At 42.2% G+C, this 72,089-nt stretch overlaps 1 protein-coding gene and 1 pseudogene across 1 annotated transcript; both read left to right on the top strand.

The window, feature by feature from the left end:
• Window positions 1-12,229: 12,229 nt before the first annotated feature.
• On the top strand, window positions 12,230-24,511 carry NMS (neuromedin S). The gene is made up of 10 exons (XM_003274852.2): window positions 12,230-12,306; window positions 14,540-14,595; window positions 15,230-15,280; window positions 18,984-19,007; window positions 19,101-19,154; window positions 20,594-20,668; window positions 21,733-21,768; window positions 22,360-22,401; window positions 23,510-23,544; window positions 24,483-24,511. Exons 1-10 carry the CDS (start codon window positions 12,231-12,233, stop codon window positions 24,493-24,495), a joined length of 462 nt encoding a protein of 153 aa, XP_003274900.1. The 5' UTR covers window position 12,230; the 3' UTR covers window positions 24,496-24,511.
• A 25,372-nt stretch (window positions 24,512-49,883) lies between these two features.
• LOC100599406 lies at window positions 49,884-50,268 on the top strand (annotated as a pseudogene).
• The last annotated feature ends 21,821 nt before the right edge of the window (window positions 50,269-72,089 follow it).

Here is a 72,089-nt window from a genome sequence, read left to right as displayed (position 1 = left end):
TGATATTTGACAAACTTTCCAAATCAAATTATAAATTATGTCTTTTTCTAGCCTAATTAATCTTTTAAGATATTAGGGTCCCTAAAGTCCAAAAATGACATATTTGGCTTATTTGGTATAAAAATTATACACGAAGCATTGTCAAATATGAAACAGTGTTTGGTTTTCTTTGGGCTGTATTTGTATAAATATGTTATTGGTATGTGTTCCAAAATTATGAGAAACTCCTATAATTCTGATATGGCTTAATGTACATTATAAGTAATAATTATAATTATTATGTTAAATTATTGTGTGCCACAGAGGTAACAAATTTCCTTGTCAATTGTGTCTTTGACTATGGCTGTCCTGAAACTTTCTGTCATCCACAGACAATTGTCTTGTTTAGGTCATCTTTAGAAGGTGGTTTCATAATCAACTATAAAACTCTAACAGGTGCTCTTGAGTGCAGGTTTCTGATAACTCTGGAGATTGTAACATCAGAATAAAGGAAAAACTTTCAGGATTCACAGACAGCTGAAATGTTCATAAATATCAAGCAGAACAAGCATTAACTGCATGGACTAAACTAATAGAAGTCTGAAGTAATCTTTTTAACTTTTTGCATAAAACATTGTTGATCCTTTGTTTTGTTTTTCAGAGTCAAGGGAACTTTTCTTTTGAGCTATTGACAGCTTTTAACAATTTAGTATACTCCTGTGAACAGAATTTGGAGCATACTTGTTTCTCTCTACCTGATTTCTCTAGAATTTGGAAACTATTTGTGAGTATTCTTAACTTATGGCAATAGAGTTATTTGCGTAAGTGCAATAAGAATCTGTTTTCATTTGTAGCAGTACACAATTGGAGAAACTGGTTATTTCACCAAGGCTTTGAGTGGAATGGTGTGCTTTCCTTTAAGGAATCAAACTTGACTTATGGAGCCAATAAAATCCCCTTTGGGAAAACTGGCCTTATACCTTATCTACACAGTATCTGTACAGGGTTTCTGATCTGTGGTAAGTAGAGAATGTCACTTTCTGACAGGCCCAGGAGCCCCAAGTTTGTCTTGGGACCTCAAAAAGAGACGAATTCACTCAACTCATAGGTATTTGATGGTAAAAATCCATGGCTGGGCTCGGCTTTACAAAAATCTCATCTGAGATTCCTTCTATGGAACAAAGTTCCATCAAAGCCAATTTAAAAGCCTATGTAAAAAATATATATATTCTTGCTGCAGTATATACAAATAATCAGGCCAAGTATAATAAAGCAAATTAGCCCTACCATGATTTATCTTTAGTAAATATGGGAAACTGAAGAGAAAAATTATGTTTCAAAAACTATAGTACACCTGTTGTTAGATTCTAGTCTTGCCTAATATTTTTCAATTTTTATTATTTTCTACAGTTTGGACTGAATTCTGATTTATTTTGGCTACAAGTCTTCAAAATAATGTTTTCTATGTTTTTTCCTTCTTTTTTTCACCTCACTTTTTCTAATTTGGAGTCACTGAAAACTAAGCTGAAGTTGTCTGGCTTCATTTCACAGGGCTTAAAAGAAGCCCTGTGAAATGAAGCCAGACAACTTAAACTTCAGAAGAAACTAACAGCAACCTATTTACATACATAAGCCATTTTCATACCTGCCTACTGATATATAGGCTTCAGAGTAATATGGCCTATGTCAATTTTCCAGGATTGTTCTTTTGTTTGTTGTTGTTTTTCGCTCTTCTTCCCCCTATTTTCTCTTCATAGGACATAAGAATTCAAAACATGCTAAAAATGAGCTTTCCTAATAACTTGGGACCTACCTTTCTAGGAATAAACCATCCTAGCCATGAGAGATCAGACAAAACCTGAGACCAGAGACCCATTTTATTCTAAAATGCCTTCTCCAAATGATTTTTAAAAAGAAAAGGGGGGAAATGTGAAAGGAAAATAAATCTTGGGGCCCCAAAATCACTAAGCTAAAGGGAAAAGTCAAGCTGGGAACTGCTTAGGGCCAGCCTACCTCCCATTCTATTCAAAGTCACCCCTCTGCTCACTGAAATAAATGTATATCTAATTGCCTCCTTTGGAGAAGCTAATCAGAAACTTAAAAGAATGCAACCATTTGTCTGTTATTCACCTGTGACCTTAAAGTCCCCTCCCCACTTCAAGTCTTCCTGCCTTTGATTCAAATTGTCCTGCCTTTCCAGATGGAACCAATGTTCTTGCATATGTTACTTGATGTCTCATGTCTCCTTAGAATGTGTAAAGCCAAACTGTGCTCTGACCACCTTGGGCACTTGTCATCAGGACCTCCTGAGGCTGTGTTATGGGCATTTGTCCTCAATCTTGGCAAAATAAACTTTCTAAATTAATTGAGTCCTGTCTCAGATCTTTGGGGTTCACACAGTTATATCTCAACAAAACTGTAAAGAAATCATCCTGGATGGAGGCTAGAATTACAAAATGGTAAAAAGAAACATTACCCAGGGATTAGCAACCACAGAAAGCCTCATTCATGCCTAGGGTTTGAGGAATTTAAGGAAAAATGGTGTGTTTGCAAAGCCTGTGTTTACTTGGCTGCTAAGACTGATGGGACCCCACTGGTGCTGCTGTTTTAATTATCATCTCTATTTCTCTTCAGGAAAGCTAGGAGCACACACTCTCATTATCCTGCAGGACCTGGGGAGCCTGAAGTCATGCATAGGTGTTGTTTTTGCTGCTGGAGCTAGAACCCATGAGTACTTCTTCTGCTGGAGGCATAACCCCAGGTAGAAAAAAAAAGACTTCTTTCTTCTTTTTGTTGTCCAGCTTCTTTCCAGCCTTCTCTCCCACTGACAGAAACAAACTGCAAGCCAACTAGGAAGGGAGTTTATTTTGCATGTTTACAGCTCTGTATGATGTGGTGAGGGGAAGTAAGGAAAAATGTTTGTGGAGTCAAAGTCCAATGGGCAAGTAGCTGGCACAACTCTCTGATATACTACTTTTGACAAGGAAAATATAAAACAGGGAAGGCTATGTGGTTCTTACTTTGAGGGATCTTTGTCAGAACACCCTGGTTCTTCCAACATTACATAACTCTCTAATCCCCTGCCATTACTAAATAGACCAGTGTAAAAGCAGTTATAAAGCCCAGGAGAAAGTGCAGGACTCAGGCACAGAGGGTGGGAGGAAATGAGAGAGTGTATTCATGTGGGTGGGGACAGTGTCAGCTAATGGGAGAAGCTGGCCTTTTCTGCCACCAAACAGCTTTGGGGGATTTGACAGACAGGCTCTAAATAGACTTTTCTACAAACCCTTGCTGTGTAGATAAATGCTGCTGGGGCTCAGAATATGTCACCCCAAAATATGACAGTAGGAGACCAGAATATGCCACCCCAGAGTGTGATGGTAGAGGACCAGAAAATGCCACCCCAAAATATGTCATTTTGGCATAAAGTTTATTTTCAGCTGATTATTTTTGGAAGCAGCAGACACAGGAGAAGCTCTAAAAACAGACATTATCCCTTTTAAGAAAAATGTACTTTTGCAAAGAAATCTCCAGTTGTAAGAGTGTCTCTCTGCAGCAGGATGAGAAGGATGACTCTAAATCACTAGAAATTCTTATCAGTGGAAAAGGCACTGACTTAAATCTGCATAACAAACCTCACCTACCTTTATGGTGCTTTCCCTGGCCGTCTTCATTCCCTTCTTTCTTTGTTTCAGCTGAGGATGGTATTTGAACCACTTCTTTGAGATGTACTTTTTCCCTGGGTATCTCCCACAGACACAGGCAGTATCTATATTTCTTAGTCTACTTGTATTGCTCTAACAAAATACCTTAGACTAGGTAATTTATAAGGGACAAATGTAATTCTTACAATTCCAGAGGCTGGGAAGTCCAAGATCAGGGTGCTGGCATTGTCTGGTGAGGACAGCTCTTTGCTTCCAAGATGGTGCCTTATTGCTGTATCCTCTAGAGGGGAAGAATGTGAGGTATTCACATTGTGAAAGGAATGGAAGGGCAAGAGAGTATGCCCTTCAACCTGGAGCCCTTTCATAGGGATACTAATCCCATTCATGATGGCTCTGCCCTTTTGGGAGATAATCACCTTCCAAAGACCATGTCTCTTAATACTGTTACCTTGGGGATTAAGTTTCAGTATGAATTTTGGAGGGAACACCATTATTCAAACCATAGCACCATGGTTAAACTTCTGCTTGTTCTTCTCCTGTTAATCTCTCTTTCTTTATAGGAGTCAATCCCAATTAAGATCTCAATTAAGGGTAGAGGAAGAATTATCTTTTCCTCCCTTACAGTGCTCTCAAATATTCTCATGTCTACATCTTAATTTACTTTAGACTTTTAAAAGAGTTCTTGAAGGACATTGGGTATCACTGAGGCACCCAGAAAGTTATGCTTTGAATATAGAAACTTATAATCGATTTAGAAATTGCATTTTCTTGTATTTTACGAATTAAAATTGAGTTCCTTGAAAGCCTGCTGAGTTTTATCATAGTAACCATTCACAAAGAGGAAGCTAATTTAAAGTGGAAAGGAGGAGGCATTTTTAGTGTGGTTCTCTGACATTTTAGTGTAGTTCTCTGACATCTGCTTGTTTCAAATGGTCTGGGAACTCTACATGGTTAGTTCATTTATTCAAAAAAGTTATAGCTTATTAAATTGGCTTGGCACTGACAAATCCACTGGTTATAGCCTTTTAAATAATGCTAACAAATGAAACACTTTGGAAAAAATAAATGGAATAACATAAAGAAAGGAGTTGATCTTTTTTTTCCCTTCAACTTTTATTTTAAATTCTGGTGTACATATGTGGGTATTCAGGTTTGTTACATAGGTAAACATGTGCCATGGTGGTTTGCTGCACAGATCATCCTGTCACCTAGGCATTAAGCCCAGCATCCATGAACTATTCTTCCTAATGTTTTCCCTCACCCCACCCACCCTCCAGCAGACCCCAGTGTGTGTTGTTCACCCCCATGTGTCCTTGTGTTCTCATCATTTTGTTTTGTTTCCTGTTCCTGTGTTAGTTTCCTGAGGATAATGGCTTCTAGCTCTATCCATGTCCCTGCAAAGGATATGAAAGTAGTTGATATTTTATATATGCAAGTTTAGATCTTTGAATATTCATCCATATGCTTATGAGTGTTTCAGACTTTATTAAATTTTTTAAATTTAGTTTTACTTATACAAGTAATTCATGAATAATCAATGCAAGAATTCAAAAATATAGAATGCAAGAATTTAAAAGCTTTTTTTTTTTTTTTTTGAGACGGAGTCTGGCTCTGTCATCCAGGCTGGAGTGCAGTGGTGCAATCTCGGCTTACTGCAAGCTCTGCCTCCTGGGTTCACTCCATTCTCCTACCTCAGCCTCCCGAGTAGCTGGGACTACAGGCACCTGCCACCACGCCCAGCTAATTTTTTGTATTTTTAGTAGAGACAGGGTTTCACCGTTGTTAGCCAGGATGGTCTCAATCTCCTGACCTCGTGATCCACCCACCTCTGCCTCCCAAAGTGCTGGGATTACAGGCATGAGCCACCTCGCCCGGCCAAGAATTCAAAAGCTTTTAATGACTCCTCACAATCTCACTGCATGAGAATCTCTGCTATTATTTTTAGGTGTGTGTAGCATCCCATTCTTTTACTCTGCATTTACCTACATCTGTACATACATAACTACATGTTCTATTTTTTAAAACTTTTACATAACTTGGTAGATTGCAAAATTGGCCATAACACTTTGTGGCTCATCTCATCATTGAGAGGTGAAATTTATTTTCCCACCCCTTGAATCTGGGCTAGCTTTGTGACTGGCTTTGTCCATTATAATACAGAAGTGATGTGGTGTCTGTTGCAAACCTAGGACTCAAGAGGCCTTGTAGCTTCTCTCACTGTCTTAGAACTCTGAAATGAGCGTGAGATCAAGCCTGGGTTAACCACCCTGAGAATGAGAGATTACATGGAGAAAGGTCTCAGGCACACTGCCTATTCACCAGGTGGTTACAAATGTGTAAGTGAGTCCACCTGAGAACAGCTGCCCTGTAGAACCTAGCCCAAATTGCTGACCTTCAGAATTTTGAGCTAAATAAATGGTTGTTTAAACAACTTAGTTTTGGAGTGATTTGTTATGAGCAGAAGCTAACTGATACTGGAGCACATGGCATGCAATTTTTTTCTTTTCAGACTCCTCATTTATGGCTGTTCTACATGTGCTAGGAGCCTCTAAGTGCTCCTAGTATTTTCTTGTACCAAGGAAAAGAAGCAATGTGTAAGAATATAACAGAGGGGACCCATATGAGTGCAGCATACACCAAGGCTTCAGGTAGCTTTTAGTCTCCTGCTGGAGAGAGGTGTGCCAATCACTCTGATCTAAAGGAGGGAGTAGTCTGGAAATAGAGACACAAGCCTTCCCTGCTCAGAGATCACAGCAAAGGTGGAAAATGAGCCAGATAGTTCCACATGGCTGGGAGGCCTCACAATCATGGCAGAAGGCGAATGAGGAGCAAAGTCATATCTTACATGGTGGCAGGCAAGAGACTATGACATGAAATTTTGTAACATTTTTTCTTTACTCATGTTATAAAGAATTTTCCCTGTGAATACATGTAGACCTATCTTATTCTTCTAAATAGTTACATAGGCCAGGCATGGTGGCTCACACCTGTAATCCCAGCACTTTGGGAGGCTGAGTTGGGCAGATCACAAGGTCAGGAGTTCAAACCAGCCTGGCCAACATGGTGAAACCCCATCTGTACTAAAAATTAAAAAATTAGCTGGGCGTGGTGGCACGTGCCTGTAATCCCAGCTACTCGGGCGGCTGAAACAGGAGAATTGCTTGAACCCAGGAGGCAGACGTTGCAGTGAGCTGAGATCACACTGCTGCACTCCAGCCCAGGCAACAGAGTGACTCCATCTCGAGAAAAAAAAAAAAAACACAGTTACATAAATTTCCATATTATGGATCCCTTAGTTTATTTAATGTTGGATTCCATTGTATGTATATATCAGCTTTTTTTCCCATTCACCTCTTGATGGACAGTTATATTGTTTCTTCCTTCTTTCCTTTCCTTGTTCCTTTTTTGCCTTCCTTCCTTTCTTTCCCTCTCTTTTTGTATTATCAGTAAGTACCCCTATAACTTTTGGAAACACTTATCCTATGGTGTTTTGTTCTTTGCTAATATTGATTATGGCATCTTTTTACACAGAATTTTAAAAAATACTTTAAAATATGTCAATCTTTCCCTTATTGTCATCTCTGTTTTAAGTTTTGCTCTAGAGCAATTTTCCTATAAAAAATTTTGCTCAATTTTTTTCTAATACAGGATTTTACATAAGTATCTGTGTGTCTGTGTATGTGTACTTCGTTTTCTTTTATGTGATGTTCAGTCAGGTGTGACCTCAAGAGGAGACACAGGAGTGGCACAGGAAAAAACAAAGTGTACTAATTCACAGGTCCTGGAGACAGGAGGACCATGTGGGAAAGGCACCAGGGTGGTCAGGAGCTGGAAGACAGGAGCAAAGAGAAGGTCTAGTCCACCCCCTGTATGGGGTTTTATGGGGAAGGGCAAGGCAGGGCAGGGTGAACAGTTTAGGATTGGCTAATGTGAATAATTGCGGAAGGTTTGGGGCTGTGGGAGTGGTTCCTAGTTGCTTGGCAGCTGATCCTGGGATGTTTAAGGCAAAGGGATTTTGCCTCCTGGGGCTTAGGGGCCAGATAGAGGAGTTATGGCCCTGCACTGCTTAGTTTATCATCACAGGCGTGCTCCAGGCTGAGCCCTTGCTATCTTTAAGCATGGCTAGCCCTGGGAGGAACAATCTCTCTCTAGCCACGAAGATTTTTTTTTAAGATCTCAAAACAGCATAATGTACACAGAACTTTAAAATATTTATAATACTCTGTGTGTGTGTGTGTGTGTGTGTGTGTGTGTGAATCAGGTTTAGTTTATTGATCTTCTGGAATTTATTTTAAGTTACAGTGGTCCCCCCCTCTCTTTTTTTTCTTTGGAGACAGGGTCTCACTCTGTTGCTCAGGCTGGAGTGCAGTGGCCCGATCCCGGCTCACTTCAACCTCCGCACCTCCGCCTCCCAGGTTCAAGCGATTCTCCTGCATCAGCCTCCTGAGTAGCTGGGATTACAGGCACGCGCCACCATGCCCAGCTAATTTTGTATATTTAGTAGAGACAGGGTTTCACCATGTTAGCCAGGCTGATCTTGAACTCCCGACTTCAGGTGATCCACCCGCCTCAGTCTCCCAAAGTGCTGGGATTGCAGATGTGAGCCACCGCGCCCAGCCTACAGTAGTCCCCTCTTATCTGCGTTTTCACTTTCCACAGTTTCAGTTCCCCTAATCAACTGTGGTCTGAAAATATTACATATGGAAAATTCCAGAAATAAGCAATTAATAGGTTTTTCAATTGCGTGGCCATCTGAGTAGCATGATGAAGTCTCTAGGTCCTGCCCCTCTCTCCTTGAATCCTCCCTCTGTCCAGCATCTCCACGCTGTCTATGTGCTCGTTAGTCTCTCTGCAGCAGCCTTGGTTAACAGATTGATGGTTGCAGCATCGCAGGGCTTGTATTCGAGTCACACTTATTTGACTTCATAGTGGCCCCAAAGCACAAGAGTAATGATGCTGGCCATTGAAATACCCCAAAGAGAAGCCATAAAGTGCTTCCTTTAGGTGAAAAGGTGAAAGCTATTGGCATAGTAAGGAAAGAAAAAAAATCATATGCAGAGGTGGCTAAGATCTACATTAAGAACAATTTTCTAGCTGTGAAATTGTGAAGAAGGAACGAGAAATTCATGCATACTGTCTATAGGGTTTGGTACTATCTTCCGCTTCAGGCATCCACTGGAGTTCTTGGAATATATCCCATTAGGATAAGGGGAGACTACTGTATAGCATGGAATAGGGTATTTAATTTTCGCCAAATAGATAGCCAATGATCCCGAACACTATTCAATGAGTAATTCACCACTTTTCACTGATTTGAAATGTGCCTTTATTCTATATTAATCGAATCTGCTTCAACTCTCTATATCCCATTCTGTGGATTGGTTTGCCTGTTACTAGATCAGTAACAAAATGTCAGCCACAATACTACAATTGCTACCATTTTATGGTACATTTTGGTATTGGTAAAGTGTCAAGTTTTTTCCCAAAAATTTGTCAAATGTTCTTGAATATTTTCTCTCCCAAACTAATTTCAGAATAAGTCTTAAAATTTCCTGAAAGGTCATTTTGAATTTAATTAGGATTACACTGATTTTATACATGAATTTTGTCAATTGAATGTTTAACAACATTGAATCTTGCTGGTGAGGATAATGATATGGCTTTTCGTTTATTCACACATTCTTTAATGTCCTTCAGTACAGTTTTGTGGTTTTCTTTTAAAATGTGTTGCACATTTATCCTCCAGTTTTGCCCTAGTATTTCATAGGTTTTTAAGCTATTTACATTTTGACACATTTTAAAATTTGTTTTTGCTCTTGTCCTAAGAAAGTTAGTACTGAAAATAATCTCCCCTAAATGTGGTCAATTTGGTAAACTTTTATTAATTCTAATCATCTACCAGTTGATTTCATTGAATTTTTAGTAGATAATCTGGGTAGATAATCATATAATTTGAAATCAAGGAGTTTCCAATTTTTAATTTTCATTATTTTATTTTATTTTTGTATTGAATTGGCTAAAAATGCTTACATGTTTGTATTGGTCTGCTTGGACTGCCATAGCAAAACCCACAGACGGGGTAGTTTAAACAACAGAGATGTATTTTCTCACAGCTCTGGAGGATGCAAGTCCAAAATCGAGGTGCCAGCAAGGTGGTTCCTGGTGAGGCTCTCTACTTCGCTTGCAGACAATCTCACACAACCTTTTTTCTGTGCATGCATGCAGAGAGAAAAATATTTCTGGCATCTCTTCCTCTTCTTATAATGACACCAGCACTGTTGGATTAGGGGCCCGTCGTAATGTCCTCATTTAGCCTTAATTACCTCCTTAAAAGCCCTGTTTCCAAATACAGTCACATTGGAGTCTAGGGCTTTAACATATGAATTGTGAGGAAAACACAAATTAGTTCATAACCATGTTGTTGAATAGTAACAGCACGGACTTCTAAAATCTTTTTCCATACCTAAGTTATTTAAAATAATATTTTTATGTTTTTCTCCTGAATATCTGAAAAATAGTGTAGGCAAAATATGCAGAAGAAACATAGAGTTGATATAAATCAGAGCTATCACAGAGGTTTACTTGACGCTTATGCATAAACATCAGTTCACTGGTAGACAGAGTGGATGTTGAAAAAGTACTGGCTGATTGACACTTATTAAAAATACCACAGCCATTTGCTATTATATGTGTGTCGTGTATCTAAAATGAGCATAAGTAACTGTGTTTAATACCATGTAGATAAGTGGTTTAAGTTGAAAAAGCATTTATTCATGTTTTTTCCTTTCATTCTGTAAAGACTTGCTGTTAGGCAGTGGGTGGATTTTAATGTAAATGGCATAATCTCTGCCTGGTATTTAAAGACCTTGGGTTAGTCTCCTAGAACCAAAGTGGTAAATACTGTAATAAATAGAAATCTCTATTTCTTACTGGCTCAAAGAAGTAGGCAAAATACTATGGCTATAAAGTAGTTTATAATTATCGCTCTGTTACGAATTGAAAATTTTTTGGCAAAATGCTACATTTTAAGTCAAAAATAAACAGCTCCTTCTGAGCAACTCCCACTCAAAATTATTCTTTAAAAGCTCATTCATTAAAACAATTATATATTATGACTTAGGTAAAGTATTAACATGTTTGAGCCATGTGTAAACATCCAGCAGTTATTAGTAACCACCTAATCTCTAAAAGAGCGAAAATTAAAGATATGCGGCTGGGCGCGGTGGCTCACGCCTGTAATCCTAGCACTTTGGGAGGCTGAGGTGGGCAGATCACAAGGTCAGGAGTTTGAGACCAGCCTGACCAGCATGGTGAAACCAGGTCTCTACTAAAAATACAAAAATTAGCTGGGCATGGTGGTGGGCGCCTGTAATCCCTGCTACTCAGGAGGCTGAGGCAGGAAAATCACTTAAACTTGGGAGGCAGAGGTTGCAGTGAGCCAAGATCGCACCACTGCACTCTAGTCTGAGTGACAGAGTGAGACTCCGTCTCAAAAAAAAAAAAAATTAAAGATATGCATAATAAAAAACAAAAGATATTTGTTTCATGTATACTATGTATGTTGCCCTTTTTGCAAGAAACAGAAGACTTCAGTCTTTCTCCTTCTTCTTTCTATCTGATATCTAATCCAAGGAAGCATGTTTAAAAAATTACTTATCAATTAAAATTCCATATTCTTACAGAAATGACTGGGCTCAGGTACCTTTGAGTCCAAATTTCTTCTCTGATCCTTGATAGTTGGATGATCTTGGACAAGTTTCTTCATCTTTCCTAGCCTCCGTTTCCTCATTCATAAAATTAGGGTAATAGCACATTCCTAATAGAGCTTCTGTGAGAATTACATGAAATAACCTATGTGAAATGCCTAAAACAGATCCCAACATGTAGAAGCTCAGTAGATGAAGTTATTTATTATTATTAAACATTGTCATGTTTTCCTGAATACTGACAATTTGAAATATTTAACTTGTTCCTTAAAATGAATCTGGAAAGACCTTAAAGAGGCTAATTTCCAGCCATGATCTAAAAAACAAACAGAGCCCCAATTGAACTTTAGATTTTTAAAAATATTATACCCAAGACTCCAAATTTTGTGCTTCTTAAGTGCACCAAGATGACACAACATCCTTTGTTAGAGGTGGAAAATAAACAGCTTCGTAGGAAACAAGACTTTATCACACAATAATTTATAGATTTGTGTCCTTCTTTTATTAAAAAGAGAAAAAGCCATTCTTGATTCAGAAATATTTCTCAGATCACTATAGAATAACAATCAGGACTCTCCACCTTTTATTTTCATTGCTGGGTTCTAAAAGATGGCTCTCTACAATGCCTACTCCAGAAAGATATTATTCTACAAATAAGGGCTCAGCATGACATTTATGAGAAAGCCAGAGTCCTCCTGTGCAAAGCTGATTGGTGATCAGCCAGTGGGCTCTGGGGCGCTGCAAATAAAGGAACTTTCTTCGCTGGGCTGATCAGATGCAGGACAGAGGGTTGCCTCTGCCTGTGGACCTTGGGGAAATGCGCAGCTCCTGTCCTAGCAGCACCTGTCTGTGGCCAGCAAGGAGAAACCAGACTCTCACGATGAAACATCTTCGTCCCCAGTTCCCTCTCATCTTGGCCATCTACTGCTTCTGCATGCTACAGATTCCCTCCACAGGTAAGGGGAGCTTCATCAGACTCCATCTGGTCTGAACTCTGAGGATATCTGAGACAGACTTTGTTCCCCCAGGGCAGTTCTGGAGGGAGTCAAGCTTTATTCTCCCCCGCCAGCCCTCATTGCTACCTTCTTGATTTCTGGCTGCAATTTGTTTTGAACCTTTAGGAGAGGATCGACAGAGCGAGATGCTGCAGCCTTTTACCAAAGGAGACTTTTCCCTGTGGGATTGTCTTTAAGCTGCTCCTGCCCTAGGGATGTCCTGAACATGTGTTGCTAAAACTGAAGGGAGAGGCACTTCCTGGTGTGAGTTAGGGGAAGATCCCACTTGTAGCCATTTCTGCTCCCTGGATTCTGAAGAGACAAGGACAGAGTTGGTAAAACTGAGCTTACAGCCCCAAAGAGTGGGAATTGATGGGCAGTTCCAGACGGGCGCGGGAGGAGCGCACACTGGAAAAAGGCATCTTTTCCAAGCCTTTCCGTTGGGTTTTAGAGAGGCAGGGTTCCAGAGTGTACTGGAAGCCGCTAGAGCTGTCCGAGGTGCTGACCGGGCGCGGGCATCGCCTCACCAGCTCTGCGAACTAGCTTCTAGGGAACAGGGGTGGAGTGAGGGTCTGTGGTTGGAATCTGTTACCACCATCTTCATAGGATGCAGGGAAGTAGGCGGTGGCAGAACAAACTACGGTTGGAAACACATACCATTTTAGATTTTTCCACTAGAATTTTGACTTAGGGGAGTAGAAAATCTTTGGAAATATATTGACAGAGAAAACATATTTCAAACAGTATGTTTGTTTGTCGTGTCCTACAATGTAATCACAAAACTGGGCCTTGCAAAGGACTGTGAAGGTCATCTGGTTTAACCTCTCACAGGGTGCAGGGATCCCTTCTGTAGCTTCCCGATTCTATTTAACTACTTCAATGACCCCAACTCACTGCCAGCTATGACAGCCAGGTTCTGCCTCTTTGCTCCAGTAGAGTCCTGTTTATATTACACTTTTGTAAATCTGTTATTACCTTTTATTTATCTTTCTATATGTTTATACTCACCTCCCTATTTTTTCCTATTTAACTTTATGTTTCCTGAGGGTAGGTCTTTACGTTTTATTAGCAAAGAACCTCGCCATAAATGCTTATAGGATTGGTTTGCATTACTTTGCATTATTGAATGATTCCAATAATCAAAAACTTCTTTATGCTAAGCTTAAGTGTGATCGCATGAAACTTTCTAACCATCAGCCTTTATTCTGTTATTTGGGGGAAACACAGGATAAGACTAATATCTCTTACTTATTGCAGTTCTCAAAATAGTTGAAAGCAGTTAACATATACTTCCTAATTTTCCTGTTTCCAGAGAAAACTATGCTCAATGCCTTTACCTTGTATCTTATCATTTCAAGTCAGACTATTACCTTTTAAGGTTTAGGCACTGTTATTTGAATATAACATAACATTACCTTCACTTTATCTTGGCTCAGAGAGAACGCAGGGAACAAAATACCACACAATTTTCTTTTGTCTTGTTTTTAAACATAAACTGCTCTTGAGCCATACATTCCCTGTTCCACAAGTTAAAAATCTAAGTGCCAGGTTTTATATTTATCCATCTAATTTCATCTTGTTAGTTTTGACCTATCCAATTGATTCTTTCAACTGCACTATAGCTATCCCATCAAGTGTTCTATCACAAGCAAAGGAGAAGAGGAGTTCATTGAAGTTAGACAAAAGGTTGATATGGTCCAGCTGCATGCCAGCAGCCTTCCCCAGAGCCCATCCCTAGAGAGTGTGCAGCAGCAGAGAGACGGGTATCCATGTGTTTTCAAAGTTCAAAGGTGATTCTGATGTCCATCCTTTGTTGACACAATTTTCTGATATGCCATCCTCATGAATTCTATCAAAATAAAAACTAAGTTGTTACATTGGAATTTTTTTCCTCCTCTTTGACGACTCACTAACAGTTGTACTGAACACTCATGGTAAATTAACAACCATGCTATTTTAAATTAATCTTTGTATAAATCTCAGATTTGCTAGTGGCAAGTAGAAGTGTATTTTCTTTGTAAATCCTTTTAACAACATCAGATCAAATCTTACTTTCCCACTGACCTCTTTTGTATGGTTCTTTGGTGGTTTATTATTCTAATAGAATCTCTGTCTGTTTTTCATGGTAAAGACTTTGAAGTAAATGCTATGACCTCTTTTCTCTAATTAATAATTTTATGATTTCTCACAATAGGATTTCCTCAATCTTTAGCTGATCCTCCAGATGGCTTGGATATTGTGCAGCTTGAGGTACCCAATTATTCAGTAATGTGAGATTTTTATTTAGTCTGGACCTTGAATACATCATGTGTATAATGTTCACTTAAAACTATTTTGAGATTAGATTTTTGGCTGCAGCAGAAAGTCACTGTTGCCATTTCTCATGGCCTCATTTAAGGCATCCTGAGGGTTGTATTGAAATTCACTGCCACTGTGTGAGAAGATAATGTGAGGTTCAGAAATAGGACAATTTTAGAATTTTAAATCTGTTGTAATAAAATTCTGCTGACTGAAGAATTTAAGCTTATCTTTGATTCATTGTTTAAATTTTAAATGCATAATAGATGTACATACTTTCAGGGTACATGTGATATTCTGATACTTTCATATAGTGTGTTACAACCAAGTTGGGGGAAATGGAATATTGATGGATATTAAACATTTACCTTAAATATTTACATTTTCTTTATGCTGGGAGCATTTGAATTATTCTCTATTAGCTATTTTGAGATATCCAATAGATTATGGTTTACTATAGTCACTCTACTGAATTATCAAACACCAGGCCTTGTTTCTTCTATCTAATTGTATTTGATTACCCATTAATCAATCTCTCTTCATCCCCCTCATCCTTTTGATTTGTTTTCTTCATTTTATTTTTTAGCAACTGGCATATTGTCTGAGTCAGTGGGCACCTCTTTCTCACCAATCTAAGGTAAAAAAGTGTGTATATATATATATATGCAACAAACACACTCTTGCTACCTACAGGAGAATGCTGTATGTATGTGTAACTGTGCATGCATATGTATGTTTGAGAATATAATTTTAGAAAAAATCAAGCAAATATCTTAAATATAAATTACTATAAAATATGGTGAGTTTTTGTATATTCTTACAATTATTATAATTATGTATAGTTAAGCTAATTATATGTTATGCTATATTGCATATATTATAAATTGATATACCATGATATAGCAGTTCTCCAAAACAATAGTTATCATTTAAAAGACTTTACAGTAACTAGTTGGACGTGGTGGCTCATACCTGTAATCCCAGCACTTTGGGAGGCCAAGGTGGGCAGATCACTTGAGGCCAGGAGTTTGAGTCCAGCCTGGCCAACAAGGTGAAACCCTGTCTATACTAAAAATACAAAAATTAGCTGGGCGAGGTGGCACATGCCTGTAATCCCAGCTACTCAGGAGAATCGCTTGAACCGGGGAGGCGGAGGTTGCAGTGAGCCGAGATCATGCCACCACACTCCCGCCTGGGTGACAGAGCAAGACTCCATCTCACCAAAACAAAAACAAAAAACTTTACAGTAACTGTAGTAACCACACAAATATTTCAATGAATATAAAGTAAGTTGATTTACTTGAAAGTACAAAAGGGTGGTAGGATAGCCCATGATGCCTAGGATAGCCTCTACATTTTCACCTTGAGCCACATCTCTTTATCCCTCACCTCCCCCAACCCACAGCACACTATGCTCCAGCCACAGTGAATCTACCAGTGAATCTATCAGTATTCCCCAAATACACCAGGCCCTTGATGTCCTTGCACAGTCTTTTCCTTAGTTAGAAATGACTTTGCCTCCTTCACTGGCTGCAGTTAACAGTCCAGACTCTAAAACAAAAATACCTGGTTTCGAAGTCCAGCTCTGTTTAAACTTGGTAGTGTCTTAGTTGCTCTGTGCCTCAGTTTTGTCATCTGTAGTATAGGGGTAATTTTCATAGCACCCCAGAATGCTGTTGTAAGGATTAAATGCTTCATATTTGTGAAGTGTTTTCAACAGCATCCAGAACGTGGCAAACGACAGCACTTAAGTGCTAGTTGTTGCCATTGCCTCTTGATGCAACTAATTCTCATTCTTCGAGACTCAAATATCAGTTTCTCAAATTTCATGAATATATCTTGCCCATTTCTTCTTATTTTCAGTTTACTATGCATATATTTGAAGGCAATGGTTAGCTCTCATTTTCAGGAATAATCTTCACAGCCTTGGTCCTGGAGCAAAAATTCAGGCTGAAAACTCAGAGTTCTTCATCCCTTTGTTACTTCCTCCACATGTTGCACAAAAGGGCTTTCCCTATCCCTCAGGTGAAGACTGTGGGGCTGTCCTCTGCACCAGCAGAGGCAGTGGAAGTGTGGCTGTCCCATGCGCAACCTGCAGTATTAAATTGGGTTATGAGGATCCCCAAGAGCAAGGGCCCACTAGGAATGAATTTCCTTCTGCCTTCTCCATTTTTCCAAGCCTATCCCACTCATTGTTTCCAACTGCAGAAGAGCAAGCGGTCGCTCAGTGAATAAAACTGCCAATATTTAAAGGTATTAATAGAAAAACTGGCTCTTCCTGGCTTGTTGCTTCCCTGAAATGTGACTTTTGGCATGACACTTCGTCTCATGGGGCTTTGGTTTCCTCAACTGCCCAAAGTCTGGATGTGTTGCTGGAGCTCTAAGTTCACTCCTGTTCTAGTTTCCAGAATAGGCCAAGTCTGTGACTCTAGGGGACCTTTAACTCAAGGCAATTCAGAAAGCAGTCACATTCTGCAAATGATGACATCCACAAAACTCTTCATGTTTCATGTTTCTGGTCACCACATGGGATTAGAAGATGTTTCAATTGGGAAAACTGCAATAAGTTCTTGTGAACAGAGCTCTACCATTCACTCATTCAAAAGATATATTTATTGAGAGCATGCCACAGGCCGGGTGCTAGGGATGCGGTAGTAAAACAAACTGAGCACCTGCTCTCATGGCATTTGTATTCTAGTTGGGAAAATGAATAATAAACAACATAGATCAGTAAACTTTGAAATAATTTTTTCTCTAAAAAGAAAGAAGTAGGCCGGGCATGGTGGCTCACGCCTGTAATCCCAGAACTTTGGGAGGCTGAGGTGGGCAGATCACTTGAGGTCAGGAGTTCGAGACCAGCCTGGGCAACATGGTAAAAGCCTGTTTCTACTAAAAATACAAAAGTTAGCCAGGTGTGGTGGCATGTGCCTGTAATCCCAGCTACTCAGGAGGCTGAGGCAGGAGAATCGCTTGAACCTGTGAGGTGGAGGCTGCAGTGAGCCAATATTATACCACTGCACTCCAGCCTGGGTGACGGAGTGAGACCCTGTCCCCAAAAAAAGAAAAGAAAAGAAAAGAAAAGAAGTAAAGTAAGGGGCATATGAAATGCTGAGCAGGGTAATTAGCACCAGGAAAAGCATCTTCACATTCCTCATCAATTTTTGACCTGAAAAGTAAACATAACAGTATACAGCCAATGAATGTGGTACAAAAAACAATTGTTTGCCCAATAAGCATCCATAAACACACACACACACACACACACACACACACACACACACACACACTGTTGTGAACAGATGCTGACAAGAAGACCAGGAGCTGTAAAAATAGCAAGTACTTTCTGCTGGTTAAAAATGGTGATTATAAGGAAATAAAATAGAGTTAATTTCCACAGAGCCTCCACTACTGGTAATGTTGGTGGATTATAGTGTGTGTCTGTGTGTGTGTGCCCATGTTTGTGCATCCACACACATGTACATGGTAGAGAGAGAGAGAGAGAGGATGCACAGGTATTGCTCTCTTCCACTGAAGAAATTCTCCACAAAGTTTGCAGAAAGATGTAATTGTATTCACAGCAATACAATTAGAAGTATTATTAACAACTTTAATTTTTGTCTTGATTGAGGTTTCAGCTGATTCAAAAATCTTTAAGCATGAGTGAGATGTGAATGATCAGTACTAGCCACATCAGAAGATTTAAATGATTGTTCACAGTAATCATCTCTAGTGACTTTTTAAAACACGGACATGAACACTTACGCTATGGTTTTGTAAGAAGCCTTCTTCCCAGCATCTCCTTGAGTCAGATAAGTGCACATGCAGCCATCATCTACACAAGTGAGTGCTGAGATGTGTTCACTGGCAAGGATTTAGAAATGGAAAACTGGACTTTCTGCAAGGAGAGCAAAAATTCATGTAGAAAGCTTTTGGAGAAAAAGAATCTTGGTCAATATGAACTATAAAAACTGAATACTAGGATACACTCTGCAGCAAATTAAAAACTGTAATAGTTAGTTTATTCCACCTGTAGTCAGATGGTTATTTGCTTCTATGCATCAGAGAGTAGGTCTCTCCTCCCCATCCCCTGCAAACTGAAAAGATGAAATGAGATTATATTTTCACATGATGATGTATTGCTGGCAATTTTCTTTATTGTAAGATCCTGCATAAACTATAGTCTCATTAAATTTGTGTAATAATTTCTTTTTAGATTGCCAATTTATCATAATATTCAGGTAAATCCAGTAAGGTCCATGGTGTACCTTATACAGAAAACGTTATCCGTTACCTGCCCCTGTAAAATTTCACCTAACTTACCCTCACAATCCTCTTTCCAGGATAATCAAGACATATACAAAAGGGTGAGTACCGCCCAGCCCAGTACAAGTGCATGCAGCTTCCATGTTTAGAGCAAGTGACACTCGATCCTAATATCACTTTCTTTTCTTATTTAGTTTTTGTTTCACTACTCCAGAACTCAGGAGGCAACACATCCAGTTAAAACTGGGGTCAGTATTTTATCATAATCATCTGTCTGTAAAAGTGGCTCTCCTCTGCCTGTCGTCCATCCCTTCTTAATATGTGCAGACAAGTAGAAAAGCTGGGGCTTCCGGACATTCTCTGGGTAGTAGCTTCCCAGGGGCTTTTCCTTGGGGCTACAGGGATTCTCTTTGTCCCTCTGGGGTGGGGGTGGTAGGTGGCCAACTGATCTGAGAAGTTAAAGAATAAATTATAGAAAAGGAAAAATAAGTAGGAAATAACTTTATTATGCACTTAAACAGAGGTGCAGGAAGAGCCTGGTAAACACTGTGTTCTCTTTATATTGTTTTTTCTTACTGTCTGTTTTTAAATTTGTGCTTTGTGATGTGTATGGTACCATCCCCCAGTGGTGATCCACAGATGAACATCTTCCATGGCTGTCGCCATGTGTATGTGCAATGGGAATAGTAACCATCACCTCTAACTTTCTTCCTACAGATTTGAGTTACCCTTGAGAGCAGCTTGTGTAGGTGAATTTCTATGGGGTATGATTTGAGGAATATTGGAGAGGCCATAGAATATATATATATATATTTGAGACAGAGTATTGCTCTGTCACCCAGGCTGGAGTGCAGTGGTGCAATCTCAGCTTACTGCAACCTCCGCCTCCGGGGTTCAAGTGATTCTCCTGTCTCAGCCTCCCAAGTAGCTGGGATTGCAGGCATGCGCCACCATGCCTGGCTAATGTTTGTATTTTTAGTAAAGACATGGGGTTTCACCATGTTGGCCAGGCTGGTCTCAAACTCCTCACCTCAGGTGATCCACCCACCTTGGCCTCTCAAAGTGCTTGGCCTCGCACTGCACCCGGCCAAGGAGGCGAACATTATCAAGACCAACAAGGGTACCATGAAAGGAAAAAGAACAATGGAAAGCAAAAAAACTCTCTGTAACACGAATCAAGTTTTACTCTAAACCAAAGCACACAGGCAGGATTCATGAGGACTAGATGAGGACAGGTGTGTACACCTGGGTATGCACGGCAGTCACAGACAAGATTAGTAAACCAGAAGTGCCTGGGGAGGGTTAAGGGGGCTGCCCTCCACCTTTTCCCTTGGATGAGGAGCTCACCCCTGGGGAGGGAGAAAGAATGCATGTGGAGCTGCTTCTAGGAGAAGGCGCTCCGCTCCAGGAGCACAGAGTGCTGAGGGTTAATGCAGAGAAAAGTCCGATTTACCCTAAGGGAATATTTTTAAGGGCTGTGTTAGAATTGAAACCTGTTCTCAAGGCAAGCGGCTCTTTATTGAAAACATAAAATTTCAGGCTTCGACTCGAAAATGGATTTTACTCTGAAAATTAAACCCATTTGTAAGGGAAGTGAGTAGAAAGGAATGCGAATAGCCCTGGGCTCTCAAAATACCCCTCTGTGGATGTCCCCCTGTCTGACCCTCTCTGCGCCTCTCTGTTGCAGTTTCCTCCAGTGCATCCTCTAATGCACCTGGCTGCCAAGCTTGCCAACAGACGGATGAAGAGAATTCTGCAGCGAGTACGTGCTTTTATTCTTCCACCATAGTTTATGCCCCTCACAGTTCATTGAATTGTGGTAAAAGCATGCTGTCACCTTGGGGCTCACTGTCATTCTCTCCTCAAATCACAGTCTCCACCTTGGCAGGTAGTGTTGAGCAGAACTGCTGGTCCTTTGACCTCCCTGGGCCTCAGTTTCCTCCACTGAAACCCCATGAGGTGGTTTGAAGGGCCCGGAGAGAGACCCCATGACCCAGCCTGCTTCCATCCCTCTCCTCTTCTGCTCCTTTCATCCCTAAGTTGAGCCTTGGTTTTGTACTTTTTTTTCACTTCGCCTGTCTCTTTCTCCTGACATGAAACTTGCCCTGGTGGTATCTTCTGCTTCCCATTACCCTACCTGCCCGTTGTCCATTTCTCAGGGCTTTCTTCTTTTGTTTTTATTTTTTAATTTAGAAATTACCAGCTGAACCTTTTTAATGGTAATCAAAGTTTTGTTTCATGGTAGCAAAAATAAATAAACAAATAGCAGAGAGAAAATTTATTTTGAACACCTTACCCAGGTAGCGTGACCAGCTATCCCAGTTTGTCCAGGACTTTCCTAGTTTTAGCTCTGAAAATCCCAGGGCCCCAAGTGCCTGAAAAACTGGTTGGCCGCCCTGGGCACCAGCAGCAGTTTGTCCAACCCCCTGCTAACCGCAAGCCTCCAAGTCCAGTCTGATTCCATTCTTACACCAGATTCACAGGCAATGAACAAGCTGAAGAAGCCAAAATGGCTAATCCTTTAAAAGTTTCCTAAGCTTTGCAATGTGCCCATTTCAAAGCTGGTGCTGTTGGGAGGAGCAAGCAAACTTAACGTACTTGGACACAGATGGTAACTCAGCCAAGACAACAAGCTTGCCTTCTTGAGCAGGAGCTTGCTAGAGAAGATCACGGCGGTGATCCATTTACCGTGCTCTCCACCTCCTCTTTTGCACCAGACTTCTGACTACCTTAGAAGGAAGCCAGGGAGGGCAGGATCACCGCAAGACAACTGCAAGGTCATGATGTGGTTCCTGTTGAATTAACCTGTGCCTCATATCCTTGCAGGGTTCAGGGACTGCTGCAGGGGACTTCACCAAGAAGGTACACAAGAGCCTTGGAGACTGCGACCCCCAAAGAAAGCCCTACCCGAGAAGGGTGGGGAAGTCCTTGGAGCCAGCCACCTGCAGCCCCTCCAGACCACTTCTGGGCAGAGCTGGTCTCCAAAGGACCCTGAGAATCCTTTGTGGCTGAGCAGTTAAGTTCAGGTTTCCCTGGGGCAGAGAGGAACCATAGGGCGATGCCTCTGGCTGTTCAGATTTCACCTCCAGCCCCAGAGATGAGTCACCTGGAGCCAGCTGCTCCTGAGGCCTTGCTTTCTCTGGCTCAGGGGCCCGCATGCCATTGTACAGACTCCAACAGAGGTACTGCCGGAGCACAAACCCCAAACACTGGTGGTTCTCAAATGTGGCCATGCATCAGAGTCACCTGGCTAAAATTCAGATTGCTTGGCCCCACCCCCAAAGATTCGGTGGGTCTGGATTGGGGCAAAGAGTTTGTATTTCTTACAAGTTCCCAGAAGCTGTTGGTGCCAGTGGTCTGGGACCACCCATTTTGAAAACTGTTTCTATAGACATTTTTGAAGAACTTGAAATGCAACATGGTTGCATAATGGCTTATGTTTTTATGTTGCAGGATCACACTGCGACCTGGGGACGACCCTTTTTCCTTTTCAGGGTATAGCATGTTTTCTCACCTTTGCTTTCTAACCTCGATTCACTGTAGCCATCCCAATCATGGAGTGACTGCAAACAGCAGAGCCAGGACTCCTTGGTAAACTGGTGGATAATTGTGGGGACTCTCTCATCCTTCACTGGGAATCACTCCAAGTCAAAATCTCCTCCTACAAGCTTGCAAAGGCAAAGGTCCAACAGGAGAGATGCTGAGAGCACCAGAGTAGGCATAAGGGAGTTCTGCTGACAGACAGACACAAGGCAGACCAGAATCTGAGCCCATGTTTTATAGCATTAGGGACTAGGATTCATGGCCTCAAAAACACATGGCAGGAGGAGCTTAGGCACCATCCTCTACTCCTTCCTGGGTGACAGAGATTCTTGCAAAGGTCACAGAGTCAGAAGAGTTATCTTTTAGATTTTGATCAGCCATTCACTAGCTGTGCTCCACCCTTGAGATTCTCAGTATTTGCATAGAAAAATGAGCAAATCAGACTAGATCCATGCCCCCAGAAACTGCATTCTGTGAATCACTGGCACTAAAAGGTATTCTGCAAAAGTCAGCTAAGATTGGCAAACGCTGCACCCGACATTCGCGAAGACTCGCAATACACACTGGCCCATCACAGGCTGTAAGAAGTCCTGCAGAACACAACCTGTGTCTCTTGGCTTAATCATTTGTTTCCCAAACATATGGACCATGGAGCTGCTTCCCACCACTCTCTCACTCCCATGGGTCTGCATGACCTACTCGTTTCCTGGAAAGTGCTTTGAGAAACAGTCCATCTCCTTGACGTCTCCAGACTGGGCAGTCCTGTGCTGGATGGTTTGTGGAACCTCCCACCACATAAGCAAAGGCTAAAGGGTGGGGATGATGGGTGACAGTGTTGGGGTCCTAGGAGCAGCAAGGTTCCTGGAGCACTGTCCCAGAGGACCTACGGACTAGCACTAGCACAGGGCGAGGGCTTCCCAGGTGAGTCCCCATGGAGAGGAGTGAAGTCCCAGTTAGAAGAATGAGGCCTTAGGGTTCAACAGAGAGAAGAGCTGAATCAAGATACAGGCTGCAGAAAGTTGTGTCTCAGTATCTGTAAGTTGCTCCTTTTTTTTTTCAGCCCAGGAATGGAAGAAACATTGAAGATGAGGCCCAGTAGGTAGTCCAAGGTCAGCTCCATCACCGTTTTTCTCTTTCAAGCAAATTTTATGTGTCTGACTGGAGAGAGTAAGAGGCAGCCACGGGGAGGACCATTGTTCAAGAAATGAGGACCCTGCATAACCGCCAAGAACTCTGCCCCTTCCCTTTTCCTGCACACAGGACCACAGAGACCCCCACCCCAGCCTAGCAGATGTAGGCTGTCTGGGCAATATTGCAGCCTTCACTTCCATGCCCAGCTCTTCGGAGGCATGTGGTCTCCAGCTGTCACTGTGATGGGGATGCAGACTCATTGCAGCCCAGCTGGGCCCTCCGTGACTTCTCACCTGGCCCCGTTGATAAGGAAACATCACCCTGTCATGCTTGGGTGGTGCACCAAGGAGTTCTGGAAGCTACCAGGCTCCCTACAGTGAGATCATTTCTAAGTACAGCCAGGCAAGTCTGTTTCCCCCTTCCAGTGGTGCTCTGAGATCGAGTTTTAATTTGGAGCGATTCCTTGGCCTTCAGGCTGTGGAAGAGGAAGTGAATGCTCAAGGGCAGCTCCAGGCCTCCTCTGTTTCTCATGAGGATGTGGTCCCAAGGACATGAGGCCGCTGTCCTATGGATGCTGCCAGCAGGAGTCAGTGGTCAGGGTCCCAGCAGTCCAAGGTGTCTTGAGAAAGCTGTCCCACTGCTGGGAAATGGCACTACCCAGCAAACACAAGGCAAAGATGTTCCCTGAGGCCATAGTGCTTACACCAACCTAATGGCCTAATTAGATAGAGCAAAAACAAATCTTGTAAGTACTGATTGTGGGGAAAGCAACCTGGGCACTTATGACACATCAAACTGAGGTCTAATTGTAAAATATGTTACATAATAACCTGCCCATGGGCTTTGTCTTGATTCTGAGATTGATTTGACCTGAGCGGTGCATTTTTCTTTTCTTTTTTTAGGATTCAATGGTGAAAGAAAGCTGGATCTGATTAGGCCATCCAGGGATTATGTTGAACAAATATCAAATTTCTTTCCATGAACAATATTTAAAGATATTTCTCTTGCTCTATATTCACTAGATATTTAGCTTTATAAAAATAAAGTAGCATTGTGTGATACTGTGAAATATGTATTTGGTCTTTGTCCATATTTCTTGACATACAAGTTCTGAAATTCTTGAAAATTTCAAAATGTTCAGTGTTTCTTTGTATGCTGATGATTGGCAGAGGCTGGCAGCCCCTAGGTGGCTTTGGGATGGGGCTGGTCACCAGGAAGACCAAGGCAGGACTAGAGGATTTGGACTTTCAGCCCAACCCCAATCTCCAGGGAGAAGAGGCACTGAAAGTTGAGTTGGTCAACAATGGCCAATGTTTTAATCAGTCATGCCTATTGTGAAATTAAACAATTCAAACTTAAGGCTACTAGAACTTTAAATGATTTGAGCCTTGAGAGAAATGTGACTGTGTGGCCTCAGTTGTGTTACATGCAGCTGCCACTTTGGCTTCTCCAATTATGGATGAACTCCCTTCCTTATTTTTTGTTCTGTAAAATGACTAAAAAAGACTGAATGGCACCAGAGATAAGACCCCTCACTCTTAATTACTGACCTTTGTTAGAGATTAACTTCTTCCTTTATTGTCTTGCACACAACTTAGACCAGATGACGCAGAAGACCCCATGACTATTACATCCTCAATGTGGGATGTTAAATACCCATCCCGAAAAAGAACACAGCCTATAACCAGTCCAGTTGTTGTAACTATGCACTAACCTTGTATGGACAATGTTAAAATCCTATTTAACTTCCTGCAACTTTGCCGATATCAACAACCCTCAGACCTCTCCACTTCAGAATGCTGATTCCATTAGCTTGGAGTTGGCATTTCCAGGTGGCTATTCTCAAGCTTTGAGCTCAAATAGAATAAACTCTGTATTTAATCATATTTTCTCAATCTCATTATTTAAGGAGGACACTATGTAACCCTAAGCTTCCATAAAAACCCAAAAGGACAGGGTTTTAGATAGCTTTTAGATGGCTGAACACATGGAGGTTGCTGGATGGTGGTATTTTTTCATCTGTATCCTTTGTAATACCTTTTATAATAAACTAGTAAATGTGTTTCCCTGAGTTCTATGAGCCACTCTAGCAAATTAGTCAAACTTCAGGAGGTGGTCATGGGAGCCCCAATTCATAGCCTGTTGGCCAGAAGCACAGGTAAAATAACCTGGGGCTTGTGACTGGTGTTGGAAGTGGGGCACAGTCTTGGGGACTGAGCCCTGAACCTGTGGGATCTGATGCCATCTCCAGGTAGATGGTATCAGAATTGAACTGGAGGGCACCAGCTGATATCTGCTGCAGAACTGATGCTTGCTTGGGGGAAAACCCCACAGGCATTAGGTATGAGAGCAGAGGAAACACTGTTTTTTCCACTCACACTGACACATTATTTTCCTATCCTATTGGGAAGTCTTGGGGGGTGGGAGGATTGGGTATATGTTTTTTTAATAACAGGACATATTTTTAAAATTCACCATCTTTGGCATTGGCTTAGCATGGCCTAACTATCTTGTTATTATTGAGGATTGAGGGATGGGATTGGGATAGGCTGGATGGCTCCAGATCCTGACTCCTCTACTTTTAGCTGGGTGACCTTGGACAGGTCACTTCCCATTCCTGTGCCTCGGTTTCCTCTATGGTAAAATGGTGTTGGTATGGTAATAATAGTAACTTATTCACATAGACTTTGTGAGGCCTAAGAAGATGGTCTATATGAGAGCATCTTGTCATGGTGGGACAGGGTGAACAATCAATAACCATTGGCTCTGATTACACTCAGATGGCTTGCATCACACAACGTGTACCAAAGGGACTCTAGGGCTGTTTCTTTATTGCTGACAGCATTAAGTTAAAGCACAGCAACCCCAGATTCTCTTAAGAAGCCACAAGGCTCATGTAATTGCCTGATGGGTTCTTCTTGCCCACTACACAGACAAAATAATTCACTGAAACAGGGGCATGGCAGTAGAGAAAGAGTTTAAGGCAGAGCAAGCCAAGTGGAAGGATCAGAGTTATTACTCAAATCAGTCTCCTCAAAGACTCAGAGTCTAAAGATTTTATGGATAAAATCTTTGGTGGGCAGGGGGCTAGGGAGTGGGTATTGCTGGTTGGTTGAGGATGAAGTCATATGGGTGTGGAAAAGGGTCCTCATGCTCTGAGCCAGCCTCTGGGTGGGGGACACAAGACCAGCTGAGTCATGAGTCATGGGTCTGGATGGGATCAGTCAATTGCCAGAATGCAAAAGTCTGAAAAGCATTTCAATCTGAGGTTCTACAGTAGTGTCGTTATCTGTAGGAGCAATTGGGGAAGTCACAAATCTTGAGACCTCTGGCCACACGACTCCTGAGCAATAAGAAATTACAGAAATGACATTGACATTTTAGCAGAATTCATGCCCCTCATATAATCCTAATCTCATGGCAAGAAGGAGGTTAGTTTTAAGGAGAAACTATTATCCTTGCTTCAAAGTTAAACTATGGGCCTGGCGCGGTGGCTCATGCCTGTAATCCCAGCACTCTGGGAGGCCGAAGCAGGAGGATCACCTGACATCAAGAGTTTGAGACCCGCCTGGCCAACATGGCGAAACCCTGCCTCCACTAAAAAATACAAAAATTAGCTGGGCGTGGTGGCACGCACCTGTAATCCCAGCTACTTGGGAGGCTGAGGCATGAGAATTGCTTGAACCCAGGAGGTGGAGGTTGCAGTGAGCTGAGATTGTGCCATTGCACTCCAGCCTGGGCAACAGAACAAGACTCCATCTCAAAGTAAGAATAACAACAACAACAAGTTAAACTATAAACTAAATTCCTCCCATGGTTAGATTGGCCTATGCGTAGCAAGAAGTGCGGACAGCCAGCCTGTGGGGTTAGAAGCAAGATGGAGTCATCCATGCTAGATTTGTCTTACTGTCATAATCTTTGCAAAGGTGGTTTCACTCAGCCTTTTTTCTCAGCCCCCTCCTCTGTAAATATCTGTGTTTGCATTTGACTAGAAGGAGTCTAGAAGACCTCCCAAGATTATCCTATGGAGGAGATGAGGCAGAAGATGAGTGTTCAACGCGAGGAGGGACCCCAATGACATGACCTAAATCACACTGGCTATTCCTTCTTTTAACTTCTCAAGTGCTTCATCAAACTTAAAAGTCCTCCTTTTAAAATGTCAGTTAGAATTTGTTTCTGTATTTTATCATTTGTAAGCCTCTGTATTAAGTCTGAAGCCTATTTCTTGAAGAGGATGCTTTAAGACCCCTCAGTAGATCTTGCCACACAGAGATGAGATGAGCAAACCTAGTTCTACCTGGTATTTTTCTGAGTGCACGGGTGCAGGGCAGGGACCAAGCCACTGACCCAGTGCTCGGCATTTGTAGGGAGCAGGTCAGGTTTGATGAGCAGAGTACAGTGTTGGTGTGAGAAGCTGCTAACACCAGTCTTCAGAAACAATCTCAAGATTTGGAAGTTGACCAAAGATGGTAGTTTCTACCCCAAACAGAGTCTCAGAATCCTCTTTGCTAAACCAGTAATAATAAATCCCACCTCAATGGAGGGTCCATACCCTTGGCACGAGGCCAGGGGGATGATGGTTAAAGAGGGTGGGGCAGGCCTAGAAGACCCCTGTTTCTCAGGAACACTATGTGAGCTAAAAACTCTTCCTTGGCCAAGCCTGTCTGTGATGCTGGGGAGCTGGAGACAGACTCTGCCTTCCCAGACATCACCTCACTCTTTTGTCCCACAGCAGTGTCCAGCAACGCTCTACCACTGCCAATGAATCCAAAGATGAAATGAGACTCTAACTGACAGTTTCTACACTGTGAGAACTGGGCCTCCCCACCTATGGAGCTGGGCTGCTTTTGGCCTGGTTTCCCATGAAAAGGAGCCTTATAAGGTTACTCTACCCTAGTGTCCTTTCTAATAAGTTTGAATCCAAGGCCCGGATTCAGTCACTGGATGGAGGATGCTCACCTACTTAGTGTTGGCACTCACTTTAACAGGAGAGGCCACACCTCAGCCCATTGCACAGGGTCACTGTGTGGCCTTCAGCAATATCAGGGGTCCATATCTGGGCAGGACAGAACTGTGAAAGGGACTTCTTAGAACCTTGGAGTGGGCAGAGGTCTCATTGATCATTCAGCCCTGCCTTCTCATGGGCTGCCAAGGAAAAGAGCCCCGAAAGGCCAAGTGGCCTGCCCAAGGCCACACAGCAACAGGCAGCATGTCTAGGATGAAGCCTGGGTCTTTTGTTTAAAAGCCTAGTTGCTTTTTCCACTGTAATATTACTATCCTGTATTATTTAATAGTTTTATAGGACTATCATAACAAATAAACAAGACTTGGTGGCTTAAAACAAAAGCAATTTATTCTCTTACAGTTCTGGAGCCCAGAAGTCCAAAATCAAGGTGTTGGCAGGGCCACACTCGCCCTCGAAAACACCAAGGGAGAGTCTGTCCTTGCCTCGTCTACCTCTGGTGGCTCCAGCTGCTCCTCTCAACTCGTGGCAGCATCACTCCAATCTCTGCCTTGCCCTCCCGTGGCCTTCTCTCTGTGTCTGTGTCTGTGTCTTCTCCCTTTCACGTCTCTTATAAAGACATTGGATTTAGGCTCCATCCTAAATCCATCGTCATTGGATTTGGGCTCAGGCCTGATCTAGGATGTTATCATCTTCAGGTCTCTCACTTAATTACCTTCGTAAAGATCTTTTTCTCAAAGAAGGTCCATTCACAGATTCCATGGATTAGGTTGTGGACATATCTTTTGGGGGCCACAGCTCAAGCTGCATCCTTAGGATTACTCTTTGTTGTTACCCTCCGGAGCTCAGAGCCCTTTTGCCGGCCCCTGTTCCAAGTGTCCTCTGCAGTCCCACATCCAGAGCCCATTCTTCCACTCTCTCTTTTCAAATAGGTCCGCTCAGTATCTCAGTAGTGCAAACACTTATTCATTCATTCATTCTTTCAATATTTGAATGCCTGCCAGATACAAAGTGTACTAATCATTTATTTTTACTCTGTATTTTTGATGCTTTGCCATCTTGGGGACTTGCTGACCCTGGAGAGACTGTCTCTCTCAGGGATAATCCCTGGAAATGGCAAGCACCTTGCTTATGAATGTGCCTTTCAAATGCACACTAACCAATCCAGAGCCCATATCCCCAACCACCTTCTCTATAAGGCTCTCACCCAGGGCCAGATGCCAGACAACTAGGGACAACCTCGATGCCCCTGAATTTGCTGAAGTTATTTAAACTAGCCAATGTCAAGCCCTCTTAAACTGGCTGGCTTGCTCCTTCCCATGAAAACCACAATAAAGGCTCTTGGCCATGTTTTCCTCTCATTACTTCTGCCTCCCGACTGACCCTAAGACTTCCCCACGTCCCCTCTAGCCCTCTGCATGGCATGGTGGGCCCCTTCCTCTTGGGAACTGTGAGCGTAACAATCTTTTCAAGGGCGGTTGTCTCCTGATCTGTTGGCCTCACCATATCCGAATACTAATAAAACCTATAGTTTAAACCACCAATCCCGGCTGGGATAACGGAACTACACAAGGTATAGGCTGTGCTCTCACCCAAGCCAGTCGAGAGTAAAGCCCAATAGCTTATCGTGGGTGAGTGGGTACTCTTCTCCCTGTTATCCCCAGAATCAGAAGGAGAAGAGACCTTGGAGACATTGGAGGACTTTGTAAATCCAAACCCATGGCCAGAGCAGATGGGCCCCCCAGTTCTGGTGGGGGTTATCCATGTTCTTCTTCAACATCTCTGGGGCAGGAGCTCACAGCTTCATGGGGCATTCACTTTGTCTTCAGACAGATAAAAACAGTGGGACTGTTCCCAAGAACCAAACTGACCTCTAGTGATCACTTTTCTTATTTCCATTTATTGAAAAATGTATTGTTCAATAATTCATTCTAGAAATTGTATCTTAACAGGCTGCCCCTGGGCTCTTGGAAGAGATGTTTTGAGGTACAGGCCCTGGCCACTCCTTGCCCCAAACATCACACCGCAGAGAACCTCTCCCATTCCAAAACAAAGACTGGCCTTGAACCAGCCTTAACATGAATTTTCAGAGGCACCTTGTTTGGGGGCAGTTTCTACCTCCTCTGAATCTCCCTATAGACTGAGGATCCCTTCTGAAAGCAGCTCAAGGAGAATGTATAGAATTATATTCATACCAATGCAGTTAACACACAATTTTTCAGGAGTTGTGTGGCACAGGGAACAAGAGTGGATCTTTTGCTCCCTCCCATTCCTGCTGTGCAACTCATCTGTATGTGACCTTAGGCTCTGGAGTCAGAATGCCTGGGTTTAATCCTGGATGTCAGACCTTGGTTAAATTTTCAACCTCCTTCTCCATCCTCAATTTCTATTACTTGTAAAACTGTAAGAAGATTGCTACTTTTGGGAGACAATCCTCTATGGGTTTCCTGCATTTCTTCACACCTTGGGAGCAGAGACACTGACTTCCCTTTCTCCTGTCTTTTCAAGGATGTTTGTGCAGAGAATTGCCTTGGAAGATACAGACAATGTCTCCCTCCAGAGAAAAGGGCAAGGCATATTTACTGTCCATTAATCTGTTTGTTTGTTTGCTTGCTTGCTTTTTCTCTAGCTGCTTTTAAGATTTTTCTCTGCTCTTTGGTTTTCAAAAGTTTTACTTCTATGGCTAATCTGCCTAGGTGTGACTTTCTACTTTTTTTCTGCCTGGAGTTCATAGGATGTCATATCTCTATTGCTTGATATATTTTATCAGCTTTAAAAAATTCTCAGCCATTATTTCTGTAAATATTGATACTGATACTTTCTTTTTCTCCAAGTACATTTATATTAGTTCTGTTCACTGCAATCTATCCATCCCCCACACTGTCTTGACTGCCTGGTGTTCACAATGAATATTTTCCTTTGATTTAACTTCCAGTTCACTAATTTCCACTTGGCTGTATATCTTATATTACTAAGACCACTGCTGTATTACTCATTTTGGTTACTATATTTTTCAGTTATAGAATTTCTGTTTGTTCATTTTATAATTTCTAGATTTCTGATTAAATTTTTCATCTTTTTTTCTCCTTTAACATAGAAAATTTTAGAGTCAGTTTCTGATAACTATATTATCTCCATCTCATTTATGTCAGTTTCTATTGTGTGCTATTTCTCTTGTTTTTATTTATTATCCACTCTTACTCTTACAGTTCTTTAGGGTCCTAACTGAAATAGTTGAGAGTTTGTCATGGGTTCTCCCATTGCACACACTGGTCTGTAATTTTTACCCCTTCATCCCATAGGAGTGACGTAAATTGCCGCCCAATTTTCAGTATCACAACTACTTTTCCTGAAACCTTCAGACATCCCTAGAAGAGATGTACCAGCTCCAAAGACTTGGCTTGCCTTTCTGGGCCTATATGTTAATCAGATCTTGGTCCCATAAGTCTTCACTGCCACATTACTCTTTGTAATATCTAGCTACCAGAGAAAGTCTTGCCAAGTCCTTGAAGGCACAAGGACAAGAGTGTTCACGTGGTTTGTTAAAGCAAAGGTTATTAAGAACCCAGATGTCCTTTAACAAGAGAAGAGATGAGTAAATACTATATTATTCCTAGAAATCAAATGTATAGAGCAGTGACAACGAATGAACCATTTGCATGAAGTTAGATGAGCCTTAAAATCATGATGTTGAGTGAAACAAGCAGGATGCTTTTTATAGCAAGATAACATTTATATAAGTTCAGCACCTTGGTGAAGATAAACATCAAATTTAGGAGATCAGTGACTCCTGGGAAGACTGATACAAACAAGAAAGGCTACAAAGGGGCTTCAACTATACTGGAAATGTTTTTTCTTAAGGTGGTGGCAGGTACATTGGATGTCAATTGTGTAAAAAGTAATAATTTATATACGAAGAAAATAATTTGTAAGTTAATTTATATGAAAACACAGGAAGAGATTGTTTGTGTCCAGGAGAATCAAGGAGAGAGGTGGTTCTTGAATTGGTCCTTCAAGGATCCATAGGATGCCCATCAATGGTGATAGAAGAGAGAGTGTCCCTAACAAAGAGGATAACACAAAATAGGGAAGTGGGACAATACAGGGTATGCTCCAGGGACAAGCATCCTGGTCTGACCAGAGGGCAGAGGACATAGCAGAGGGGTCTTTGTGCCTTCTTCCACTACAAACCTCCTTCACCCTAACCCAAACACACATACACACACAACCAAGAAACAGACTGACTGGGTTCACATTCCACCTTTGCCTCTTACTTTCATCATTCTGTGCCTCAGTTTCCTCACCATTAATATGAGCATAATAAGAGAAACTACCTTGCAGCGTTGATTTTTGTTGTTGTTGTTCATTTGTTTGTTTGTTTGAGATGGAGTCTCCCTCTGTCACCCAGGCTGGAGTGCAACGGCACAATCTCAGCTCACTGCAACCTCTGCCTCCCAGGTTCAAGCAATTCTTGTGCCTCAGCCTCCCAAATAGCTAGGATTACAGGTGCATGCCACCAATCCCGGCTAATTTTTGTATTTTTAGTAGAGATAGGTTTTCGCCATGATGGCCAGGCTGGTCTCGAACTCCTGACCTCAAGTGCTCTACCCGCCTTGGCCTCCCAAAGTGCTGGAATTACAAGCAGGAGCCACTGTGCCTGGCCAAATGAGCTAATTCTTGTAAATAATTTATTTAGACAGTGCTTAGCACCTCCTAAGTACTCAGTGCTCATGGTTGATTTTCATTATTATTATTATAGCATGAGCAAATGTTCTTCTACTTGGGGACAATCTTCTACCTGTACTAAGCAGGTTGCTGTGACTGGGCTCTGAAATCTCTCCCTCTTCTGCATCAAATTAGTGATTAGCTTTTGAGTACACTAGGGGGCTAAGGGCTGGGTTAGGGGCTCAGCTCTATTGTTGACAACTACCTGTGTGATCTTGGAAAACTTACTTAACTTTTCTGAGCCTCGGTTTACTCATCTGGAAGATGGGGCAAATGATAGCATCTACCACATAAGCCTGCTATTATGATTAAACATGTTGGCTGTGCAATATGGCGAAATCTTGTCTCTACCAAAAAATATAAAAAACTAGCCAGGGGCCAGGTCATGGTGGCTCATGCCTGTAATCCCAGCACTTTGGGAGGCCGAGGCTGGTGGATCACTTGAGGTCAGGAGTTTGAGACCAGCCAGGCCAACATGGCAAAACCTTGTCTCTACTAAAAATACAAAAATTACCTGGGCTTCGTGGTGCATGCTGCAATCCCAGCTACCCAGGAGGCTGAGGCAGGAGAATCGCTTGAACCCAGGAGATGGAGGTTGCAGTGAGCCAAGATCATGCCACTGCACTCCAGCCTGGACAACAGAGTGAGACTCTGTTTCAATTTAAAAAAAAAAAAAAAAAACTAGCCAGGCGTGGTGCCATGTGCCTGTAGTCCATTCTACTTTGGAGGCTGAGGTGGGAGGATTGCTTGAGCCTGGGAGGCAGAGGTTGCAGTGAGCTGAGATCATGCCACTGCACTCCAGTCTCAGTGACAGTGAGACCCCATCTCAAAAAAAAAAAAAAAAAGAATGAATATAAGTTCTCAGTAAGTGTGCTGTATGTACAGTTACAAACATATCCACACACACTAACGTCACATCATAGATATTTTGCCTTGAGTTTCCATTTCTGGAAGCCTGGAATAGTTATGGCAGAGTCAGACTTCAAACCCAGGTCCCACTGGCTTCAATATCTTTAGCTTGTCACTGTCTAGGCTGTCTCACAAGGGCACAGAATTATCCCTGGGCTGAGTCCTGCAATCAGATGGGATGAAGGTACAGGGCCCAGTTGGATGTGAACTCACAAAGCCACAATCCCTATCATCTGGGTCATTGAATTGTTAGGTGGAGGTGATGTACCTTGTGTAAGAATACAACAAGGCAAGGGCTTGCCATGGTCAAGTAAAGCCAGGGTGGTGTCTGATGTGGGGCTGAAAAGAAATCCCAGTGGGCAGCATATTTGGGGGAAGTTAAGCAGAGGCCCTCCTCCACTTTTGCTGAGGGTTTCAGATTATTTTCCTACCCAACATTCTTCAGACAGTCTGGCTTCCTGAGTCTTTCTAAAGGTATTTACCTTGTGTAAGATAAGAATGAAAACAAACATGCATGCCCTGAACCAACCCTTTTGGAGAGTTGGAAAAATTCCACTTGTGAACAATTTTATTTGTACTCAATTCTCTGATCCCTTTGCTAACTCTTGGTATTTCAGTTTAATATTAAGCCCATCAACTTGCCTCAAGAGATTAAGTCACAATCAATAGGAACTGAAGGAAAAGATGGTAGGTGTTATTTTATTTAGATAGTTCATCTCTGTCTTCTGGATGTTGGTGAAATGGAACTTAGGAAATTGTTCTAATAAAGCAAAGCTCAGGGGAGGAAGCTTTCAGCACATGGCAGCAACGCAGATGCTGGGTCACTGGGCAGCCAGCTGGTAGACCATGTGGCTGCAGACTCAGAAGGGGAGGTGGCTGAGGGAAGCACTCCCATTTGTAACCAGGACCTTAAGCAGGTGAAGAAGAGTGAGAAGTGTTTGTGGGAAGGAGAGCTACAGGAGAGTAATTTTACCCTTGATTGGCACTTACATGATGGACAGGATTGCGAAGTGTACCTTTTTATGAGGGGATAGGGTCCCCTCTTATAACTGAACCCAGGTTTGGCCACTTGCCACTCAAAAGGCAAACTCAAGAGACAAGAGTTGGTGAGAGGAAAAGCAGGTTTATTCAGGAGCTGACAACCTGAAGAGATGGTGGGCTAGTGTCACAAAGACCATCTCAAGTTTCCCAAGCTGGCCAGAGAGTTTTTATGGGAGGGAGGATATGGAGAAGCTATGTGCTTGGGTTGACTAAATGGTGGGTCAGTATATCTAGTCTTGATGACCATCTTGAGCAATGAACCATCTGCTGGTCTGGCTGGCACCAGCTTGATTGCAACAGGAATACACATTAACTGCTCAGCATTCTTCCCAAGGTGAGATATTCTGCAACCTTAATTCTGTGCTTAGTTTTTCAAGGCCAGTTTTTGGAGTTCTTTAAACAGAGCATATAAATAGCTTTGCTATGCATAAAATGAAGTGGAAAAAAAGAAAAACAAAGAAGAATAGTTGTTTTTCAAGATGGGGTGGTAGTTTCTGTTACACTCTCACTCCACTAGAAAACAGAGACATTTTGGTAATGAGATTTGTATTATCCAGAACAAAAGATCCAATAATATTGTGGGTTAAAGAACAAATACGTTTTTCTCTCTAGCTTGCAGTCTGTATGTAGATGGCCCAGATTTGTGGAGCAGCTCTATTCTTTAAGCCATTCAGGAGAGCAGGGCCCTGGAAATCATTGCCTCACTCTACCCTGTATCATGAAGGCTGGGTTTCCACCGGTCTGTGCTCCAGCTTGGTGACATGCATGCAGAATGATTTAAGGCCCAGGCCTTGAAAGGGCAAACATTACTTCCCTCCCATGGAGATAAATCAGCAATAGGTTCACACTCAGGAAGTGTCTGAACTGGGTGGCCATGTCCAACTACAACCCTGTTGCCTTAGATTTAGAAGAAGAGAAAGGGTCCTGGTGTCCTTTTAGCATAGAAACAATCTTGTGATATGCTAGGAGGAGCATGTGGATAGTGTAAAAGCTTGTCAAGGGGCTGGTGGGCACTCTACCAGCAAGATGCACAGTGCCCCCTCCCTACCTCATCTGAGTAGAATCTAATGGAACCAAATGACTGTCTATTAAAACCACAGAATAGGGAGAGGATCAGGATTCTGCAGACCAGGCTGCTCAGAAGTGGAAGAGAGAGGGTCTAAAGGAGATGGGTTCATGGCCCAGTGACTGTAAGAAGAGTTGGAGATGTGGAGCTGCCCTGGGAAGCCGAAATGAGGGGCTGTGTCTGCTGAAGAGGTCCTGGGTGAGGGAAGACAAGCTAAGCAGTCAAGAGATTCCATTCATGAACATTCTTGTGACTATTCTCCGAAAGGGTGAGAAGGGATAACTGGAACTTTCAGTAAAGAACTGTTTTGAAATTATTTGGGGGCTGGGCATGGTGGCTCACACCTGTAATCCCAGCACTTTGGGAGGCTGAGGCGGGTGGATCACTTGAGATAAGGACTTCAAGACCAACCTGGCCAACATGGTGAAACCTGTCTCTACTAAAAATACAAGAATTAGCCAGGCATGGTGGCACACACACCTGTAATCCCAGCTACTTGGGAGGCTGAGACAGGAGAATTGCTTGAACCCAGGAGGCGGAGCTTGCAGTGAGCCAAGATCACGCCACTGCACTCCAGACTGGGCAACAGAGAGCGACTCGGTCTCAAAAAAAAACAGAAGAAAAGAAATTATTCTTGATCCTGAGTATGTAAGTGACTCATTTACAATTACGTGAACTGTTCTTCCCTCTTCCACCATGGGGAGTGGGCCATGGTGCTGGGGCTGCACTTCTCTACTCTAGCTTAGTGAGGAGGAGATTCTCAGCAAGGGCTCTGTGGACCCAAACAAGGTGGATTTCCCTGGACGTTCTCCTTTGATAACTTAGACTTTACTCTTGCTCCCGTACTACTCGTGTAATTTCTGATCTGAGTGTGTCTTCATTTCCACACATTTAAACACCATGAGGGCAGGAATCCCAACGTTCTAGCTCAGTGCAGTGCACAGAGTTCTTAACACGTGCTCAACACATAGTTGGTACTTAATTAATAACTACACACTGAATTTCTATGAGGCACTCTGAATTGCTGCCAAACCGGAGAATGGCTTGGATTGACACTAAGGAAGAGGCTGAGGTCTTATGCAGGTCACAGAGCAGCTGGAATACTCCAGGGTTTCAGAGCCACCTTAGGGCTTTAGGCAGAGCGTCTGATCTTCCAAGGTCTTGCCTGTGGCAGACTCAGCATTCCAACCAGCCAAGCACTACTGGGAGCTCAGGCTGACAGCCCAGCCTAGCATCTGAGTCACTGGGATTCCTCAGAACAGCCCTACCCCATGGACCCGTGCAGTGCCCATGTACACGGCCACCGCACACGCTGCCAGCTGCTATGGCCTGCACTGAAGAGGAGATTAGCGCTGTACTGCCCTGGAATCCCCTATGCACCCTCCCACTGCCTCCCTCTCCTCCACCACCCTCAGACCAGGAGGAAGTCTCTCTTCATCTGCAATGTCATCTCTGGACACTGCATCTCATTTCCTTTCTGTTCCTGGGAAGAAGATGGGGCTGGAGAGGCTGCCCAGTCTCCAGCACACCTTGAAGGGAGATCTTCCTCACTGCCTTAAGTATTTCCAGACCAAGTGTCCTTCATCCTCCCCTAAATGTCCACTTCTTGGGGGCTCATTTCTTCTGGTTAATCCATCCTACATCCCCTCAGTTCTGTCATCTGCAGCCATCCTGGCTGTACTCCCAGTTTTCTTGAGTGATGTGGCAATTTATTCATGATCCACCTCTCTTTATGGCCTGCGCCATCCAGGTTAGTCTCCATGACCTGTGGATAAACCTCTGACGCTATGGCCTTGGACTTCTTGACCTCATCAATAGAGCCTTTCCCCGCTTCATTCTGGTACCTACTGGTTGTCTTCCCAACCTCAGGGCAAGCCTCTTGAAGACAGGGGCTGCATCTAATTCATCTTTAAGTTCTGAGGACTTAGAACAGTGTCCACCTGAGAGAAGGTTCTTGATAAATGTTTGAGTGAATGGATGAAGAGATGAACATGTGAAAATGAGTGCCTAGTCCACATTCGAGGTACTGAAGTAATATACTAGCTTAATAATTCAGACAGACAAATTAATCAAGTCACAAAGCTCTTAACAATAGTTTGCCTTAAGTATGTGTGCAAGTTCCTCAGGTGGAGAATATTAGTATTATTAATAATTTTAGCGATGGTAATTTGATTAAATGAAAGATTACTGTGCTTGATTCATGGCTGAGAATATTTGGTCTTTGTGTGGGATTGTTATAAGAACTATCTAATGATGTGGGGAGGTGGAGGTAGGGACTTATTTGAAATGAAATAAGAAGCAATCATTGAAAATTTATTCTTTAGAACAGAGCTGAGAGTCATCTGCCACAGTTAGAAATGGTTTGAGGATATGCTTCCGTAGCTCACAAATGGTTGCACCAAGAATCAAGTCCTGTGGGTTCCTTTCTGTGACCTTGGATCTAAAATTGGTAATCAAGTCAAATAAATATATTAAAAACAAACATACTAACAAAAAACATCACCACTAATCCCTTCTTCAAATACAGGACAAAGGGGTCATTTTCCTTCTGCTAAAATTTAAGCAGACAAAGGCCATTTAGGGATGAGCCTGTAGTCCAAAAAAACAATATTTTTCAATTTAATGCAGCTAGGGTGGGCACTCTGGAGGAGCCAGAAAATTGCTGCTTGGTAAGTGGGAGAAGATTTGTTTGTTTGCTTTTTCCTACTTTTATTTTCAATTCAGGGATATATGTGCAAGTTTGTTACATGGGTACATTGCACAATGCTGAGGTTTAGGGTACAAACGATTCACTCACCCAGGTATTGAGCATTGTTCCCAATAGTTAGTTTTTTCAACACTTGCTGCCTTCTTCCCTCTTCTAGTAGTCCCCAGTTTCTATTGTTACCATCTTTATATCCATGTATACCCGATGTTTAGCTCCCACTTATAAGTGAGAACATGTGACATTTGGTTTCTGTTACTGCATTAAATTGCTTAGGATAATGGTCTCCAACTGCATCCATGTTGCTGCAGAGGACATGATTTCAGTCTTTTTTATGGCTGCATAGTATTCCATGGGGCATACATACCACCTTTTTTTTATATCCAGTCCACCCTTAATGGACACCTAGGTTGATTTCACATTTTTGTTATTGTAAATAGCACAGCAATGAACATGTAAGTGCATGTGTCTTTTTGGTCAAATGATTTGTTTTATTTAGGATATACACCCAGTAATGAGATTGCTGGGCTAAATGATAGCTGTTTTTAGTTCTTTGGGAAATCTCCAACTGCTTTCCACAGTGGCTGTGCTAATGTACATTCTCACCAACAATTTCTAAGTGTTCCCTTTTCTCCACAGCTTCACCAGCATCTGTTGTTTTTTGACTTTTTAATAATAGCCATTCTGACTGGTGTGAGATGGTGTCTCATTGTGGTTTTGATTTGCATTTTTCTGATTCAGGATGTTGAGCATTTTCTCAGAAGTTTGTTGGCCACTTGTCTGTCTTCTTTTGAGAAGTGTCTGTTCATGTCTTTTGCCCATTTTTTAATGGAGTTATTTGTTTTTTACTCATTCCATTGTTTAAGTTCCTTATAGATTCTGGATATCAGGCCTTCATTGGATGCATAGTTTTTGAATATTTTCTCCCATTTTGTGAGTTGTCTGTTTACTCCCAATAGTTTCTTTTTCTATGCAGAAGCTCTTTAGTTTAATTAGGTTGGGAGGGAGGAGATTTGTAAAGTCTAAGCTCCCACTGTAGACTCTGATTGAGGGTCTGAAGAAGCAGGATCAGTCCTGCGCCAGCTGCTGTTTCTTGTCACTCAAGAGGGAGTTGTTATGGCATTTTCCAGCTGCAGCATGACCTTGGGAGAAAATGGCATTATTTGTGATCATTGCAACTGGCTTTATCTGAGCCTATTCTCCCAGCTGGAGTAACAGCTGAGCTGCTTTTACTTTTTTCAGTTCAAACTTCTTTTTACTCTTTAAGTCCTGCATAGTTTTAACTCTTTCAGTTAATTGGATTTAGTCAAATATTAAATATTCCCTTTTAAATCATGTTAAAGCTAAATGTCCACATCTCCCTCTGCCACTGATCATGAACCACACACAGGATCAAAGGCCCTGCATATCCTAATTAGGCCATATGCAGAATAACTGTAGGAGGGTTCATTAAAACAATTGGAACTAATAAAATTCAAACTAAAATCAGAGGTGACTTATTCCCAGCAAAAGTGGAACATCTACCTGCTGCAGCATAACCAGCTTCTCATGACTGATTATCTCTAATAAGGTCCTGAAGCATTCACTAAGAGAAAGTACTTATGTGCTCTTTATTTCTCATTTCTTAAAAAAGAAACTAGAAAATCACTTAGAAGTTGGGCATATTAGAAGCCCAACTATTAGAGCTGATAAAAAAAACACTCTACTTCAGTGATTCTCCAATGTTAACCTGCTTCTGAAACACCTACAGAGGTTGCTAAAACCCAGAGTGCTACATTCCACTCATAAAGATTCTGATTCATTAGATCTGGAGTGGGACTTAAGAATCTGCATTAAGAACAAGTCCCTAGGTGATGCTGATGATGCTTGTGCAAGCACCACACTCTGAGAATCACTTCTCTAACTCAGATCCTCCTCAGTATTTCTACCTTCCACACTTTTGCACTTTCTGTTTTCCTGCTTGAATTGCCCTCCCTGCTCTCCACTTAACTGATTGCTTGCCTTAATTTAAATCACACACAACACATCCTTCTTTGGCCATTGTATTAGTTATCTATTGCTGCATAACAAAATGCCCCAGGGAAGGACCTCCAGAGGTAGTATGAGGTATGCAGGAAAACCACTCCTTGAGAAACATCTATTTATCTGGTCAAAATTAACAAACACAAACACTTAAAATCTCTGGAGATTGAGCAAAAAGTTTATAATAAATTGAGAAGGATTAATTCCATAAAATCTGTGGAAATTCAGTAAGAACAGTGGAAGCTGATGGTATTCAAGCTAGGGACTGCATCCATCTCCCTACAGCCCTGTCTTGTGGGAGAGCTGTTCCAGTGGGCCCGGCAACCAAGTGGCAGTTCACATAACCCTAGCTCCCTGGGTAGAAAGAGCTCTTCAAGGAGGTTTTGGTAGATAGTGAACTTTGGCAGATTGCATTTTTAAAAAATCGTGCTGCAGAAAACCTATCTCAAGTGGGTGGTGGTGGCTGGGTGGCACCTATTTCTTTACCCTCAATTCCCACTATGTAGAGAGGATCCTGGCAGGGCAGCTGTTGAAAAGAGTAACCTCATTTCCAACTGAGCTCTCTAATGTGGCAGAGCTGCTCTGGTGGGCCCAGCAGATGCATGGCAACTGCTACCACTCCCAGATTCCTAGGGCTGGAGATCTATTATGAGCAGATTTGGAACAACAAGTGAATTCCAGCACATCTCATTTTCCAGGACTCTGTGCAGCAGAAGATCTAATAGCAACAGCATGGGCACTAGTTTTCAGCACTCTCTCCTCAACCCGTGACACACATCTTCTCCATAGGGAGGACCCAGATGGGACAGGCAGAGCTCTCCACCCCTCTCTCTAGCTCCTGCTTTATAACATATATAGCACAGAGGGAAATCAGAGAAAGCCTCAAAGACAGGCAACATCTTGCCTTTTCTAATAGGACTTAACTTCAATTGGATCAGACTACAAAGCAATTTAAGTTCCAGGGTGCTGTCAAAAACAATAATCACATAGTCAGTTTAATGAGATCCACCAGAAACTTAGTGAGAAGATCAGGAAAGGAGACAGTAAAACATACTGCATTTGAAACCACAGTAATCCCCAGTGGACAGAAAGACTAAATTACATGCCCAAGTATCACCTGAGGAATTACATCAGACTCTGTAGATTGTGGAAAAACTGGACTTCATTGAACTAGTCCAGCCAAGTTGCTAAACAAGTAAGCAAGAACAATTCGGGTTGGGGGAGAGATCAATATCCAAAGTGGCTACAATGTAACGTCTGAACTGTCCCGTTTTCAATAAAAATTATAAGAAATGAAAAGAAACAGAAAAATGTAACACATACACATGGGGAAAGAAAACAGGAAATAAAAACTGTCTTTGAGAAGGTCCAGATGCCGGAACTGGCAGATAAAGAACTTCAAAACAACAATTACAAATATGTTCAAAGATATAAAGGAAAGCATGCTTAAAGATTAAAGGAAGGTCTGAGGCCAATGTCTCACTAAATAGGAAATATCACCCAGGCGTGGTGGGTCATGTCTGTAATCCCAGCACTTTGGGAGGCTGAGGTGGGCAGATCACAAGGTCAAGACATCGAGACCATCCTGACCAACATGGTGAAACCCCATCTCTACTAAAAATACAAAAATTAGCTGGGCGTGGTGGTGTACGCCTGTAGTGCCAGCTACTTGGGAGGCTGAGGCAGGATAATCGCTTGAACCCAGGAGGTGAAGGTTGCAGCTAGCTGAGATTGTGCCACTGCACTCCAGCCTGGCAACACAGCAAGACTCCATCTAAAATATATACATATACATATATATATATGCATATATATGTATATGTATATATATGCCAATATAGATTTTTTTCTTGAAACCCAAATAGAAATTCTGGAGTTCAAAAGTACAATAACTGAAATGAAAAAATCATCAGAAGGGCTCAAAAATAGATTTACACTGACAGAAAAAAGAATCAGTGCACTTTAAGATTGATTGATATAAATTATGTGTTTTGGTGAATAAAGGCAATAAAATCATGACAAAAATTAAAAAGACTAAAAGAAATATGGGAAACCATTAAACACATCAACAAATGTGAAATGGAAGTACCAAGAGTGGGGGAAAAGGAGGAGAAAAAATGTTCACAAAAATATTGCCAAAAATTTCCAAAATTTAATGGAAAGCATTAACCTACACAGCTAAGCAGGTCAATGAACTCCAAGTAAGATAAAAATCAAGGATCTCTATCAACCCTGTTAATCATATTCACAATGTTAAAACACAAAGACAAAGAAGAAAATCTTGAAATTAGCAAGAAAAAAAATGAATCATCATGTACAAAGAAAACCCAAGATTGTCAGCTGATTCATTGTCAGAAACAATGAAGGCAGGAGGCAATGGGATGGCATAGTCAAAGTGCTGAAAGAAAAATCATGTCTAAGAGAACGACAAAACACTGCTGAAAGAAATCATCAATGACACAAACAAATGGAAACACATCCCATGCTCATGAATGGGTAGAATCAATATTGTGAAGATGACCATACTGTCAAAAGCAATTTACAGACCAAATACAATTCCCATCAAAATACCATCATCATTCTTCACAGAACTAGAAAAAAAAAACTCTAAAATTCATATAGAACCAAAAAAGAGAGCCTGCATAGCCAAAGCAAGACTAAACAAAAAGAACAAATCTGGAGGTAGCACATTACCTGACTTCAAACTATACTACAAAGCTATAGTTACCAAAACAGCATGGTACTGGTATAAAAATAGGCATGTAGACCAATGGAACAGAATAGAGAACCCAGAAGTAAAGCCAAATATGTACAGCCAACTGATATTTGACAAAGCAAACAAAAACATAAAGTGAGGAAAAGACACCTCATTCAACAAATGGTACTGGGATAATCTGCAAGCCACATGCAGAAGAATAAAACTGGATTCTTAATTCTCATTTTATACAAAAATAAGCTCAAGATGGATCAAAGAATTAAATCTGAGACCTGAAACCATAAAAATTCTAGAAGATAACATTGGAAAACCTCTTCTAGACATTGGCTTAGGCAAAGAGTTCATGACCAAGAATCCAAAAGCAAATGCAACAAAAACAAAAATAAATAGATGGGGTCTAATCAAACTAAAAAGCTTCTGCACAGCAAAATAAATAATCAGCAGAATAAACAGACAACTCACAGAGTGGGGGAAATATTCACAAACTATGCATCCAACAAAGGACTAATATTCAGAATCTACAAGAAACTCAAACAAATCAGCAAGAAAAAAAACCAAATAATTCCATCAAAAAGTGGGCAAAGGTCATGAATAGACAATTCTCAAAGGAAGATATACAAATGGCTAACAAACATATGAAAAAATGCTCAACATCACCAATTACCAGGGAAATGCAAATTAAAACAATTTTAATTAGATAAAATGAGATACCACCTTGCTCCTGCAAAAATGGCCATAATTTAAAAACCAAAAAATAATAGATATTGACATGGATGTGGTGAAAAGGGAACACTTTTACACTGCTGGTGGGAATGTAAACTACAACCACTGTGGAAAACAGTATGGAGATTCCTTAAATAACTAAAAGTGGAACTGCCATTCCACCTAGCAATCCCACTATTGGGCATCTATCTAAAGGAAAATAAGTCATTATTATAGGAAAAAGACATTTACACACATGTTTATAGCAGCACTAATTTGCAATTGTAAAAATATGAAACCAGCCTAAATGCCCATCAATAAATCAGTGGATAATGAAAATGTGGTGTATATACGTACCATGGAATACTACTCAGCCGTAAAAAGAAACAAAATAATGGCATTCACAGCAACCTGAATGGATTTGGAGATCATTCTTCTAAGAGAAGTACCTCAGAAATGAAAAACTAAATATTGTATGTTTTCACCTGTAAGTGGAAGCTAAGCTATGAGGATGCAAAGGCATAAGAATGATATAATGGACTTTGTGGACTTGAAGGGAAGAATGGGAGTGGGGTGAGGGATAAAAGATTACACATTGGGTATAGTGTACACTGCTCAGATGACAGGTGCGCCAGTATCTTAGAAATCAGCACTAAAGAACTTATCCATATAACTAAAGTAACAATAATAATGATGATGATGACGACGATGATGATGATGATGATGTCAGCAAGGAATCCTATGTCTAGAAAAACTATTTTTCAAACATAGATATAAAATAGGCAGAGCACAGAGGATTTTTAGGGCAGTGAAACTATTCTGGATGATATTACAATTGTGAATACATATCATTATACATTTATCAAAACCCATAGAATGTACAACACCAAGAGTGAACTGTAATGCAAACTATGGACTTTGGGTGATAATGATGTGTCAATGTAGGTTCACCAGTTGTAACAAATGTGCCACTGTGGTGCAGAAGGTCAATAGTGAGGGAAGTTGTGCATTTGAGAACACAGGGGTATATGAGAACTATCTCTAATTTCCATTCAATTTTGCTGTGAACCTAGAACTGCCTAGAAAATAACGTTTATTAATTTTTTTAAATGCAGGTAAAATAAAGACATTCTAACATAAACAAAATCTGAGAGAATTTCTTCTGATCAGACCCATCTTACAAGATACATTGATATGGTTTGGATCTGTGTCCCTGCCCAAATTTAATGACAAATCATAATCCCAAATATTAGAGGTGGGGCCTGGTGGGAGGTAATTGGATCATGGGGGCAGTTTCTTATAAATGGTTTAGCACCATCCCCTTGGTGCTCTTCCAGGGATAGTGTGTGAGTTCTTACGAGATCTGGTTATTTAAATGTGTAGCACCTTCCCAACTTCTCCTGCTCCTGCTCCTGCTCCTGCTATGTAAGACGTGTCTGTTCCCCCTTCCACTTTTGCCATGATTGTAAGTTTCCTGAGGCCTTCCCAGAAGATGAGCAAATTTCTGCCCAGCATCATGCTTCCTATACAGCTTGTGGAACATGAGCCAATTAAATCTCTTTATCAATTACCCAGTCTCAGTATTTCTTTATAGCAATGCAAGAACAGACTAATACATACATTACAGTACATTCTTCAGGCTGAAAGCAAGGGAAACAGACTGAAATTCAAACTCAGACTAAAAAAACAGAGTATTGTTAAAGGTAACTATGTAGGTAATTACAAAATAAAGTATGTTAGAATAGTTCTTCTCCTTTATTCTTTTAACTTATTTAAAAACAATTACATCAAATAATATTATATAATAGTATCAACAAGCCTATAGCATATAGAAACATAATATATTTAACAATAATAGCACAAAAGAGATCAATGGGAACAAAACTGTATTATTGTAAGGAATGACACTAGATGCTAACTGGAATCCACAGGAAGAAATTAAGAGACTAAGAAATGGAAAATAAGAAGTTCAATATAATGAGCTCTATATACACATTCTCACTCTCTTTTCTATTCCTTTCTACTTAGTTTTTTTTTTTTGAGACGGAGTCTCGCTCTGTCGCCCAGGCTGGAGTGCAGTGGCGCAATCTCGGCTCACCGCAAGCTCCGCTTCCCAGGTTCATGCCATTCTCCTGCCTCAGCCTCTCTGAATAGCTGGGACTACAGGCGCCCACCACCACATCTGGCTAACTTTTTTGTATTTTTAGTAGAGACAGGGTTTCACCGTGGTCTCGATCTCCTGACCTCATGATCCGCCCACCTTGGCCTCCCAAAGTGCTGGGATTACAGGCGTGAGCCACCGCGCCCGGCCCTACTTAGTTTTTAAAAAGGCATTAAATTACACAGGGAAATAATTATAAAAATGTATGGCTGAGTCTATAACATACATATAGATTCAATATGTCTAAAAATAATTGCACAAAAGGGAGAAAGAGGAAATAGAAATATATAGAAGCAAATTTTCTAAATGTCACTGAAATATACTTGTCAGAAATCTGAGGTAGGTCTGTTAAGACATATATAGTAAACACCTACCTAGAGACACTTACCTAGAGTGATCACAAAGAAAACAACTAAAGGAATTAAAATGGTTACTATAAAATATTCTCTTGGCTGGGCATGGTCACTCACACCTGTAATCCCAACACTTAGGGAAGTCAAGGGAGGTGGATCATTCGAGGCCAGGAGTTCGGGCGGGAACAGCCTGCCAAACATGGCAAAACTCCATCTCTACTAAAATTACAAAAATTAGCTGGGCAGAGTGGCACATGCCTGTAATCCCAACTACTTGGGAGGCTGAGGCAGGAGAATCATTTGAACCCAGGAGGCAAAGGTTGCAGTGAGCCAAGATCGTGCCACTGCATTCCACCCCACCCTGGGCAACACAGAAAGACTAGGTCTCAAAAAAATATATATATATGTATACAAACACATATCCTCTTAATTCAAAAGAAAGCAATAAAGGAAGACCAGAAAAACTAAAAAGACATGAGATATATAGAAAGAAAAAGCAAAATGGTAGAGGTAAATCCAACCATATTAATAATGATATTCAATTCAAATAGATTAAACAATTTCGTCCAACAAAGAGATTGTCAAATAGTATTTTAAAAAATTCAACTATATGCTAGCTACAGGAGACACACATTAGACTCAAAGATACACATAATTTAAAAGTAAGAGGTTGGAAAACGGCATATCATGCAAACAGCCACTGTAAGAGAGCTGGAATGATTACACTAATTATCAGACAAAACAGACTTTAAGAAAAAAATTATTACTAGAGAAAAAGTGGCTGTTTTATAATGAAAAATGTTAATCCATCAGGAAGGTATAGCAAATGTAAAGATATATGCATCTAACAACACAGTTCCAAAATACATGAAGCAAAAATGGACAAAATTGAAGGGATAAATAGATGTTTCAACAGCAATAGAGATTTTAATATTCCACTTTTAATAATGAATAAAACAACTAAGCAGAATATCAACAAGGATATAGGAGACTTGAGTAACACTATAAACAAAATAGACATAAAAGAGGTCCATAGACATTCCACCCTCTAACAGTAAAATCACATTCTTCACATGGACCAATCTCCAGGGTAGACCATATGGTAGTTCAAAAAACAAGTCTCAGTAACTTTAAAGGAATTCCTATTATACAAGGTATGTTTTCTGACCGTAATGGAATTAAACTAGAAATTCATAATAGAAGGAAATTTCAGAAATTCACAAATATGTAAAAACTAAATAGCATACTCTTAAGTAACTGATGATTCAAAGAAGAAATTTGAATAGACATATAATGAATAAAGAGATTGGATTAATAAATTTAAAACGTTGGCTGGGCCCAGTGGCTCATGCCTGTAATCCCAGCACTTTGGGAGGCCGAGGTGGGTGGATCACGAGGTCAGGAGTTCAAGACCATCCTGGCCAACATGGTACAACCCCATCTCTACTAAAAGTACAAAAAAAATTAGCTGGGCATTATGGCACATGACTGTAATCCCAGTTACTCGGGAGGCTGAGGCAGGAAAATCACTTGAACCCGGGAGTCAGAGGTTTCAGTGAGCCGAGATCATGCCACTGCACTCCCACCTGATGACAGAGCGAGACTCCATCTCAAAATAAAATAAAATAAAATAAATTTAAAACTTCCCACAAAAAAACAACACAGGTCCAGATGGCTTCACTGGGGAATTCTATCAAACATCTAACTAAGAATAAAAGTCATTCACAGACTCTTCCAAAAAATATAAGAAGACAGAACACCTCCCAATTCATTCTATGACACCACTATTACCCTGATACCCCAACCAGACAAAGATATCACAAGAAAAGAAAACTACAGACTAATATCTCTTATGATTACAGATTTTTAAAATTTCCATAAGATCGTAGAAAACTAAATCCAGGTCTATCTAAATAGGATTATACACCATGATCAATGAGATTTATCCATGGAATGCAAGGTTGGTTTACCATCACAAAATCAATCAATATCCACCATCCTATTAATGAAGGACAAAAGTCACAAGATCAACTTCATCAATGCAGGAAAAGAGCATTTAACAAGATCCAATATCCTCCTATGATTAAAAACTATCAGCAATATAAGTAATTAAAAGAAATTTCCTCAAAAAGAGACATCTACAAAAAACTCACAGCTATGCAATGGGGAAATCATGAATTACTTCTCATTAAAGGGAGGAACAACACAATAATATCTATCCTCAACATTTCTACTCAACACCGAACTGGAGGATCTAGCCAGGGCAAGTGAGCAAGAAAAAGAAATAAAAAACATCCATTTTTCTCATTCCAGAACAAGACAGCATAGAATCACACTTTCTCCCCTCTAAATACTACTGGATGCCCTGGAAATTATAATAGGCAATGCTAAAAGGACTTTGAATCCTGGAAAGAACAAGATAAACTGGCTAGGAACTATATGACTTGAGGAAGTGCACCATGGAGATATCCCTAGGTTTTATTTTTATTTCTCATTTACTTCTGGACTGGACACTGGAGAAACCGACCCAGAACTGTACATAGGCATAAACATAAATTCTGAGAAAAGCCTTAACTCTGCCCAAAAGATCAGGAAATAAGAAGTCTAACAAAGACCTAGTGAGAAGCCTCCATCCTCATTCTATAACCAGGGCACTGGTAAGCTGGCCAAGCCACCAACAGCAGTAGCAAATTCCTGGGCCATACAGCCACATCTACACCACCAGAACACTGGTGGGCAGCTCAATCCATCAAGAAGATATTGCAATCCTAAATGTGTACACATCAAAAAACAGAGCTTCAAAATATATAAAGTAAAAACTGAGAGCTAAAAGAAGACAGACGAATCCATGATTATAGTTGGGAAATTTAACACCCACTCAGAAATTGATAGAATTACTTGACAGAAAATCAGTAAGAATATAGGGAAACTGAATACGACAGCAACTGGAAGAAGCGGGGCCTAGTAGAGGGAGCACTATGTCTGTGGAAGTCTCCGAGGCAGCCTCTCTGGAGGAGCAGAAGGAGATGGAAGATACAGTGACTAGTCCAGAGAAAGCTGAAGAAGCAGAATTAAAAGCAAGATATCCTCATCTGGGACAAATGCCTGGAGGTTCAGATTTCTTAAGGAAACAATTGCAGAAAGGGCAAAAATATTTTGATTCTGGGGATTACAACATGGCTAAAGCAAAAATGAAGAGCAAGCAACTTCCTACTGCAGCTCCAGATAAGACGGAAGTCACTGGTGACCACATTCCCACTCCAGGGGAACTTCCTCAATGGAAACCATCCCTTGTTGCTAGCAAGCTGGCTGATGGAAAGAACTGAACTGCATGAATCTGTTAATTCCCATTATTTCTCCTTAATATGTTACTTAGCAACTTTTTATTTCCTTTCATTCACTCAGTCATTTGAGACTGACAGCTTTGCAGGTAGCAGTAGTGTGTGCTGCTATTGTGGAATATACATGTGTAGAGTTTTTGGTTAGTTTAACAGTGCATTGGTGAAGAGGACATGTTAGAGCAACATAAGTAAGTAATCTACTTGAAAATAATTGTATATATATTACCTAACTCCTAGTGTAGTACTAGTTCTAACAAGTAACAAGCAAGTTTTAAAATTTTAATGTTTTGGCTTTCATTACTTCATCTTAATTACAGCTTTGTATGTTACTCTTAGTTAATATAATCTCTATTGTATTGATTTCTTCTGTATTTTGGGTTTTGTAAAACAGAAGTTTAAGACCACAAGTTAGAAGAAAGGTCACATATTTCAAACACTGCTAGATGGGGCTCCAAAAGACTCCTATCTCTCTGCTTGAACTTGAATGGCCTTAAACCTATTTCGGCTTTAACAGTAGAATTTTACTTGGGCAATATTTGCCCATTCTGGTGTAACTTACGTGACTCTAGTGCTTAACAGCTGCCGTTGAAGCTAATATTCTTCTTATTCAGTTCTGTAAAGTTAAAATACCTTTTGTTGTTGAAGATGTGAATAAACTATGCATGTGCATTGACTGTTGAATTCACTTTTGTGTCATTTTTGTAAATACAATAGTTTTGCACAAAAAAATAAAAAATATATAGGGAAACTGAAAAACATCATCAATCAATAGAATCTAATTGATGTTTATAGAACATGCCATTCACAGTAGGGTGTGAAACACATATTTCTCAAATGTTCATGAAATATTCACCAAGATTGACCATATTTTGAGTCATAAAACAAACCTAAACAAATTTAAAAGACATGAAATCATACAGAATAAATTCTCTGACCATAATGGAATCAAACTAGAAATAAATAATAGAAAAACATACACAAAAATTTTCAAACACTTGAAAATTAAACAACATACATCTTAATAGTCCAAAGATCGAAGACAAAATTTCAAAGAAAATAAAAAAGTACATAGAGACCAGGCATGTTAGCTCACTCCTGTAATTCCAGCATCCTCGGAGGTCGAGACAGGAGGATTCATTGAGCCTAGGAGTTCAAGACCAGCCTAGGCAACAAAGTGAGACGTTGTCTCTACAAAAAAAATCAAAAAATTAGCCGGGTGTGGTGGTGTGGGCCTGTGGTCCCAGCTGCATGTGAGGCTGAGGCAGAAGGATCACTTGAGCTCAGGAGGTCAAGGCTGCAGTGAGCCAAGGTCACACCACTGCACTCCAGCCTGGGTGGCAGAGCAAGACTCTGTCTCAAAAAATAAACACATAAATAAAAATTTTAAAAGTACATAGAACTGAGTGAAAATGAAAACACAATATATCAAAATTTCTGAGATGCATGTAAAGCAATGCTAAGAGAAAAATTTAGCACACTAAATGCTTAGATTAGAGAAAGATCTCAGATTAATAATTTCAGTTTTTACTTCAAGAGACTAGGCAAAGAAGAGAAAAATAAGCCCAAATCAAGCAGAAGGAAGGGAATAATAAAGATTAGGGCAGAAATTCACGGAATTGAAAACAGAAAAACATAGAAAATTAGTGAAACAAGAAGCTGGCTCTCCTTAAAAAAAAAATTCATTGAGATTGATAAACTTCTAGCAATATTAAAAAAACTCTAGCCTGGGAACTGGAATTTTTAAAAAATTCCCTAGGGGAGTCTAATGTGCATCCAAAGTTGAGACCTACTGGTAAGGTCTACAGGCTGGTTGACTTGCTCCTTGGCCTGATGAGAGAAGAGATTTGCATACACAAAAAACATTGTATATATCCAATGGTTTCACCATTAAGAAAATACTGAGCCTGGCCAGGTGCAGTGGCTCACACCTGTAATCCCAGCACTTTGGGAGGCCAAGGAGGGGGAATCTCTTGAGATCAGGAGTTCGAGACTATCCTGGTCAACATGGTGAAACCCTGTCTCTACAAAAAATACAAAAATTAGCTGGGCGTGGTGGCGCACACCTGTAGTCCCATCTCCTCGGGACTCGGGAGGCTGAGGCAGGAGAATTGCTTGAACCCAGGAGGCAGAGGTTGCAGTGAGCTGAGATCACACCACTGCACTGCAGCCTGGCAACAGAGCAACACTCCATCTCAAAAAAAAAAAAAGAAAGAAAATACTGAGCCTTCCCCATAGACATGATACCAATTAAATTCTATATTGTATGGTAACAGTTTATTTCTCTCTGGCCTGCATTTTTTTATTGTAAAATGGGGATGATAATACTTATCTTGAATGACTCTTGTGAAGATTGAATAAGTGATATGTACAAAATGTCCAGCCCAGTGCCTGACAGATAAATGTTTTTGGCTGCCTAGTAGTGGAAACCCCAACACAATGGACAATTGTCTCACAGAAGAGCAGCCCTGAAGGTTAACCTCAAAGATGCAGGCTCTTCCCAGCTCTGGGTTCCTCCATCCTCAGCAGGTCAAGACTTAACTCTTGGGTTTGCAAAACATCATCAAAAGCAGCCAGGACAATACAGGCCTGAAGAACAAATCTTTCCTCCTTTGTGCTGCCTGCAACAAAATCCTGCCCCAAACTACCCAGCTGTCTGTCTCACTGGCTAGAATGGAATCCACCTTATTTTTAAATCATTCCCTAGGAAGGGGGATGATGTCACCATAGATAGCTTAAAAGAGATGGAGACTTAAAAAAATATGATAGTCTCGGAGATTGGGAGTGAATTGTTTGGGGGTTGGGGCCTGGCCATAGGTGAATTTTAACATACATCCATGGCTGAGAACCACTGGCTTTCATGCCTATTAATATCATCATGGCTCAGTTGGTGAGAGAAACTGCAGTGAACTGCCTGCAGTAGCTGCCACAGTGGCTTCATGTTAGAGCCTCCCATCCTGGAAGAGTGGAGATTGACTTAGAGCTTTGCTACTCAAAGTGAAGTTCATGGACCAGCAACATCAGCATCACCACAGAGCTTGTTTGAAATGCAGAATCTCAGCCAGGCGTAGTGGCTCACACCTGTGATCCCAGCACTTTGGGAAGCCGAGGAGGTGAATCACTTGAGCCCAAGAGTTTGAGACCAGCCTGGGCAACATAGTGAGACCTCATGTTTACAAAAAATTAAAAAATTAGCTGAGTGTGGTGGCATGCACCTAGTCTCAGCCACTTGGGAGGCTGAGGTGGAAGGATCTCTTAGGCCTGGGAGATCAAGGCTACAGTGAACCATGATTGCACCAGTACACACCAGCCTGGGCGACAGGATGAGAACCTGTCTCAAAGCAACAACAGAAATTCAGATTCTTGATCCCCAACCCAGATCTACTGAAATCACAGTCTGAATTTTCACCAAATCTTCAAATGATTCTCATGGCCATTTAAAGATGAGAAGCACTGGTATAAAAGACACTTCTGCAGAATTTGGTGTTGCATCTCACTTGTCCGAACCTTGCAATTACAATATAAATCATTTCTACATCTTAACTCCCATAACTCCCGGGGTTCATCTAACCATGACTCCTAATGCCTCACTGCCTGGGGACAGTCTGCTCTCTCTTAGCCTGTCTGCCTCTATCTCACTTTGAGAGGTAGGCGTAACCAATCCTTCTAGACATCCAACCTGAGACTCCACCAGGGCGTGGATGTCATGTGGTTATTGTCTCAATAATCATGATACTACCTACCACCGGTCAAAATACCTATGAGATGCTTTGAAGAGTCAGAACTGAATAACACATTGTATTAGTCAGGGTTCTCTAGAGGGACAGAACTAATAGGATAGATATATATATGAAGTTTATTAAGGAGTATTGACTCACACGATCACAAGATGAAGTCCCACAATAGGCCATCTGCAAGCTGAGGAGCGAGGAAGCCAGTCCGAGTCCGACAAACTCAAAAGTAGGGAAGCCGGCAATGCAGCCTTCAGTCTGTGGCCGAAGGCCTGAGAGCACCTGCAAACCACTGGTGTAAGTTCAAGAGTCTAAAACCTGAAGAACTTAGAGTCCAATGTTTGAGGGTAGAAAGCATCCAGCACAGGAGAAAGATGAAGGCCGGACGACTCAGCAAGTCTGGTCCTTCTAACTTCTGCCGTCTTTATTCTACCAGCCCTGGCAGCTGATTAGATGGTGCCCACCCAGATTTGGAGTGGGTCTGTCTCTCCTAGTCCACTGACTCAAATGTTAATCTCCTTTGGCAAGACCCCCACAGACATACCCAGGAACAATACTTTGCATCCTTCAATCCAATCAAGTTTACACACACGGCACTTCTCTCTAAGCTTAAAAAGTATAAGAGCCAGATACGAAAACAACAACGTATTTGTAGCACTTTAAGCCTACAAGGTGCCTTTGTCCTTCCAAAAACAGGCTCAGAGAAGGTCTCCAGTTACTCAGCACCATGCAGCTGGGTGGATGGTACAGTTGGACTTTGGAATCAGGACTTTTTACTTCAAACCAAGATTGCCAGATAAAATATAGAATTCCCAGCCAGGTTTCTTGAAATTATTATTATTATTATTTGAGGTGGAGTTTCACTCTTGTTGCCCAGGCTGGAGTGCAATGGAGCAATCTCAGCTAACTGCAACCTCCACCTCCTAGGTTCAAGTGATTCTCCTGCCTCAGCCTCCCCAGTAGCTGAGATTACAGGTGCCCACCACCACACCCAGATAATTTTTGTATTTTTATTTTATTTTATTTTGTGACAGAGTCTCAGAGTCTCGCTCTGTCATGCAGGCTGTAGTGCAGTGGCACGATCTTGGCTCACTGCAACCTGTGCCTCCCAGGTTCAAGTGATTCTCCTGCCTCAGCCTCCTGAGTAGCTGGGATTACAGGCGCACACCACCACGTCCGGCTAATATTTTTGGTATTTTTAATAGAGACAGGGTTTCACCATGTTGGTCAGGCTGGTCTTGAACTCCTGACCTCATGATCCACCCACCTTGGCCTCCCAAAGTGCTTGGATTACAGGCTTGAGCCACCGTGCCTGGCCCCCAGCTAAGTTTTATTTGTTATACCTGGAAAAACTCAATTGCGATAGCTTTGCTGAGCAACATGGGCCACAGAGGAAAGGAGATTGGTAGGTGAAACTAGCTAGCACCCTGCACATCCTGCTTCAGAAGAGTGAAGAAGGATTGAAAGTACAGTATCCAGATTTAACAAATAAAAGTTTAAGATGTCAGTTAAATTTGATTTTCAGATAAACAATGAATAAGTTTAAATATATATCTCAATTATCACAAAGGAAAGAGACTAGGAAAGGCTCTAAGGATAAATTCAAGGTGAATTTTCTTCAAACGAATTAAGTTATTATTGACCCAACTGAAACTCCTTAGAAAATTTTATGTTCATTCACCCATTCTCCGTTTTTCCTAGAAGAATAGCTGGAGCACTAGCCCCTGATTGGCACTCTTGGTCTCAGGCTCCAAGAAGGCACATCCTCATAAGCCTAGATTGTTCTTTTCCATGCATCCTGCAGGTCAGCCAATATCCATATATCCAACATCCATATCCAGAAAAAAAGTAAATTCCTTCATGATTAACACCTTTTTATTTTTAAGATGGAGTTTTGCTCTTGCTGCCCAGGCTGGAGTACAATGCACTCAGCTCACTGCAACCACCGCCTCCCAGGTTCAAGCGATCTTCCTACCTCAGCCTCCCGAGTAGCTGGAATTACAGGCACGTGCCACCACACCCAACTAATTTTTGTATTTTTGGTGGAGACGGGGTTTCACCATGTTGCCCAGGCTGGTCTCAAACTCCTGACCTCAGGTGATCTGCCCACCTCGGCCTCCCAAAGTGCTCGGATTACAGGCTTGAGGCACCGCTCCCGGCCAGCACTTTAAAATGACTTTTTATGTTTAACTTTGTTTTAGATTTACTCATTTAATCATTCATTCAGCATATTTATTGAGCACCTACTCTCTGCCAAGTCCTGTGCATTGTGCCTGAGGAACAAACAGAAGGCCCAGGACTTGCCCCAAATGAATTCCCATTTCAGGGTGGGAGACAGATGTACATGATCTTGTGATGGTGCAGAGAGAGCAATGTCCACTATGATGGCAAGAAGCATAGTCTCAGCTTTGGTAGTGCTTCTGGAAGAGTAGACGAGCTAAGCGAGTTGACAAGGAGCTGGCCAGGAAAAGGTGGGGAAGTGGGGGCCAGCAATGGGGAGTGCAGGAGTTGAGGAAGGTGTCCTCATAGAGCACAGTATGGAAGTAAAAATAGGACAGGGCGAGCACAGAATCAGAAAGGCTTGGTTTGGCTTTAGTATGTCATTTACCAGCTCCAATGTGCACATGGATTTTTAAGCCTTAAGGAAAGGCTGGGAGTAGAGGGTTGGGCCCCAGCATGACATTTTCTTCTGCTGACCCTGTTTCTATTCTGGGTCTTAATTTTACTGTCCATAAATACTCAGGGTTCCAAATAATCTTGCAGATTTCTTAGTTCTCATTATAGATTTTGCTTCACTCCTCTGCTCATACATTCATACAGCCTCAGTGCTGAATTCAGGCTGTTTCTCCAGTTGAAGCTGGGGAAGAAGATTCTGTTTCTGCAATTACAAACAACAGTGTTATTCTTCAGGGCCACATTCTTGAGTGGAATCAAGGTACCTCCTTTACTAAAACAAGCCCCGGCTGCCTAAAAAATGCTTCTATGGTTTCAGGAAATGCAATGCAGTAAAATATACCTGCCACAATAGTCAGGACAGTTAATATGCTTTGTCATTTTTCAGGTGCTAAATGGTAACCAGTTTTTTTTTGTTTGTTTTTTTGTTCGTTTGTTTACTTTTTTTTTTTAGACAGAGCTTTGCTCTTTTTGCCCAGGCTGGAGTACAGTAGAGCAATCTCCGCTCACTGCAACCTCTGCCTTCCAGTTTCAAGCGATTCTCCTGCCTCAGCCTCTCAAGTAGCAGGGATTACAGGCACACACCACCACACCCGACTAATTTTTGTATTTTTAGTAGAGAAGGGGTTTCGCCATGTTGGCCAGGCTGGTCTCAAACTCCTGACCTCGTGATCCGCCCGCCTCAGCCTCCCAAAGCGCTGGGATTACAGGCGTGAGCCACCGTGCCCAGCCATTAACCAGTGTTTTGAAGAAGAAATAGCCCTTTCAACAAAAGGTCAAGTTACTTCTTAAAAATTATGTTATTTTTTGTATGTGAGACTAATAGCTATAATTCTGAGAAACTATTTAATACAACACAGATCTGAGTTTATGTGCTGCGAAAACAGAAACAAAACCACATAATTGAGCAGGGCCCCAAAATCCTGTGGTCTACAATAAAAAAAAGGTGTCAGAGGTCCTGTCTTATCAACATAAATTAATGTATTTCTGGGCCCCTGGTACCTTTAGGGCCTAAAAGAAAGGTAGGATGGTAGAGTTGCAAACCTCATGTTTTAGCCTGAGAAATCATGGATTGGAACACAGCTCTGGGCAGCCATGGCATGGCCTCAAGGGTGGTATTCGACCTTCTGTGCCTCAGTTTCTTCATAGGCCAAGGAGAGATAAGATCAACTATTTCGTAGAATAACTGCAAAAATGAGAGATATTTGCAAAACACATAGAATAACTCTTGGCAGATATTCATTTCTAAATAAAGAACAACTCATTCCTAAATTAGGATTGTATCCCTAAGTATCCAGTGAATGTAATTGTTTTTGAGCAGACCTTTGAAATTGCTATACCTCCCACCGAACTGCTGTAGCTTTAAGATAACACATGAGCTCTGAACTTTTCTCTTACCCTTAGCTGCATCTAATTCTTTATGACATCTTCAACAATGGACAGGCTGTTTTATATTAATTCCTAGGAAATGTTCACCCAGGTTCTCTGTACATTAAGATAAACATGAATCTTCAACATCTCATTCATGTTAGAGAATAGAAAGATCTCACTAAGGCTGAGGGATGGAATGAAAATGAATGAATTTGACCAGTCATTTAGCAGCCTGCAGAAAACGTCTCCCTAAGGACAATGCTGAGCAGAACTTTCAAAGTTATAGCACGTTTTCTTGTGTTAAGGAGTTTTTCTATGGAGAAGAGGCAGAAGGAGCTCAACAACTGCTCCTTTAACTTGATTTTCTGATTTTAGCTTGTGTATCCCTAGGGCAGTTCAGGCAGAGTTCTTCATATAAATCTCTTAGCTGGAAGGAGACCTCTAGGGTCTAATTTCTCCTGGAGATGGATGGTATCTCAGCTTCATTCTTAGATTTGCTGGGAGGAAAAAGTCCCTTGGATTAAACACATGTATCCCTATAAATATAAATACCCCTGGAAGATAACTTTGTCACACACATAGAAGACGATAAAAGGAATTTTATTTGGGGTAGGGTACAAACATGAGAACATGAAGGACCAGGGAGAAAGGTCACTGTGAAGATATTGAAGGGAGGGCTCCCAAAGATCAGAGTTAGAGGAAGTAAACTTTTAGTCCACTACAAACATTTGTGTGTTTTGGGGAAACACTTTGAAGCTGCAATTCCTACCACCTACCCTCTGATCACCAAGAAGATTCTGAGTTAAACAGCTTTGAGGAGCATCCTGCCTTGCAAAATTTGTTCTTTGGGATTTGGGGATACAGAATAGAAAGGAAATGGGGGTAAGACAAGAGGTCTAAAGTTTAGGTCGGAAGAGGTGTTTTTCATGCTATTTTGAAAAGAGAGCTGTGGGTGCAGCTACACAAAAAGTATGGCAATTGATGGAACAGGAAATCGGTTTTTAAACAAGTCTTCGTGTCTGGGCACAGTGGCTCACGCCTGTAATCCTAGCACTTTGGGAGGCCGAGGAGGGCGGGTCACTTGAGGTCAAGAGTTCGAGACCAGCCTGGCCAACATGGTGAAACCCCATCTCTACTAAAAATACAAAAATTAGCTGGGCATGGTGTTGTGTGCCTGTAATCCCAGCTACTTGGGAGGCTGAGGCAGGAGAATCGCTTGAACCTGGAAAGCAGAGGTTGTAGTAAGCCAAGATTGAGCCACTGCACTCCAGCCTGGGTGACAGAGAGAGACCCTGTTTCAAAAAATAATAATAATTAAATTTAAAAGTAAATAAATACATAAATAAGTCTTCCTGTAATCTGTGAGTTCTGTGTCTAGTGTATGAGACAAACAAGAAGGAGTAAAGTTATTTTTTATTTTGTTTTTGGTGGAAGAATTATGTTTCTGGGATTTTGACAGTTTTCTAGGACTGTGCTACCTGGGCAATGGCTGCATATGCATTCCAATGATGCTGTGTGACTCACGACCAAGTGATTTTACATCTGTAGAGGTAGCTGTGGCAAAGAAGAAAAAAGGCAGGATCTGGGACAGGAGGCTGGTCTTGGCCCTGTCACTATGAGCTGTATGAGGGAGGAAAGGGCAATCCAGTCATAGGAAACAGCCTCCTCTGCTTGTTTGGTCACTTCTCTAGCTGCAGGAACAGCAGCAACCTTCTCTCTTCAATTAGCTGCTGGCTGAGAGATCAGCATCAGCTAATCAATCAGTTGCCTTATAACCCAAAATCAAGAGGTGTTGGGCTTTTGATATGACATGGTAATTTGTTTTTGTTTGTTTGTTTTTTGTTTTGTTTTGTTTTGTTTTTTGAGACAGAGTCTCACTCTGTTACCCAGGCTGGAGTGCAGTGGCACCAGCTTGGCTCACTGCAACCTCCACCTCCCAGGTTCAAGCAATTCTGCTGCCTCAGCCTCTTGAGTAGCTGAGATTACAGGCGTGCGCCACCACGCCCGGCTAATTTTTGTATTTTTAGTAAAGACGGGGTTTCACCATGTTGGCCAGGCTGGTCTCGAACCCCATATCCTCAAGTGATCCACCCTCCTCAGCTTCCCAAAGTGCAGGGATTATAGGCGTGAGCCACTGCACCTGGGAAGAGGATTTTTTTAAGGTCACAGATTGAGAGAAAATACTTGTAAGACAAACATCTGATAAAAGTTTTGAATCCAAAAAAATGCAGAGATCAATTCAAACTCAACAATAAGAAAACAAACAATCCAGCTGGGTGCAGTGCCTCATGCCTGTAATCCCAGCACTTTGGGGGCTGAGGCGGTCAGATCACCTGAGGTCAGGAGTTTGAGACCAGCCTTGACAACATGGTGAAACCCTGTCTCTACTAAAAATACAAAAATTAGCCAGGTGTGGCGGCGTGTGCCTGTAATCCCAGCTACTGGGGAGGCTGAGACAGGCGAATCACTTGAATCCAGGAGTTGGAGGTTGCGGTGAGCTGAGATCATGCCACTGCACTCCAGCCTGGGCAACAGGGAAAGACTCCATCTCAGAAAAAGGGAAGGGAAGGGAAGGGAAGGGAAGGGAAGGGAAGGGAAGGGAAGGGAAGGGAAGGGAAGGGAAGGGAAGGGAAGACGGAAAGGGAAAGGGAAAGGGAAATGGAAGCAAAGGAAAGGGTACAAAGTGGAGGATTAATAACTTTAGTAGTAGCATTCCATTTTTTAAAAAACTAAAATTACATGAAGACCACAAATTAAATTAAAAAGCTATTAAGAAGTACAATGGCACATTTAAAGCACATTTAAATACACACACACATATATATATACATATATGTATATGACAAGTCTGAAATTGCTACACCTGCAAGCACAAGAGGAATTATAAGTGCTCTAAAGGAAGAGCTTCCCTTTTACATTTTTCCTGCCACCTCCACAGTACCTGGCTCCTAGACAAATAAAAGTTTCTCTCAAGTTTGCAAGTACAGCAGCGTTGTTGCTTCTCTTCATTTGACTCATTTTTGAAGACTTCACAATTCATTAGCACATTCTTGAGAGATTGGGCAAGGTGAAGAAATCAATGAGACTCAATGCTTGCATTTGCTGCTTGCTAAGACAAGAGCACACTCCTAGCATGGGAGAATATTTCATGGTGTGACATTCTCATGCATTTAGATTTACAACAACTTACCTTCATGCTCCTGAATAAACGTGCAGCTCTTCTGCATCTGAGCTACTTCCATGGGAGATTTGAGACAGTGAGTAATAGCTGAGCCAGGGCTTGAAGTTTGCACCAAACTCATGGATTTTGCTAAACAAGACTGTACATAAATTTGTCAAGCAGTGTACATTTGAAATGGGGAGAATGGAGTATTTTCAGTTAGTCGTATCTGTAAATGTTTTCTAGGCTAGCCTAAAAGTTCTTTGAACATATCCATTATGTTTTATTCATAACATTTTATTCATTTTATTTAATGGAGATTTGGCCATTAAAGAAACATATTCTGAAAGGAGTAAAGTAGGTTAGGTCTGTGATATTGAGAGGTGACAGCATGCTGGCAGTCCTCACAGCCCTCGCTCGCTCTCGGCACCTCCTCCGCCTGGGCTCCCACTTTGGTGGCACTTGAGGAGCCCTTCAGCCCACCACTGCACTGTGGGAGCCCCTTTCTGGGCTGGTCAAGAAGGGAGCCAGCTCTCTCAGCTTGCGGGGAGGTGTGGAGGGAGAGGCGCGACTGGGAACCAGGGCTGCACTCGGAGCAGCCGGCCGGCCCTGCCGGCCCTGGGCAATAAGGGACTTAGCACCCGGGCCAGTGGCTGCGGAGGGTGTACTGGTTCCCCCAGCAGTGCCAGCCCACTGGCGCTGTGCTCGATTTCTCACTGGGCCTTAGCTGCCTTCCCACGGGGCAGGGCTCGGGACCTGCAGCCTGCCATGCCTGAGCCTCCCACCCCCTCCATGGGCTCCTGTGCTGCCTGAGCCTCCCCGACAAGCGACACCCCCTGCTCCACTGCACCCAGTCCCATCCACCACCCAAGGGCTGAGGAGTGCGAGCGCACGGCGCAGGACTGGCAGACAGCTCCACCTGCAGCCCCGGTGCAGGATCCACTGGATGAAGCCAGCTGGGCTCCTGAGTCTGGTGGAGATGTGGCAACCTTTATGTCTAGCTCAGGGATTGTAAACACACCAATCAGCACCCTGTGTCTAGCTCAGGGTTTGTGAGTGCACCAATTGACACTCTGTATCTAGCTGCTCTGGTGGGGCCTTGGAGAACCTTTGTGTCGATACTCTGTATCTAACTGATCTGATGGGGTCGTGGAGAACCTTTATGTCTAGCTCAGGGATGGTAAACGCACCAATCAGAGCCCTGTCAGAACAGACCACTGGGCTCTACCAATCAGCAGGACGTGAGTGGGGCCAGATAACAGAATAAAAGCAGGCTGCCCGAGCCAGCAGTGACAACCCGCTTGGGTCCCCTTCCACATTGTGGAAGCTTTGTTCTTTCGTTCTTTGCAATAAGTCTTGCTACTGCTCACTTTTTGGGTCCACACTGCTTTTATGAGCTGTAACACTCACCGTGAAGGTCTGCAGTTTCACTCCTGAAGCCAGCAAGACCATGAGCCCACCGGGAGGAAAGAACTCCAGACATGCCGCCTTAAGAGCTGTAACATTAACTGCAGAGGTCTGCAGCTTCACTCCTGAGCCAGCGAGACCACGAACCCACCAGAAGGAAGAAGCTCCAAACACATCCGAACATCAGAAGAAACGAACAACTCCGGACGCGCCACCTTAAGAGCTGTAACACTCACCACGAGGGTCCGCGGCTTCATTCGTGAAGTCAGTGAGACCAAGAACCCACCAATTCCAGACACAATATGGTTTGGCTGTGTCCCCACTCACATCTCATCTTGAATTGTAATCCCCATAATCCCCACGTGTCTAGAGAGAGACCTGGTGGGAGGTGATTGGATCATGGGGGCGGTTTCCCCCATGCTGTTCTTGTGATAGTGAGTTCTCACAAGATTTAATGGTTTTTTTGTTTTGTTTTGTTTTGAGACAGAGTCTCACTGTGTCGTTCAGGCTGCATTGCAGTGGTGCGATCTTGGCTTAATGCAAGCTCCGCCTCCCGGGTTCACGCCATTCTCCCACCTCAGCCTCCTGAGTAGCTGGGACCACAGGCGCCCACCACCATGCCAGGCTATTTTTTTTTTTTTTGATTTGCATAGGGCTCAGGGGATTGGTTTGACCAGGCATGTCATCCACGTAGCCAGGGAAAAAACTGGCCCTCCGACCCTAGCCTTCTAATATGCAAGGCGTCAGGATGTTGCACACACGTGGGGATATGTGAGGGCAGCCATATTGTCAGGCACATGTCAGGGGAAGGGCAAGGAGAAGAGGGCGGAGGTCGCCTTGTTTGGCTGGACTCAGTGTCTAATGGCTCTCATTTGCATATCAAAGATTGCCTCTTGGCTCTAAGAACTGGGGCTTTCCTGCTAGATAGACAAGAAACGTTTCAGCCAGGGGCAGTGGCTCATGCCTGTAATCCCAGCACTTTGGGAGGCTAAGCGGGGTGGATCACCTCTGGTCAGGAGTTCCGACCAGGCTGGCCAACATGGTGAAACCCCGTCTCTACTAAAAATACAAAAAATTAGCCGGGCATTGTGGCAGTTGCCTGTGATCCCAGCTACTCGGGAGGCTGAGGCAGGAGAATCGCTTGAACCCGGGAGGTGTAGGTTGCAGTGAGCCAAGATCGAACCATTGTACTCCAACCTGGGCCACAGAGCAGGACTCCGTCTCCAAAGAAAAAAAGTTTCTGGGGCTGCTTTAAAAGAAACAACTTTCCAAAGACCCCTTTTCTCCTCATCTGCCTAAAATAATTTCTTAATAACTCATACAACATTACAATAATTGTTGTCACATGATATAAGCTTCAATTATTTCATAACACTGGTCCTGTCCTTCATTCAAAACATCATAGCTGGCTCAACACTAGATGGGTAAGAAATGCTATATTTTGCTTCCCTGATTCTCAAAACTATAAAAAAGCTACAACTTTGAAAAGTTTGATAGAGTAGGCTGGGAAACACTGATGTCACGTTGCAGAAAAATCTAGGCTCTGAAATAACACCACGTCCCACCCAACCCAACCCCACCCAAACTGTTTTCCCTTATCTCTGATAGCTGAGTGATTATGTTAGCAAAAAGCAAGAGGATTTTAAAAATGAATGTTCCTCCCAAGAGCTCTCGGTGTACCAGGGCTGATTTTTAATATTATTAAGGCCGGAGTGGTGGCTCATGCCTGTAATTCCAGCACTTCGGGAGGCTGAGGCGGGCACATCACCAGGTCAAGAGTTTGAGATCAGCCTGGCCAACATTGTGCTCATCTCTACTAAAAAATACAAAAACTAGCCGGGCATGGTGGCGTGTGCTTGTAGTAATAATATAGACTCCGTCGCAAAAACCACATATGTATATAATTTATATATTAATATTTTAATATTAAATTTTCTGAAGATGATTTAGCTCCTTATAGAAAAGGATCCAAGTAAAGCCAGGCTGTTTTCCACCTTCTGTTGGGGGACCTCATAGCAAGACAAAAGATTGTTGTGGGGTTTTGGCTCCATAGTTTGGGGAAGTAGCTTAGGATGAATGTTTGGCGTCACCCAGTCTTCCAGATGGTCACAGCTTGAAAGAGCTTGCTCAGATCCTCGTGCATTCAGGTTCTAGCTGGATGTGGCAGAGCGTGATTCAGGCTTTCTTCTTCTCACAAACATTGTTTTCAGACAGATATAGCAGTTTGGCAACCAGGTATTCTATCACAACTGCTTGATAACTGAAAGCCAAACAGCCGGTTCTCTAAGTATGGTTGCCATTTCTCAAGTGCTTGTGAAGCTAGCCCAAAGGAAACTGCAAATCAGCCCTGGTACACGGAGAGCTCTCAGGAGGAGCATTCATTTTTAAAATCCTTTTGCTTTTGCTAACATAATCGCTCAGCTATCAGAGATAAGGAAAAACAGGGTGGAGTTGGGTTGGGTGGGACGTGGTGTTATTTCAGAGCCTAGATTTTTCTGCAATGTGACATCAGTGTTTCCCAGCCTACTCTATCAAACTTTACAAAGTTGTAGCTTTTTTATAGTTTTGAGAATCAGGGAAGCAAAATATAGCATTTTCTTACCCATCTAGTGTTGAGTCAGCTATGTCGTTTTGAAGGAAGGACAGGACCAGTGTTATATAGAACCTAACTAAGGTCTGCTTGCCCAGCACAGTAAGACCAGATAACTGCACTATGGTTTGCAGCAGAAGAAAGGAAGATATTTATTTGCAAGGCACCATGCAAGGAGGACGAGGCAGCTAATGCTTAAATTCTGACTTCCTTGATGGCTTGCAGGTGTCAATGAAAAGAGTCAGACTCTGTAAAATATTTAAGGAGGTGTATTCCGAGCCAAATATGAGTGACCAAAGCCCAAGGCAGAGTCTGGAGAGAACTTGTGCCCAAGGTGATTGGATTATAGCTTGGTTTTTATACATTCTATGGAGACCATAAGACACTAATCAGTACGTATGGGGTATCCATTGCATTGGTTCCATCCAGAAAGGCAGGACAAAGTCTAAGTGGGTAGGGGGAAGGGATGGTCATAGATGGATTTAAAGATTTTCTGATTGGCAGTTGGTTGAAAGAGTTAAGTTATTGTCTAAAGACCTGGAATCAACAGAAAGAAGTGTCTGGATCAAGGTAAGGAGTTGCAAGGCCGGGTGCGGTGGCTCACGCCTGTAATCCCAGCACTTTGGGAGGCCGAGACGGGCAGATCACAAGGTCAGGAGATAGAGATCATCCCGGCTAACACGATGAAACCCCATCTCTACTAATAATACAAAAAATTAGCCAGGCATGCTGACAGGCGCCTGTAGTCCCAGCTACTTGGGAGGCTGAGGCAGGAGAATGGCGTGAACCTGGGAGGCAGAGCTTGCAGTGAGCTGAGATCATGACAGAGCAAGACTCCATCTCAAAAAAAAAAAAAAAAAAAAAAAAGGAGTTGCAGAAGTCAGGGTCATGCTGTCCTTAGACACAATGGATGGCAAATGTTTCCTATGCAGACCCTTAAAAGTACTAGACTTTCAGTCAATCTCTTCAGGATTGGGAGGGGCCTGGAAAGGGGAACAATTGAGTTATAGCAACAGAGATTCTTGGGTGGGCATGGTGGCTCACGCCTGTAATCCCAGCACTTTGGGAGGCAGGCGGATCACTTGAGCTCAGGAGTTCAAGACCAGACTGGGCAACATGGTGAAACTCCATCTCTACAAAAAATACAAGAAGTATCTGGGCATGGTGGCAAACACCTGTAGTCCCAGCTACTTGGGGGACTGAGACAGGAATATCACTTGAACCCAGAAGTCGAGGCTGCAGTGAGCTGAACTGTGTCACTGCACTCCAGCCTCAGTGACAAAATAAGACCCTGCTTCAAAAAAAAAAAAAGAAAGGAGATTTTTTACAGATGCAATCTTCCCCCACAAAAAATGACTTTGCAGGCCATTTCAAAATATGGCAAAGAAACATATTTTGGGGTAAAATATTTTTATTACCTTCTTTATCTGTCATGTGATATTATGTAACTGCCCAATGGGTTCACCTTGCCCGCTGCCTAGACAAAGTCAATTATCAAGACAGAGGAATTACAGTAGAGAAAGAGTATTTCATGCAAAGCCAGCTGAGTGGGAGACCAGAGTTTTATTAATCAAATCAGTCTTTCTGAGCATTCGGGGATCAGACTTTTGGTGGGTTGGAGGAGGGCAGTGAGTCGGGAGTGCTGACTGGTTGGCTGGGTTGGAGATGAAATCACAGGGAGATTAAATCACAGGGAGTTGAAGCTGTCCTCTTGTGCTGAGCCAGTTCCTGGATGGGGCCACAAGATCAGATGAGCCAGTTTATTGATCTGGGTGGTGCCAGCTGATCCATCAAGTGCAGGGTCTGCAGAATATCTCAAGCACTGATCTTCGGTTTTACAATAGTGATGTTATTCCTAGTAGCAATTTGGGGAGCATCAGAGTCTTGTAGCCTCCTGCTGCATGACTCCTAAACCATAATTCCTAACCATTTGACTAATTTGTTACCCCTAACAAATTAGGTAAGCTGGTCCCCAGGCAAGAAGGGGATTTGTTTTTTAAAAACGGCTCTTATCATCTTCGTTTCAAACTATAAACTAAATTTCTCCCAAAGTTATTTCAGCCTATACCCAGGAATGAACAAGGACAGCTTGGAGGTTAGAAGCAAGATGGAGTTTGTTAGGTCAGATCTCTGTCATGGTCTCAGTTATAATTTTGCAATGGCGGTTTCAGTTACACCAGAGTCAGTTTGGAAAGCAGGCCATGTTATATCGGGTTAAATAAAACCTCTCTGATGAGATTTTATGGTTTGTAGGGCAAACCTAGGCCCCTTAGATAGGAATTTGAGCAAGAGAGGAAGAAGGGCAGAGTTTAATCCTTACAGGTAAGGGTTCTTAAAGGCAGGGTAAGTTTCAGGAAAGCCGAAGTTACAGGCAAAATCGTAAATCAATACGTGGAGGTTTCACGTGGGCATTGGCTGAAAGGGGTGGGATGTCTTGAAGTGGGGACCTATCTACAGGTCATAGATAGATTCAGAGATTTTTCTGAGTGGCAATTTGTTAAGGAAGAAATACTTTGTTTAAAAAGTTGAGGGCTTGGCGCAGTGGCTCACGCCTGTAATTCCAGCACTTGGGAGGCCGAGGCGGGAGGATCGCTTGAGCCCAGGAGTTCAAGACCAGCCTAGGCAACATAGCAAGAGTCCATCTCAATTTTTGAAATAAGTAAACAATAAAATAAATAAAAATAAAAATTGTGGGGTCAGCAGAAAAGAATGTTAGCTCTGGCTCGTAGGTATAACTTTCTCCAGGCCCCTCAGGAAGAAATGTAGAACAAAAGAACAAGACATGGTGGTCAGAGTTCAGTCCCCAGTTCCCTCTTATCTGAGGTCTGCATGCTGGTGGATCTATTTGGTAAGGGTCTGAGTTTCTGAAAAGCAACTCAGAGACATATGTTAAAATGTTATCTGTAGTTTCTATAGGAAACCATATGTCCTTTGATTCTAGCTTTCTTGGCTATTGTTTTAGGCTACTATTAACTTTTTTTTTTTTTTGAGAGAGTTTCACTCTGTCCCCCAGGTTGGAGTGCAGTGGTGCGATCTTGGCTCACTACAACCTCCACCTCCAGGTGCAAGTGATTCCCCTGCCTCAGCCTCCTGAGTAGCAGGGACCACAGGCGTGCGCCACCACACCCAGCTAATTTTTGTATTTTTGGTAGGGACAGGGTTTCATCATGTAGGCCAGGCTGGTCTCAAACTCCTGACCTCAGGCAACTCACCTGCCTTGTCTCCCAAAGTGCTGGGATTACAGGCGTGAGCCACCACACCTGGCCATAGGCTACTACTACCTTCTTGCTTATCAAGTTGCTTATTTACTTCTCAGTGCTAACTAGGTGGCTGGAATTTTCCTTAAGGGAACTCAAGATTTTCCTTTATTTCCATGCTCAAAGGGTGCCACAGGCCCCTAAGAGTGGATCCCTGCTCCATCTCACCTGCAGCTAGGGCTCAGATTTCAGCCCCTCTTCTGTCATTTAATGGGCTTGTCTCTTGATCTGATCTTCCATTTTCTCATCTATGAAACAGAAATAATACCACCTTGTTCACATGGGTGTTGAGTAAAATGAAGAGTGCTGTGCCAATGTTGTAATGTTGTTACTGGGAAGTGTGGGGTCCTAAATTCTTAGTCTTCTTGGAGAAAAGAATTCAGCCAAGAGACCAATTGGTAAAGTAAACAAGAAGGTTTATTAAGGAAATAAAAAAACACATCATGAGAGGGGCAGGCTGACCCAACGCAGCCCTGAGAGCCTTGTGTTGTGGTTTTTATTATGTTGGACTGTTTATTTAAGTGCCTACTTCTGTCTTAAGTCTCTGTCTTTGCCTTTGTCTAGTTTCCTATTCCTGTCTTAAGTCCCTGCCCAGGTTTGTGGGGTTCCTCCTTCCGGTCAGTTGATGTGCATGCATGGGGCATGGTGATCAGTACGAATCCTACCTAATGGTAGCCTTGCTCGAGACCACCACACCAGGAAGGTCTATGGCAGTCAAATCTGTACCTATTGTGCCTGTGTTTCTCTTAGGAATTTCCCCTTTTTTCTTTTTCCCTTCCTATCAGCATATAGCTAGCTACATTCTGACAGTTTAACAGCAGAATGAGCAGTGACTGGGCATCCGATGGGGTGTTTGGAACATTCCTTTCTGCATAGGTATCTTCCCCTACGCTCATATTTAGCATGCAGATTTCAGGTGATCTCTGGAGCTTCCTCCCCCAGGGGCTCCCTTTCCTGCTGATGTCTGTGTGCCAACTCTACAAGTGTGATAAAAAATAAGAATGCCTGCCTCCCTCACAAAGCCTTGGGTGTCAGCACCAGTGAGCTTGGTGGGCAGGGAGGGTGAGGCATGGTGCTGGCTGAAGAGGCTCAAAGGCTTTCTGGGGTTTTGTGCCACATCGGCTCCCTAAAACCCCACAGTTCCTGTTTTTCTACCCCAACCACTTAACATTTCATTTACCCCAAGCTTCCATCTCTGTCCTGAAGGTTTATAGCCTGTGAGATGCAGACCTGGGTCTGTGTAGGTGTGGATGAGGGCACTGCAGAGACTTTGAAAGGAAACTGAGAAAAACTGGGCAGCAGCTGCCAAGCATTGTCTTCACACACATGTCAAGTATGTGAAGTACATGTGACATAGACCCATTAAAAATCAGGTTCCTTTAGGTTGGTAATGAGGTCATAGTAACTTTTGGTGATTTGACATCTCAGTCACACCTTTTCCATGCCAGTGGAATGGTACAATTCAATTTTTTATTTTTTTTTTAGATGGACTCCCACTCTGTCACCCAGGCTGGAGTGCAGTGGCACGATCTTGGCTCACTGCAAACTCCGCCTCCTGGGTTCAGGCGATTCTCCTGACTCAGCCTCCCAAGTAGCTGAGATTACAGATGCCCACCACAGCCCAGCTAATTTTTGTAGAGATGGGGTTTCACCATGTTAGCCAGGCTGGTCTCAAACTCCTGACCTCAAGTGATCTGCCTGCCTTGGCCTCCCCAAGTGCTGGGATTATGGGCTTGAGCCACCAGGCCTGGCCATAGTTCTATTTTAGAGATACTTTATCATATCAAAATAGTTGGGAGCCACTGAGATAGTTTATAACTGGGGATTCCACTCCAAACTGTGATTTCTTCTCTTTCCTCACTAGAAGTCTGCATCCTTCCCAGTACAGTATCAACGAACACTGTAGATCCACGTTGGCTCCATTCCCTGTTTTCTCAGCTGTTGGAGAGAAAAGAGCAAGAGTTTTTTTTTAAAACGTATCCCTTCATTTTCCAGCTGTGTAACTTTGCATTTACTTAAAATTCTGATAATTTCTTTTCCCTCAGAATATGAAAAATCCCTGCCTACCTCTTAGAGATGCAGTGAGAATCAGGTAAGAATACACGGGCGGTGTTAGGTCGTCAGTGCAGGAATCGATATTGACAAACGCTTACATTCAAGTCCAACAAACCTGCCTCATAAGCTCACTTGAATTCAAGGAGAGAAATTGCAGCTTACTCATCAAATATTCCATGAGAAAGATAAACGCCTGTTTTCTCTCAATCAACTTTTAGAAGTTGGAAGACTTCAAACCTGAAGATTATCTCTCTTGTGGCCCACATGGCCATCTCCAATGCAGGTGTGTCAACCTGAAAGGAAAAAGCTTAGGCAAAATTAACATAAGCAGACAGTTTATTTGGGCCAAGCTTGAGGACTGCAACCCCAGATCATAGATTAAAGTTGCCCTGAATATGCGCTCAAATTTGTAGCAGTTACAAGGGGATTTTTAAAGGCAAAACTTGGGGGCAGGGAGTGGACTGATACAAAGCTGTTTGTCAGGAATTCTCATTGGTTTACAGAAATAACATTGCCTAGTGACTGGCTATACATTGTTAAGCCACAGAATGTGGATTATCGTGTCTAATGTGGCAATAACAATCAGTTCATGAATCATGAATACATAGCTCAAAGCGTGATTGCTTTCTCAATTCTTTTTTTTTTTTTTTTTTTTTTTTTGAGATGGAGTCTTGCTCTGTCACCCAGGCTGGAGTGCAGTGGCGCGATCTCGGCTCACTGCCAGCTCCGCCTCCCGGGTTCACGCCATTCTCCTGCCTCAGCCTCCTGAGTAGCTGGGACTACAGGCGCCCGCCAACATGCCCGGCTAATTTTTTTGTCTTTTTGGTAGAGACGGGGTTTCACCGTGTTAGCCAGGATGGTCTCGATCTCCTGACCTCGTGATCCGCCCGCCTCGGCCTCCCAAAGTGCTGGGATTACAGGCTTGAGCCACCGCGCCCGGCCGCTTTCTCAATTCAATGTCTCTCTGGGCCTGATAATTAAAAGGAATTGCCTTCCTTATATAAAAGTTATTTTCTTTTTTCTTTTCCTTTTTTTTTTTTTGAGATAGGGTTTCACTCTGACATCCAGGCTGGAGTGCAGTGGTGTGATTACAGCTCACTGTAGCCTCGACCTCCCAGGCTCAAGCGATCCTCCTACCTCAGCCTCCCATGTACCCTGGCTATTTTTTTTATTTTTTGTAGAGACGGGGTCTCACTTTGTTTTCTGAGCCAGTCTTGAACTCCTGGGCTCAAGCAATCCTCCCGCCTCAGCCTCCCAAAGTGCTGGGATTACAGGTGCGAGCTCCTGCACCCCTCCTAGAAATTTTTTTTTCTCAGATGCCTCCTCAATTTAAGGCTCACCCCCATGCCAGTGTTTTCCTTTTTTTTTTTTTTTTTTTTTGAGACTGAGTCTGACTCTGTTGCCCAGGCTGGAGTGCAGTGGTGTGATCTCAGCTTACTGCAACCTCCGCCTCCTGGGTTCAAGTGATTCTCCAGCCTCAGCCTCCTGAGTAGCTGGGACTGCAGGTGTACACCACCATGCCTGGCTAATTTTGTATTTTCAGTAGATATGGGGTTTCACCATGT

Source organism: Nomascus leucogenys, chromosome 14 (assembly GCF_006542625.1).
Source record: "Nomascus leucogenys isolate Asia chromosome 14, Asia_NLE_v1, whole genome shotgun sequence".
Lineage (NCBI taxonomy): Eukaryota > Metazoa > Chordata > Mammalia > Primates > Hylobatidae > Nomascus > Nomascus leucogenys.
This window is presented reverse-complemented; position numbering and strand designations above follow the sequence as displayed.

What these genes read in the sequence shown, in the direction of transcription:
- NMS (XM_003274852.2), top strand. Translation starts at nt 12,231, where the DNA reads ATGAAACATCTTCGTCCCCAGTTCCCTCTCATCTTGGCCATCTACTGC. An exon ending in CTCTTTCTCACCAATCTAAG is followed by an intron (nt 15,281 to 18,983) that starts GTAAAAAAGTGT and finishes TCCTCTTTCCAG; the next exon opens with GATAATCAAGACATATACAA. An exon ending in GACCCTTTTTCCTTTTCAGG is followed by an intron (nt 22,402 to 23,509) that starts GTATAGCATGTT and finishes TTTTTTTTTCAG; the next exon opens with CCCAGGAATGGAAGAAACAT.